Raw genomic sequence first — 72,089 nt, 5'->3', positions numbered from 1 at the left:
ATTCTCTGTAGGTAACTCAGAAAATTATGCCAATTTACATGAGTGATCCTCAGATATGTACGCAACGTTCATTCAATTTGATTATTTTCATTTGAGCAAGTCTGGTGCCTCAATAAAATTCGTCTTTACGAACTGTTCTGTTTTGACAGATTCTGCCTTTTATTTCGCATTGCCTGTTTTGCCATGCTTGATGGATTTTTTGATTCCATTGACTTTCAGTAGCTTTGTGCAATGTCCAGAAGTGTTAAGAATGATTGTGTCACCTCTGAACATGTAAATTTTGATTGTGCACTAACCCTCTAATGAGTTGTTTTGAGTTTGGTGTGGAGGAAGTTTTCAAGGATCAAGAGAGGGAGATGATACAATATGATCAAGGAGAGTGAAAGCTCTAAGCTTGGGGATGCCCCAGTGGTTCACCCCTGCATATATCAAGAAGACTCAAGCGTCTAAGCTTGGGGATGCCCAAGGCATCCCCTTCTTCATCGACAACATTATCAGGTTCCTCTAGTGAAACTATATTTTTATTCCATCACATCTTATGTACTTTGCTTGGAGCGTCGGTTTGTTTTTGTTTTTGTTTTTGTTTTGTTTGAATAAAATGGATCCTAGCATTCATTGTGTGGGAGAGAGACACGCTCCGCTGTTTCATATGGACAAATATGTCCTTAGGCTTTACTCATAGTATTCATGGCGAAAGTTTCTTCTTCGTTAAATTGTTATATGGTTGGAATTGGAAAATGATACATGTAGTAATTGCTAAAATGTCTTGGATAATGTGATACTTGGCAATTGTTGTGCTCATGTTTAAGCTCTTGCATCATATACTTTGCACCTATTAATGAAGAAATACATAGAGCATGCTAAAATTTGGTTTGCATAATTGGTCTCTCTAAGGTCTAGATAATTTCTAGTATTGAGTTTGAACAACAAGGAAGACGGTGTAGAGTCTTATAATGTTTACAATATGTCTTTTATGTGAGTTTTGCTGCACCGCTTCATCCTTGTGTTTGTTTCAAATAACCTTGCTAGCCTAAACCTTGTATCGAGAGGGAATACTTCTCATGCATCCAAAATCCTTGAGCCAACCACTATGCCATTTGTGTCCACCATACCTACCTACTACATGGTATTTCTCCGCCATTCCAAAGTAAATTGCTTGAGTGCTACCTTTAAAATTTCCATTCTTCACCTTTACAATATATAGCTCATGGGACAAATAGCTTAAAAACTATTGTGGTATTGAATATGTACTTATGCACTTTATCTCTTATTAAGTTGCTTGTTGTGCGATAACCATGTTCCTGGGGACGCCATCAACTACTCTTTGTTGAATATCATGTGAGTTGCTATGCATGTTCATCTTGTCTGAAGTAAGGGAGATTTACCACTAAAATGGTTAGAGCATGCATAATGTTAGAGAAGAACATCGGACCGCTAACTAAAGCCATGATCCATGGTGGAAGTTTCAGTTTTGGACAAATATCCTCAATCTCATATGAGAAAATTAATTGTTGCTACATGCTTATGCATAAAAGAGGAGTCCATTATCTGTTGTCTATGTTGTCCGGGTATGGATGTCTAAGTTGAGAATAATCAAAAGCGAGAAATCCAATGCGAGCTTTCTCCTTAGACCTTTGTACAGGCGGCATAGAGGTACCCCTTTGTGAACTTGGTTAAAACATGTGCATTGCGATGATAATCCAGGTAATCCGAGCTAATTAGGACAAGGTGCGGGCACTATTAGTATACTATGCATGAGGCTTGCAACTTGTAGGATATAATTTACATAACACATATGCTTTATTACTACCGTTGACAAAATTGTTTCTTGTTTTCAAAACCAAAGCTCTAGCACAAATATAGCAATCGATGCTTTCCTCTTTGAAGGACCTTTCTTTTACTTTTATGTTGAGTCAGTTCACCTATCTCTCTCCACCTCAAGAAGCAAACACTTGTGTGAACTGTGCATTGATTCCTACATACTTGCATATTGCACTTGTTATATTACTTTGCATTGACAACTATCCATGAGATATACATGTTACAAGTTGAAAGCAACCGCTGAAACTTCATCTTCCTTTATGTTGCTTCAATACCTTTACTTTGAATTATTGCTTTATGAGTTAACTCTTATGCAAGACTTATTGATGCTTGTCTTGAAGTACTATTCATGAAAAGTCTTTGCTTTATGATTCATTTGTTTACTCATGTCATTTACCATTGTTTTGATCGCTGCATTCATTACATATGCTTACAATAGTATGATCAAGGTTATGATGGCATGTCACTCCAGAAATTATCTTTGTTATCGTTTACCTGCTCGGGACGAGCAGGAACTAAGCTTGGGGATGCTGATACGTCTCCGACGTATCGATAATTTCTTATGTTCCATGCCACATTATTGATGATACCTACATGTTTTATGCATACTTTATGTCATATTTATGCATTTTCCGGCACTAACCTATTAACGAGATGCCGAAGAGCCAGTTGCTGTTTTCTGCTATTTTTGGTTTCAGAAATCCTAGTAAGGAAATATTCTCGGAATTGGACGAAATCAACGCCCAGGGTCCTATTTTTCCACGAAGCTTCCAGAAGACCGAGGGAGAAATGAAGTGGGGCCACGAGGTGGCCAGACAACAGGGCGGCGCGGCCTGGACCCTGGCCGCGCGGCCCCCTGTCTGGGCCTCGTGACACCCTTGACCTACCCTTCCGCCTACTTAAGCCTTCGTCGATAATAGCCCCAATCGAGAGCCACGATATGGAAAACCTTCCAGAGACGCCGCCGCCGCCAATCCCATCTCGGGGGATTCAGGAGATCGCCTCCGGCACCCTGCCGGAGAGGGGAATCATCTCCCGGAGGACTCTACACCGCCATGGTCGCCTCCGGATTGATGTGTGAGTAGTTCACCCCTGGACTATGGGTCCATAGCAGTAGCTAGATGGTCGTCTTCTCCTTATGTGCTTCATTGTCGGATCTTGTGAGCTGCCTAACATGATCAAGATCATCCATCTGTAATGTTATATGTTGTGTTTGTTGGGATCCGATGGATAGAGAATACTATGTTATGTTGATTATCAATCTATTACCTATGTGTTGTTTATGATCTTGCATGCTCTCCGTTATTAGTAGAGGCTCTGGCCAAGTTTTTACTCTTAACTCCAAGAGGGAGTATTTATGCTCGATAGTGGGTTCATGCCTCCATTAAATGCAGGACAGTGACAGAAAGTTCTAAGGTTGTGGATGTGCTGCTGCCACTAGGGATAAAACATTGATGCTATGTCCGAGGATGTAGTTATTGATTACATTACGCACCATACTTAATGCAACTGTCTGTTGTTTGCAACTTAATACTGGAAGGGGTTCGGATGATAACCTGAAGGTGGACTTTTTAGGCATAGATGCATGCTGGATAGCGGTCTATGTACTTTGTCGTAATGCCCAATTAAATCTCACAATACTCATCATATCATGTATGTGCATTGTCATGCCCTCTCTATTTGTCAATTGCCCAACTGTAATTTGTTCACCCAACATGCTATTTATCTTATGGGAGAGACACCTCTAGTGAACTGTGGACCCCGGTCCATTCTTTTAATCGAATACAATCTACTGCAATACTTGTTCTACTGTTTTCTGCAAACAATCATCATCCACACTATACATCTAATCCTTTGTTACACCAAGCCGGTGAGATTGACAACCTCACTGTTTCGTTGGGGCAAAGTACTTTGGTTGTGTTGTGCAGGTTCCACGTTGGCGCCGGAATCCCTGGTGTTGCGCCGCACTACATCTCGCCGCCATCAACCTTCAACGTGCTTCTTGGCTCCTACTCGTTCGATAAACCTTGGTTTCTTACTGAGGGAAAACTTACTACTGTACGCATCACACCTTCCTCTTGGGGTTCCCAACGGTCGCGTGCTGTACGCGTATCACTCATCGGCACAAGCTTGATTAAGCATGGACTACTTGTTTTTAGTTGTAACCCGGATACATTCTAGTCTTAACTTGTACTGAATTAAGCTGGCTCTGCTGCCAGTATTTAACAGTCTTTTGAATGCCATTTTTTTGTGCGCTCCCGATGGGAGTTTTCCACCTTTTATCGATGTTCTTTTCAGAATGTAAATCAAATATCTTGTTGCAGATTCCTTCGACTTCTTCTCGTGTCGAAAGTTCTCTGAATTCTTCTGCTGTTGACGAATCGGAGCTTGTACGCTGCTTGCGTGATCCAATTTCCCGACTTAACAAAGACATAACTGGTCTTCCTACCATGGCAGCTTTGGTGAAGAAAAAGAGCGAAATTGCTGCTGCGGTCGAACAACATGCTTTGGATCGCCTTTGACTGGCTACTGAGAGCTTGAGCTGTAAGCAGTTAACCATTTCTTTTTTGTTTTCACCTGATACTTTTGCTGAATAACCCTCTACTGACTTGTTCTTTGTCTTCAAAAGTCGTTGCTTTCGATGAATCATAAGAGAATAGGCGAATCCATGAGAAGATTGCAGCGATGACCGATATTACTCACCCGAAGTATGAGCTATGGTCTAATCAGTCAAAGGCTACGATTGTGGCAAAATTCGAGTATCGAGCTGAGAAAGTTCACTATTACTTTGACAAGTACCATGCTCATCTCTCCATGGTATGGAAATATGTTTCCATTGGATCCAGCACCCGAAACTTTGTCTGCTTCATTCAATCGATTCAAGACTCCGACTAGAATTCGATCTATGGTGCGCAAAGAACTTCTTGCTGGAGCCGAGCTTGCGCTTGCTTCAGTTTTGGGATGCCACCAGACCATAGATTTGGAATCCATAGCAAATGTTAATGTAAGATTAGATCAATATTATCCCATAGCTAGATATCCTGCTTATATTATTGTCTCTAGGATGGAAGCAGGTTGATAAGGGGTGGCCCGATCTTCTCAGTAAGCAACGGTGGTGATGATGATCACGGGGTGATGGCAGCGGAGAAACACGACGATGTAGTGGATGATAACTTGTATGACGCAACGAGATCTCTCGATTGGTCCCTGTCGCCAATGCAACAGCTCTCAACCCTGCAAGATATTCGCAACTCCACACACTTGCGCACGTAGCCGCCGACCACGAAGCGGTAAGTTGCAACCGTCTAATTCCCAATGGAACAGCAGATCACACAAGACTTTTTCAGGATCTACACAATATCAAGCAATATGGTGTAGGGATTCAATAGTTTTGCATAAGCAAACAACTAAGAACTAGGGTTTATCTTAAACGTGGTCTAAAGCATCTAGGGGGCGTCCTGGGCACTTATATAGGCGTCCGGGACAAGTTCTGGTCGAAAAGATACAAAGAAAACCGACCCAGAATAGATCTGGTCGAGACAGACTCGGACGCGTCCGGTCTGGAATCCGGTCGACCGGGCTGTGGACCGGGCGGGCCGGTCGGTTGTCAGGTCAACCGGGCGGAAACCGGAAACTTCGCAACTTTCCGGATTTTGCCCGGTACGATAAATCTCATCCGGTTGGCGACGATTGCCGCCCGGTCGACCGGGCTGTGGACTGGCTGTCCGGTCTGGCGGCCGGTCTGACCGGGTTCTGGACCGGCCTGGACGTCGTCTTCTCCTCTCGCGCATGCCTCCCGCTCCTCCCTCGCGCGTTCATGAGATATCTTCATGTCCAGCTCCATGTCCAGCTTCACGGCCATCTTGACGTCCGTCTTCATGTCCAGCTGCTCCTCTCCTCCTCGTGCGATGCTCGTCTCTTCTTGATACCTGATGATACATAAGTAATAGGACTTAGGCAGTATAAAGTTCTCATCAATCAAAGTACCGTTTAGAAACAAGTTCACCTGTTGTTTAAGTAGCTTCGCACGAGCCCTTGTAATTGGTCCAATCCGAACTTCATTGGACTTGAGCTTCACAGCAGGTTCATCTTCAACTTGCAATGACGGAGGTAGTAGTGAGGTAGGGATGTCCTCATCATCTCCCCCCCCCTTCAAAAGGCGTCGACCCCGACGCTCCAAGGTCTTCTCCGTCATATGGTGTCAAATCAGCCACATTGAAAGAATTACTGACACCAAACTCATCAACTGGAAGATCTATCGAGTATGCATTATCATTGATCTTGGCAAGCACTTTGTAAGGATCAGCACCACGAGGCTTCAACTTAGACTTCCGCAGCTTCGGGAACCTATCCTTGCGAAAATGTACCCAGACCATATCACCAGGCTTGAACAACATCTCCTTACGCTTCTTGTTCATCCTTGCGGTATTGCTCTTGCCTTTCTTCTCTATCAACTCTTTAGTCTTCACATGGATCTTTCGCACAAAATCTGCCCTCTTGGATGCCTCCATATTAACTCTCTCATGTATGGGTAAAGGCAACAAGTCAAGTGGAGTAATGGGTTTGAAACCATACACCACCTCAAAAGGACACAGCTCCGTGGTAGAGTGTACCGCCCTGTTGTAAGCAAACTCCACATGCGGCAAACACTCTTCCCACTCCTTCAGGTTCTTCTTGATCATGGATCTCAACAGTTGTGACAAAGTTCAATTCACCACCTCAGTTTGACCATCAGTTTGGGGATGACAAGTAGTACTGAACAGTAGCTTTGTCCCCAGCTTTCCCCACAGCGTCTTCCAGAAGTAGCTCATAAACTTCACATCACGATCAGAAACAATAGTCTTCGGGACTCCATGTAGTCGAACAATCTCCCTGAAAAACAGATTAGCAACATGCGATGCATCGTCGCTTTTGTGGCAGGCAATAAAGTGTGACATTTTAGAAAATATGTCCACTACCACAAATATAGAATCATGGCCTCTTTTAGTACGCGGCAAACCCAACACAAAATTCATACTAATATCTTCCCAAGGTGTAGTAGGTGCCGGTAATGGAGTATACAAACCGTGAGGCTTCAGCTTGGACTTGGACTTGTTGCAAGTAATACACCTCTTCACATACCTGTCCACGTCCCGCCTCATCTTTGGCCAATAAAAGTGGTCAGCTAGCATGAGTAGCGTCTTCTCACGCCCAAAGTGACCCATCAAACCTCCAGCATGTGATTCCTGCAATAAGAGCAAACGCACAGACGATTCTAGAACACATAGTTTGTTAGCTCTAAACAAGAACCCATCGTGTATGTGATATTTTTCCCATGCTTTACCAAGAGTACATAAGCGATATGGTTCAGCAAAATCATGATCAGTAGCATACAAATCACATAGCACTTCTAATCCAGGAATTTTAACATCAAGTTGAGAGGGGGAATAGCATATTCTTCCTAGATAGAGCATCAGAAATAATATTATCTTTTCCCTTCTTATGCTTAATAATGTATGGAAAAGACTCAATGAACTCAACCCACTTAGCAAGACGCTTATGCAAAGTAGACTGAGCTTTCAGATATTTCAAAGCTTCATGATCAGAATGTATGATAAATTCTTTTGGCCACAAGTAATGTTGCCAAACCTCAAGAACTCTAACTAAAGCATACAATTCTTTATCATAGATAGGATAGTTCAACTTAGCACCAGACAGTTTCTCAGAAAAATATGCAATTGGGCGACCCTCTTGCATCAACACACCACCAATTCCAATACCACTAGCATCACATTCAATCTCAAATTGCTTATTGAAATCAGGAAGTGCAAGCAACGGTGCAGAAGTTAACAATCGTTTAAGTTCATCAAATGCATGATCTTGGGCTACGCCCCACTCAAATATAACACCATTTTTAGTCAAATCATTCAAAGGTGCAGCGATAGTACTAAAATTGGGCACAAATCTTCTATAAAACCCGGCTAGACCATGAAAACTCCTTACTTGACTCACATTCATGGGAGTAGGCCAATTTTGAATATCTTCAATTTTAGACACATCTACTTCTACTCCATGCTTAGAGACAACATAACCCAGAAATATGACCTTATCTTTGCAAAACGTGCACTTCTCAAGATTACCATAAAGTTTATTATCACGCAACACTTGCAAAACATGTCGAATATGTATAGTATGATCAGATTCATTGCGGCTGTAGATTAATGTGTCATCAAAGTACACAACCACAAACTTGCCAATAAATTCACGCAAAACATGGTTCATCAGTCTCATGAAGGTGCTAGGTGCATTAGTTAGACCAAAAGGCATGACTAACCACTCATATAAACCAAATTTTGTTTTAAAAGCAGTTTTCCACTCATCCCCTTCTTTCATCCTAATTTGATGATATCCACTACGCAAATCAATTTTAGAGAACACAGCAGCACCACTCAATTCATCTAGCATATCCTCTAAACGGGGAATAGGGTGACGATATCGAATAGTGATATTGTTTATAGCTCTACAATCTACGCACATACGCCATGTACCATCTTTCTTAGGAACTAGAATAACAGGAACAGCACAAGGACTAAGGCTTATGCGGATATAACCTTTGTCGAGTAACGCTTGTACTTGCTTCTGTATCTCTTTCGTTTCTTCGGGGTTCGTTCTATATGGTGCCCGATTGGGTAGCGAAGCTCCGGGAATCAAGTCGATTTGATGCTCAATACCTCGCAATGGTGGAAGTCCTGCGGGTACCTCATCCGGAAACACATCGCCAAATTCCTGCAAACATTAGAAACACCAAGAGGAAGAGGGGTCATGTCGTTAGAAACCAAAACCGTACCCCTGTACAAAAGCACAAGAGGCATGGCTGTAGGATCCTCACTAAATTCTCTCATGTCTTCTTTGGTGGCTAATGAGACTAAGGAATTCACTCTCTCACTTTTTGTTATATCACTCACAACATTACAATTCTCTCGCCTATCTAGAGATGCATCCTCCAAGTTCACTTCAACTTTCTGACGAGACTCATTGACAATTTGCTGTGGTGTCATAGGCTGTAAGTTGATTTTCTTGCCCTTGAACTCCAAGTGATATGTATTGGCACGGCCATTGTGTTGCACAGAACGGTCATAGAGCCAAGGCCGACCCAATAGTAGGTGACACACCGTCATAGGAACCACATCAAAATCAATGCAATCCTTATACGGTCCAATAGCAAATTCAACACGCACCATGTGGTTTACCTTCATCTCACCATTGTCGCTCAACCACTAAATATAGTATGGATGCGGGTGCGGTAGATACTTCAACTTCAGCTTGGTACACAACTCCTTGCTTGCTAAATTGCGGCAACTCCCGCCATCAATAATGACCTTGCAAGCCTTGTCAGGACCAACTAAAGCTTTTGTTTGGAACAAATTGCAGCGCTGAGTAGATGAACTAGGCAACACATTAAGAGCACGCTGCGACACAACAATGGTGCGAGCATCAGATGGATATGCATCTTCACCATCAGTGTCATAGTCATCATCTTCTGGAGCATTAGGATCAACATCATCTCCAGTCTCATACTCATTGTCCTCATTGATAATCATGACTTTACGGTTAGGACAATCTCTCTTAAAGTGACCTTTGCCACCACATGTGTGACAAGCCATATCACGGTTACGCGCAGTAGACACATTAGAGCCACTCGTACTTGCAGCAGATTCGGACTTCTTTGTGTTAGACACATTGGAGACCGGCTTACTAGGCGGAGTAGAGTAAGGGGCGGAGCGCGTCGAAGGCGCCGGCACCGTAGATGGAGCCGCGCGGGGTGTGAAACGCCCAGCTCCTGTAGCTCGTCCTTTGATCTTTGCTTCGTCAGCCAACTGTGATTCAGCTTCTCTTGCATGATGTAACAATTGATTCATGTTGGTGTAGCTGTAGTGACGAACAATGCCTTTGATATCATACTTCAAACCATTCAGAAAACGCTGCATTGTCATCTCAAGAGACTCACGGACACGGCCACGCTTCATTAGCATCTCCATCTCCATGTAGTATTCATCCACAGTCTTCACACCTTGTCTCAATAGAGTCAGCTTATCATATATATTCTGCAAATAATTTGTAGGCACAAAGCGGGAAGTCATCGCCTCCTTCATGGCATGCCATGTACGTATAGGTTGCTCACCATCCTCGTCTCGGTTACGAACAAAAGCATCCCACCAACGCAATGCATAGCCATCAAATTCAGAAGAAGCAAGCTTGATCTTCCTATCTTCAGTGTAGTGCGGATGTAGATTCCATAGCTTCTCAATTTTGAGCTCCCAAGTGAGGTATTCTTCAACATCAGCTCCTCCTTCAAACTTGGGTATAGAAAATTTGGGCTTACCCAACCCATCTTCCTCATCTTGTCCACGACCATTGCGGCCAAGTGGAGCCCAACCGCGAGGACGATAACCACGTGGCGCACCACGAGCATTGTGTGCGTCATCTTGAAGCTCAGGATCATCATCATCGTCTTGTTGTTGTTGCGCGGTCAAATTCTCAACAGCCAGGCGCAAATCAGCAAGACTACGCTGTACATCCGTCATTTGATCTCGCATTGTAGTGACGGTCACATGTGTAGCATCCAACTTTTGGGAGATCTCTTGGACCGTCCCCTTAAGCTCATCATCCTGAGCGCGGAATTCACGTCGCATCTCATTACGAAGAGCCTCATACTCCCTCCATGTAATGATATCTGCAGCACTCTTGTTTTCCTGGTTAACAACTTTATGATCACTAGCAGACATCGTTAGTAGATTAGTGCACTAAATCAAAAATATATGTGGTGGTACTCTCACTACTCACTCAACAACTGATAAGAAAAGATGATGGTGGAAACTCAAACCCTAAAACTAGATGGAAGACAAAGATACGCAAAAATAACTACGAAAAGCAACTAAAACTCGAAATTAGTGCAATCTAAGGCTATGGCAAACCCTAACCCTAATATTTTTGGCTTTTTCTGGATAGGAAAACACTCACAACTCAACTATGGGGTGGATTGTGGATGGCTTACCGAGGAAAACTGGAAATCTGATACCAAGATGATAAGGGGTGGCCCGATCTTCTCAGTAAGCAACGGTGGTGATGATGATCACGGGGTGATGGCAGCGGAGAAACACGACGATGTAGTGGATGATAACTTGTATGACGCAACGAGATCTCTCGATTGGTCCCTGTCGCCAATGCAACAGCTCTCAACCCTGCAAGATATTCGCAACTCCACACACTTGCGCACGTAGCCGCCGACCACGAAGCGGTAAGTTGCAACCGTCTAATTCCCAATGGAACAGCAGATCACACAAGACTTTTTCAGGATCTACACAATATCAAGCAATATGGTGTAGGGATTCAATAGTTTTGCATAAGCAAATAACTAAGAACTAGGGTTTATCTTAAACGTGGTCTAAAGCAGCTAGGGGGCGTCCTGGGCACTTATATAGGCGTTCGGGACAAGTTCTGGTCGAAAAGATACAAAGAAAACCGACCCAGAATAGATCTGGTCGAGACAGACTCGGACGCGTCCGGTCTGGAATCCGGTCGACCGGGCTGTGGACCGGGCGGGCCGGTCGGTGGTCCGGTCAACCGGGCGGAAACCGGAAACTTCGCAACTTTCCGGTTTTTTCCCGGTACGATAAATCTCATCCGGTTGGCGGCCGGTTGCCGCCCGGTCGACCGGGCCAGGGACCGGGCTGTCCGGTCTGGCGGCCGGTCTGACCGGGTTCTGGACCGGCCTGGACGTCGTCTTCTCCTCTCGCGCATGCCTCCCGCTCCTCCCTCGCGCGTTCATGAGATATCTTCATGTCCAGCTCCATGTCCAGCTTCACGGCCATCTTGACGTCTGTCTTCATGTCCAGCTGCTCCTCTCCTCCTCGTGCGATGCTCGTCTCTTCTTGATACCTGATGATACATAAGTAATAGGACTTAGGCAGTATAAAGTTCTCATCAATCAAAGTACCGTTTAGAAACAAGTTCACATGTTGTTTAAGTAGCTTCGCACGAGCCCTTGTAATTGGTCCAATCCGAACTTCATTGGACTTGAGCTTCACAGCAGGTTCATCTTCAACTTGCAATGACGGAGGTAGTAGTGAGGTAGGGATGTCCTCATCACAGGTACTGAAAGGGATGTGAAGAATCAGGAAGATCAGGGGATCTTGCTGTGATATATAGTAAAGTTTTGTAGAGATCTTCTCCTTTTTATGATAACCTTGTGTTGCAAGGAGTAATACCGTATGTATTTGATGTTCTTTTTAGACATCATTATGAATTGTTGAACTTGTAAGTCCAGCTGAAATATTTTGTCGAAAGCAACTGAGTGATCAAGTCAGTTTGCTCACTCGACGACCCTGTTATAATCGCAATCTTTGCAGAGTCGTTTTGTAAGTTTTGTAAGAGCGACACCCTTCGAATAAACGAGGGATTTGGGCACTTTTTTGTTTGGCTTCGTAACACGGTGCACCGGTATGAGCCTTTTTGTAAGTTATATTGTTTCCATCAACTGCAGCAATCGATAATTTATTTGAGGCTTGGATGGGTTTTAGTATATCGACAACTATAGCTCCCGGTGGGAGTATTAATTAATTACCGATATTGTAATAATTCCTTGCAGCCCCCGAGTATTATCGGGTAAGCTTATGACTCGTAATTTAGCCGCTCCCGATGGGAGTAGTAGCCGATAAAAAGCCCGAACATTTGTTCGAATGAAGAGATAATGATGTAAACTGGACCGGAAGTTTTATTCATAATATGTAACAGGCTAAGAAGCCTCCATGTAGTGAAGAAAAAGATCGAATTCTATGCATAAAATCGTCGCAAGTGTGCAACATTCCAAGGGTTCCCAACATCTTTTCCCGAAGCAGGATTCTTAAGGCGATAAGCTCCTCCTGGTATTGCTTCGGTAACGATGAACGGTCCTTCCCATGGAGATTCGAGCTTCAAGGATCTTTCTTGCTTCAATCTTAGTACTAGATCACCAACGTTGAAGCTTCTAGTGCGAATTCTTCGGCTGTGATAATTCCGTATCGCCTGCTGATATACACCTATTCGCGCTAAGGCAACGTCTCGAGCCTCATCAAGAAGATCTACAGCATCTTGCAGTGCTTGGACAGAAGTCGCTTCTTTGTATGAGGCTACCCGAGGTGCTTCAAAGCGAACGTCGGCAGGTAAAACAGCTTCGGCTCCGTAGCCGAGGAAGAACTGAGTATATTGCGTAGACCTATTTGGTGTAGTCCGCAAACTCCAGAGTACTGATGGTAATTCTTCGACCCAGGCTCCAGCTGCACCCGTGAGGCGCTTTTTAATGCCATCGCATATTAGGCCATTGATCCTTTCCACTTGCCCATTGGTCCGAGGATGTGCAACCGAAGCAAATTTGAGCTTGATACCATTGTTGTCACAGAATTGGTGGAATTCCTTAGAATGAAAATTAGTTCCATTGTCTGTATTAGGCACACCAAAACGACAAGTTATTCCTCTGAAGAATTTGACAACGGTTTTGGCTGTGTGATTCGTCACTGGTATAGTTGGTGAATTTATCAACTGCTACCAGTAGATGAGTATGACCACCATGCGATGATTTCGATAGTGGACCAACTTGATCAAGCCCCCATTGTGCAAAGGGCCAGGCCAAAGGTATTGTCATTAAGTTCGTGGCGGGTGCATGTGGTTTTGGCGCAAAACGTTGACAAGGATCGCACTTCCGAACTAAGCCTCTTGCATCGGCTGCCATTGTTGGCCAATAGAACCTAGCTCTGAAAGCTTTAGCTACAAGTGCTCTGCTACTGGCATGATGGCCACATGTCCCCTCGTGTATTTCTCGCAATAGAGCCTTTCCATCATCGATGGCGATGCACCGCTGAAAGATGCCAGAGATACTTCGTTTATAGAGGTCGTCATCGACCACAGTAAATGCTTTAGACCGTCGCATGATGCGTCTTGCTTCTACTGGATCATCTGGCAACCTTTGCTCCATCAAGTATGCCAAGAAAGGTTCAGTCCATAAAGGTTCAAAGAGAAGGACTTGCTGATTAGATCCATCAGTAACATCTTCGGCAGCTTCTTGGGACGTGGCCCCTGTGTCAGTAGCTGACATTTCTGGAGGTGTCGAGGTTTTTTACTTTAATAGACCTTTGAGTAATTACTTCATAAAAGACTCCATCTGATATAGAAGATCATGTAGAACCGATATTGGCCAAAGCATCGGCTTCCTCATTGTTGGCTCTGCAGATATGTTTCAACTCGCAGCCTTCAAATTTAGTTCCATTGATTGATACATCTGGCAATATGCTATCATGTTGTCGCTAATAGCATCACACAGATTCAACGACTGATGTACTACGACATTCGAATCTCCGTAGATATCTAAACGGGTAGCACCACATGCTTGGGCCATATGCATACCGTGTAGTAATGCTTCATACTCTGCTTCATTATTTGTTGGTAGCGATAAATTCATCCTTAGAACATATCTCATTTTGTCTCCTTGCGGCGAGATTAGCACTACTCCGGATCCTGCACCTGAACTGCGCTTAGACCCATCAAAATACATCATCCATGAGCCCGACATATCGGGTGCTACCGGGATTTGCGACTGGATCCAATCAACCAAGAAATCGGGAAGGATCTGGGATTTGATTGTTGTTCGATTAACATAGGAAATATCGTGTGGTGCTAACTTGATAGCCCATTGAGATACTCTGCCTATCGCTTCTGGATTGGTAAGTATGTTTTTCAATGGAGCTTCTGAGACGACAACAATTGGATGTTCTGCAAAGTAATGTCGTAGTTTCTGTGCTGCCCTCCATACTGCATATGCCAGCTTCTGATGGTGAGGATATCGTTGCTTTTTAGGTGTGAGTAAATCGCTGAGGTAATAAACGGGGCGTTGCACGCCATGTACTCTTCCTTCTTCTTCGCGTTCGACGACAAGGACAGAACTGACGACTTGAACAGTTGCAGCTATGTAAAGTAGCATTGGCTCCTTATCCCTTGGGGTCACGAGAACTAGAGAGGTCAACAAAACCTTCTTCAGTTTGTCAAAGGTATCTTGCGCCTCTGCCGTCCACTCGAATTTTTCAGATTTTTTCATCAGTTGGTAGAATGGTAAGGCCTTTTCTCCTAGTTTTGCAATGAACCTACTAAGAGCTGCCAATCGTCCTGCCAACTGCTGCACCTGATGTAGACTTCTAGGTGGCTCCATATCAAGAACAACTTTAATTTTTAAGGGATTAGCTTCTATCCCTCTAGCTGAAATAAAGTACCCGAGTACTTGGCCTCCTGGCACCCCAAAGAAGCACTTCTTTGGGTTCAGCTTGATTTTGTATCTGTCGAGATTATCAAAGGTTTCCCTTAAATCATCAATGAGCGTGGTCGCGTTTCTGGTTTTGACGGCGATGTCATCAATGTAAAACTCGATATTACGGCCAATATGCTCTCCGAGGCAAGCTTGCATCCACCGCTGATAAGTTGCGCCTGCATTTTTTAATCTGAAGGTCATGATGTTGTAGCAGTAAACACCATGTGGAGTTATGAATGCAGTTAATTCCTGATCTTCTTTCTTGAGCTTGGTCTGATTGTATCCCGAATAGGCATCGAGAAAAGAGAGGCGATTGCAGCCTGCTGTAGAGTCGGCTATTTGATCAATGCGAGGCAACGAGAAGTGATCCTTCAAGCAATGTTTGTTGAGACTTGTGTAGTCGATACACATGCAAAGAGATGTTGTATCCTTCTTTGGCACCATGACTGGATTGGCTACCCACTCAGCTTTCTTGAGCTCTCGAATAAAACCAGCTTTTTGGAGCCGATTGATTTCTTCGCCGATGGCTTTTCTTTTTGGTTCTGAGAAACGACGCAATGTCTGTTGCACCGGTTTGGCTTTGGGGTCAACATTAAGGGCGTGCTTAGTGAGTTCCCTGGGAATACCTGGCATGTTGGATGGTTCCCATGCAAATATTTCCCAGCGCTCACGAAGGAACTCGATGAGCGTGCTTTCCTATGCGGTAGTAAGGTCTGCCTATACATTAACTGTCTTCTTTGGGTCAGAGGGATGCACTTGATGCTTCTTCGCTTCCTTTGTAACGTTGAACTCGTCGGGTTTGGTGTTTCGATAATCAGCAGGTGGTTGTGTATGATCGGTGACTGCATCAATTGCATTGAGCTCCTCCTTGACTCTGAACTTAGAAGCGATCTTCTGAAACTCTCTGTCGCGGTTATCAGAACGAGAAAAACTCCCATGGACGGTTATTGTTGTCCCATTGTTGTCTGGCATCTTTAGCTTCAAATACGCGTAATGAGGAACCGCCATAAATTTCACGAATGTTGGCCTGCCGAGGATGGCGTGGTACTGTGATTCCCAGTCGACTACCTCGAACTCAAGCTTCTCCTTTCTGAAACTGCTAGGTGTGCCGAAGACGACATCTAGTGAGATTTTACCAAGGGGATAAGCGGGTCGGGTTGGGATGATGCCGTGGAAGCCAGTATCAGATTCTTTTAGCATATCGACCGATGATCCCATTGCTTTCATTGTGCTTGCGAACAAAAGATTTAGACAACTTCCTCCGTCCATGAATACTTTGCTCATGTTATGTCCTCCAATCTACGCTTCAAGGACTAGGGCAGCATGACCGGGCCTAGGAACGGTTGTCGGGTGATCTGCTCTGCTAAACAGGATGCTCTGATCGAACCAATCGATGTAATCAGGTACCGCTACCATAGCTACCTCTTCGAATTTTTATTTCTCGTGGAAACTTCTTGGCTTCTCTCTTCGAAAAACTGGTCTTATGAATCATGTTCACTTGACCTCGAGATGCAGGATAAACTTCGGTTGGTACGTAAATATCTTCGCCCGGTGTGTACTGCTGCGGGTAGGTGTAAGCTACTGATCTTTTTCTGCCGAACGATCTTTTGCCTATGATTCGGAACTTAACTCATCACAGAACTGCTTAATGTCAAAGAACTGCCAACAATCTCTGAGTAAATGAGTGGCCTTCTCGACGCTATCCTTCGGGTGGATATAAAAGTGCAAATAGCATGGTGCGTCAAGCTGTTCCGTAGCCGATAAATAAGGCGTACGGAGGCAGTTCTTGCTGGATTGCGCATTGTAGCATCCCTTCTCGCGCTGTCGAAGGCGACTTGCGGCTCGTTCTTCTTCCTCACGGTGTAGATCCCTTCGCCTCTTCCGTTGCTCCTCTCTGCTACCAAAGCGACTTCTGCTTTCGCCGCTGTTTCTGGGTAAACCTACTGAAACTGTCAGTGGACCAATGGTTTCTGGAGCCAAAGTCCTTAGGCTTGACGCGTTTGAACTGGGAAGTCAGAGAAACCCTTTGGAATCGATGATGAAGTGAACCCCTCCGAAGGTTTTATCTATATCACCGCGTAACTCTGAAGAGATCGGATGCGACGCCTCAACGCGCGGTGTGTATTCGAAGGAACCACAGCAAACCAAATTTCTTGGACTTGAAGGCGTTGGCGAGTTCAACACAAACGTTGTTGATGTGACTGGAGCTGCCGATGACGTGCCTTGTACCGACAGGGTTCCCATAGATGGCGCCAATTTTCGAGGGTACTCCTCGGCAATGCCCACCTTTTAGGGCTTAGGGTTGATGGAATCCTACAGGCTGACACGAGACATCGGATACCAAACAAACGGGGAGAGAGATTTACCCAAGTTTGGGGCCCTCGATGAGATAAAACCCTTACTTCCTGCTTGTCCGATCTTGATTATCGAGAATATCGGGTTACAATGGAGTAGCCGGAGGCTTCGACTATGAACTCGTCGAGAAACTAAGATTTCATATGGCCTAGCTCTAGACTTACGGTGGTTATCGCTAAGTTGATTGTGTGTCCCTCGGTAGAACCTCTCCTGGCCCTTATATTGTGAGCCAGGTCTCGAGAGGTCTGTCCGGGTATGACTAGGTTACAAAGAATTCTATGTCTAAACTTTCCTTGTTTTCTTCGTCTTCTTGCCTTGTTCTTCAAGAATCCTTCTTTGGAACCGACATAACGGTCCACCTCGGTCGGTGGATGATCTTCATCGGCCCCTGGTTGGGCTGTAAGAGGTAGCGCAATACTAGTTACCCGAAGGGTAATGCTCACATCAAAGACGGTGGTGAGGGTGCCATACCTTGGCAGCGGCGAGGCGTCCGTGGTGGCAGCAAATCCACGGCCGATTCCAACGGATGCGTTGGGGATGCGGGCAGTGCAGAAGGCAGAACGGACGCGGCGGCGTGGAGCAAGTATTTCTGCCGGCCAAAATCGGAGGGGACAGCCTGCGCAGGTCGGGATCTGTGTCGGCGTGCGGCGGTGGATGGTGGGGCAGAAGGAAATTTGGAGGAGTTGTTCCTTCTCACCAATGCGGGGAAAGAGATGGGGTTCGCGCTCGAGCCGCCTCGCGAAACTGGAAACTTGGAGTTTCCGCGGCGCAGAGCTAGCTGGCCCGGATTTTTAAAAAAGTATGGCGGTCTGATACGGTTACTTGATTGGCCCTTTTTTCCTCCAAACCCGCAAAACGTTGGTTATTATACGGATGGGGTCCGATACGGTGTCTTCTAGAGTTTCTCTTAGTCTTCAAGTCTTCTCAACTATATAAACATCCTAAGAGGCTCATAATGTAATCAACAATCATAAACGATCAATACAATTAATATTACGTGATCTTTTATGGTATCAGAGCGGTTCATTGCAAAACGTGGGTTTAGCTACCCGTCTCTGGTTATCATCACCGACCAACCATCTACAACAACGCCACCAACTCTAATGGTCTTCGTCAACACCAACAGGGTTCTTCTTCGACACATCCGCTCTAATACCATGAAAGATTACGAAATATTGATTGTATTGATCGTTTATGATTGTTGATTACATTATGAGCCTCTTGGGGCTATTCATATAGTAGACAAGACTTGGAGACTAACAAACCTTGATCTAGATTACAATCTTAAACTATCGAATATAGCTAAATAGTAATATACTATAATAGCCGTGACCGATTTTTTCGGCAGGTTTACATGCGTTTGTTTCTTAGTCATTTTTAACAGAAACTCTAGCAGACCTTGTAAACGAGCGAACACTGTATAATAATCGCTCGTTTATAGTTTTCGCTCGGTTTCGAGCGCAGATCAGATCACCTATAACTATTTGAACCGTAAAAAGAAGTACAGACCTCTGAAAAAATTTCCTCCTGGACTGTGAATACATGGTTTGCACCACCGGACCTAGTGTGATCCACATTACACATCTCATTTGGGTGGGGCGGAACATTCAACTATCTCCCTTCCTGCCCATGTGACCTCGCTGATAGTCATCTGCGTCCCTACCGCTTCCCCGCTGCTGCCCCATGCCGGATTCTCCCCCATGGACCTCTTCGAGCACCTGCCAGTCGCTGGCCAGGTCTCGTGGCCTCAGCCACCAGCTACCGCTGCTCCGCATGTGACCACCCATCCATCGGCATGTCCTCCATCAACACGAAACATGCGGGCAAGCACCTCGTCGCCGTTGGTGCTTCCCCGGCCATCATGTAGGTGCGGCCCCAACTGCCCCAGTTGCCCACGCAGGTGCCACCCCGCCGGGCCCGTAGAAGGTGCACGCTCGATGCAATGGGAAGAAGCTGGGGAAGGGCATGAAGAGGAAGCCAACTGTTCACCATCACGCTATTCCCCGCGCTGCTCCACGACTGTCTAGATCGTCAACTCGCAGGAGGAGAGCAGCGGTGCCTCCAGCGTGTTCGGTGGAATTCCGCGGAGGTATGATGGAAAAAAATCCGCGCGATGTTCCACCGTATTTCATGGAAATTCTAAATGATTCCTCGGTTAATATTACGGAACCGCCCATTTTCGTGTACGACATTGAGGATAATGGCAGCCAAGAGGATGAGGATGTCGAAGAGGTGGAGGATGGTGAAGCCTACGGCCAAGAAGCGTTGGAAGAGGTCGACGGTGCGTCCTTCGATGAGGAGGTGAAGGGGAAGAAAAAGAGAGTTGTCAACTACATCGAGGTCGAAGACACTTGCTTGATTTGAGCATGGTCACAAGTCTCCATCGATGTTGTCCATGGCACAAAACAAATTGGCAAGCGCTTTTGATAGCGAATCAAAGAAAATCTTCAACCTCATGCCTCAAGTCAAAATGTTGGTCACTCATTCTTATCGATCTCTACAAGGCTGATGGGTTGTGATCAAGGCGTGTTGCAGCCGGTGGAGTGGAGCAATGGAGAAAGTTCGCAATGCACCTCCAACTGGCATCTCTATCGATGACTAAGTAAGTTCATTGCATATTGATCTTTTGTGATTGTGTTATGTGCATTGTTGTAGGGTTCCGTAGCAGAAAATAAAAAAATTCCTACGACAGAATAACATAGCCAAGATCTATTTTATGGAGATGTAAAGTAACGGAGGGGTTTGGTGGTCATAGCGTTCAAGACCGAAAGCGTTACGTTCCATTTTGAACGAACGTTGTAACTCCGGTCAAGCGAAGCAGCGGAAGAAGAAGATTCGGACCGAGATTCTAGCAGCACGACGATGTGCGTATGGTGAGAGATCTCACCCCATATGCACGCTCCGAACATGGGAACACACACTTGAGGGAGAGAGGGGGATAGAAGGAAAAAAGCCAATGGGATGAATGAGGTGGAGGGGGGACCTCTCTTTATATAGGGTGGAGGGGAGAGCAGGTGGGGCCACCATGGGCCGCCGGTCCACCCTTCCCGTTGGGGGTTTGGCTGGCTCCCTTCATGGGCTTCCCAATGGTGGCCCATTTAGATGTTTCCCTATTTTTATTTCTATTTTTAATATTTAATTCAATTAATTAAATAATAAAACATTAATTGCTACGTCTTCGAAATATTCATTGACTCCTGAAATTATGCCGATACCTCTCCGGAAAATTTCTCTCTTATTTCTCCAACGATCTCGAATCAATCTGTAAGCCTCGTATACTGTTAAATATGCCACCCTACGGATTCGGGGATACGCGGACATGATTGAGACATCTCTCCAATCAATGACCACTAGGGGGTTCTGTAAAATCATAACAGTCCCTAAGCTTTCCATGAATTATCTTTATCGCTTGAATCTCAACGTAGAGTCTTATTCCCTTTGTCATATGAGACCTAGTTTTTCCGAGACTTGAACTTCGGTATTCTCTATACCTAGTTACCGACAAACATATTCAACTTGTTCCGTGATATCATATCCTCGTGACCTAGTTGCACGCTTGCAAGCTTCGTAAATATAACGCGGTATCCTCTATACCTAGTTACCGACAAACATATTCAACTTGTTCCGTGATATCATATCCTCGTGACCTAGTTGCACGCTTGCAAGCTTCGTAAATATAACGTCACCGAGTGGATCCTGGGTATCTATCCGTCACGCGGATGAAAAAATCCCTCTATGGACACATACGCCTCAACCCATCCCTTTGGAATACCTGAGCATCACCTTTGTGACCACCCTGTTACAGTGTGGCGTTTGATACTGTCAAAGCAGCCGCTGGTGATAGAGATTAGATATGGCCTCGCGGTTTAAGGATTAGGTTACAACATTTCTTTTAGTATCGCAATGCTGAACTTTGTGACTGTATCACATTGCAATACCTTATATGGGTGTGAGTCCATCATATCATTCATCCAAGACATGACCCCATTATTAATTGACGATGTTGTCCATGATCAGGAAACCTTGATCATCTGTTAATCAATGGACTATTTTACTAGGGACAATGTTTTGTTTAAATACCACACGTGAACTAATGTTTTTGCTTAATAAAGTTATAGCATAGCATAAAACTTATTATGAACATTATAAATATGACAATAAAACATCTTTATTTATTTTCCTCTAGGGCACATATCCAAAAAAAATCATATTAATGTTGCATTTCCTATTGTGATTATAGGAAAGAATTATCATGGAGAGGTATAGAGTTATGGAGGGATCCAAGGGGAGATCATTCAACCTACAACATTGTTGGAAGCAACTAGAGCATACGGAGAAGTGAAAACTGAGGGATCGAGAGGCACCACCAATTTTGCTTATTTTGGATGATGAAACTGATGAAGAAGGAGCTAGGAACTAGGGGAAGATGGAAGAGAACAACAAGGCAAAAGAGAGGATCAAGCTTGAAGCTGAATCAGAAAACTTGGCTTCCAAGATTGATGTGTTCGTGAAGTCAAAGGAAAGCATGACGCTCAAGACTTTGGAAGCCAAGGCTATCATGACTGACAAGAAGAATGAGATGAAGCAAGCAAGGTGGCAAGCAATTTGTGAGTTGGAAGAGATAAAGCTAGCACTTGAGGAGAAGAAGGCGTCGAATAATCTCATTGCCGAGGAGAATAGGACAATGATGATGGATCCTTCCACCATGGATGAATTCACTAGAGAATGGTGAGATATGAGCAGGCTTGAGATCATTTCGAGGAGGAAGCAAGCTCGTGTTGCTGCTTCAGCTATGCGACTGGAGGTGGAGGTGGAGGTGGAGGTGGAGGTGAAGGTGAAGGTGAAGGTGAAGGTGAAGGAGATGGTTCTTCGGTTACGACGACTGGCGGTGACGAGGTGGCTCCTCGGCAATGCCCACCATAGGGGGCTTAGGGTTAGCACGAGACATCGGATACCAGACAAGTAGAGAGCGAGATTTACCCAGGTTTGGGGCCCTCGATGAGGTAATACCCTTACGTCTTGCATGTCTAATCTTGATTATGAGTAAAATTTGTTACAATGGGGCATCCGAAGGATTGCGTGGTGGTGTTCTCACCAAGAGGCAAGGTTTCTAGGGTTTGGTCTATGCGTGATTGTATTAGAGAGATTCCGGCAGGCCCTCTCCTGGCCTTTATATAGGAGGCTAGGTCCCGAGAGTCCCGCCCGGATTCCGTTATAATTCAGAGAGATTCTATCTATTCTATCCTTATTCGAATGTCTCCTTGCCTTGGTCAACAGGAAACTGTTACCTTCCATCTTTCCTCCCCGCAATCGACATCTTGGTCCATCTTGGGCTGCGGTGCTTCAGATAGGCCCCTTGTTGGGCCAGATGAGGTAGGGCAATGTCGAGTACCCAAAGGGTAATGCCCACATCAGGTGGTGTCGGTGGAGGTGCTACTGGTGACGATGGTCTTGCTTGAGCTTCCTTCTATGTCTTGTTGTTTGATGAGTGCATAAAATACATGTTTTGTGTTTATTTTGGATCATTTTATTTGCGAACTATGTTGTCAAACTATGTGATACTGTGGTTTTTGCTATCGAAAATGTCAGAACTCTCATATTCGATGTTTACAATTCATGTTTTGCGCGCGGCGGCACCGATCGGATCCCATATAGGGAAACTATAAAAAGGAACGGCTCGTATTACCGTGCCCCTTAATCGTGAGGTTACAGGCCAAGATTTAAGGGATCTGATAGAGTTGCTCTAAGCTAGTACTGTACTGTTGGAGATATGCCCAAGAGGCAATAATAAAATGGTTATTATAATATATCTTTGTGTTTATGATAAAAGTTTGCATACCATGCTATAATTGTATTAACCGAAACATTGATACATGTGTGTTATGTAAACAACAAGGAGTCCCTAGTAAGCCTCTTATATAACTAGCTTGTTGATTAATAGATGATCATAGTTTCGTGATCATGAACATTGGATGTTATTAATAGCAAGGTTATGTCATTATGTGAATGATGTAATGGACACACCCAATTAAGCGTAGCATAAGATCACGTCATTAAGTTCATTTGCTATAAGCTTTCGATACATAGTTACCTGGTCCTTTCGACCATGAGATCATGTAAATCACTTATGCCGGAAGGTTACTTTGATTACATCAAACGCCAATGCGTAAATGGGTGGTTATAAAGGTGGGATTAAGTATCCGGAAAGTATGAGTTGAGGCATATGGATCAACAGTGGGATTTGTCCATCCCGATGATGGATAGATATTCTCTGGGCCCTCTCGGTGGAATATCGTCTAATTAGCTTGCAAGCATATGAATGGTTCATAAGAGACCACATACCACGGTACGAGTAAAGAGTACTTGTCATGAGACGAGGTTGAACGAGGTATAGAGATACCGATGATCAAACCTCGGACAAGTAAAATATCGCGTGACAAAGGGAATCGGTATCGTATGTAAATGGTTCATTCGATCACTAAGTCATCGTTGAATATGTGGGAGCCATTATGGATCTCCAGATCCCGCTATTGGTTATTGGTCGGAGAGAGGTCTCAACCATGTCTGCATAGTTCGCGAACCGTAGGGTGACACACTTAAGGTTTGCTGTCATTTAAGTAGATATGAAATATGGAATGGAGTTCGAAGTTTTGTTCGGAGTCTCGGATGGGATCCAGAACATCACGAGGAGTTCCGGAATGGTCCGGAGAATAAGATTCATATATAGGAAGTCATTTTATAAGTTTGAAAATGATCCGGTGCATTTATGGAAGGTTCTAGAAGGTTCTAGAAAAGTCCGGAAGAAATCACTATGGAAGGTGGAGTCCCGTAGGGACTCCACTAGCATGGCCGGCCAACCCTAAGGGGGAGGAGTCCCAGGTGGACTCCACCTAAGGTGGCCGGCCACCCCCCCCCCCCCTCAAGGAAAGGTGGGAGTCCCACCTTGAGTAGGACTCCCTCCTTGAGTAGGTTTCCCACCATATGGAAAGTTTTGGGTTGGGGTCTTATTCGAAGACTTGTAGTCCAACACTTGGGGCTTCCACCTATATAATGAGGAGCCAAGGGGAGGGGCCGGCCACACCAAAGCCTCCTAGGCCGCAGCCCCCAAGTGGCCGGCGCCCTAGACCCCCTCTCTCCCCAAACCCTAGCGCCCCTCCTCCCCATATCTCTCCCGCAGCGCATAGGCGAAGCCCTGCTGAAGATCTCCACCACCACCGTCACCACGCCGTCGTGCTGCCAGGATTTCGAGGAGGATCTACTACTTCCGCTACCCGCTGGAACGGGGAGAAAGGACGTCGTCTTCATCAACACCGAACGTGTGACCGAGTACGGAGGTGCTGCCCGATTGTGGCACCGTCAAGATCTTCTACGCGCTTTTGAAAGCGGCAAGTGATCATCTTCTGCAACAACGAGATCTAATCTCGTAGGCTTTGGAAATCTTCAAGGGTTAGTCTCGTGATCCCCTCGTTGCTACCATCTTCTAGATTGCATCTTGGCTTGGTTTTCGTTCTCGCGGTAGGAAAAATTTTGTTTTCTATGCTACGAATCCCTACAGTGGTATCAGAGCCGTGTCTATGCATAGATTGGTTGCACGAGTAGAACACAATTTTTGTGGGCGTTGATGCTTTGTTGAGACTTGCTCCACGCTCGACATGCAACTTGTATTGCATAAGTGGCTTTGCGGGTGTCTGTCTCTCTCACCATAGTGAAGATTCAATTTACTCTTTCTATTGACAACATTAGTATCACCGTTGTGGTTCTTGTTCGTAGGTAGATTGGATCTTACTCGAAAACCCTAAACCACGTAAAATATGCAAACCATATTAGAGGCGTCTAACTTGTTTTTTCAGGGTTTGGTAATGTGATATGGCCATGATATGATGATGAATATGTATGAGATGATCATTATTGTATTGTGGCAACCGGCAGGAGCCTTATGGTTGTCTTTATATTTCATGTTGAGGTATTATTTCAAAGTAGTTGTAATATTTGCTACATGAGGTGAACAACCATGAAGACGGCGCCATGAACCTTGACGCTACGCCGACGATGATGGAGATCATGCCCGTTAATGATGGAGATCATGTCCGTGCTTTGGAGATGAAGATCAAAGGCGCAAAGACTAAAGGGGCCATATCATATCACATTATGAAATTCATGTGATGTTAATCCTTTATGCATCTTATTTTGCTTAGATCGCGACGGTAGCATTATAAGATGATCCCTCACATTAATATCAATATAATAAAGTGTTCTCCCCTCGTATGCACCGTTGCTACAGTTCATCGTTTCGAAGCATCTCGTGATGATCGGATGTGATAGACTCTACGTTGACATACAACGGGTGTAAGCCATGTTACACACGCGGAATACTTGGGTTTGCTTGACGAGCCTAGCATGTACAGACATGGCCTCGGAACACATGAAAATGAAAGGTTGAACACGAGTCATATGGATGATACGATCAACATGTTGATGTTCACCATTGAAGCTACATCATCTCACGTGATGATCGGTTTTGGTGTAGTGGATATGGATCGTGTACCACTTAACAACTATGAGGGATGTTGTATTAAGTGGGAGTTCATTAGTAATTAGATTAAAACATGAACTAATTATCATGAACATAGTATGAGTAGTATTTTGAATTAATTTTGTAGTATTGGCATCCGTTTTCTACCATGCGCTAGTCTTGTAATTGAGATAGAATTATTGTTAAGTCTGACAAGAAACTTTACGGACTGGTACCGTATTGTTAAAGTATCAAGAAACGATTAAGTTCTATTGCAAACTTTTAGTAAACTTCACATTGTTGATTCAAAGAGCTATGGTTTCAATTAGTACCTAAAGTCATCTTGTCTCCGTGAAACTTGAAGTTCAAATCTATTTGAAAAGTAAGGAGCTGGAAATTTTGTTTTCAGAAATAAGCAAGGTATGAGATATATGTGATATCTAAGACCTTATTTCAAGGTGATAGAATATAATTTGGTGAGACTACATAAACTCATAAGTTTTATGGGAATGTACGAAGGTTGAAGACGCAAGGCGTCCCAATCCTCCAACTATTGGGGCACTAACAATATTCGCATATCCATGAAGTGATCGTCCTTAGGAGAGGGGATTTGGTGACTAGGTGTATACGTGAGCACCCTCTAGATGCCACACGATCTGCGTTGAGATCCGGTTCTCGTCAATTGGATCTGTTGCCTTGACGTTGTCTTATCCATCGCTAAGCGTACTTGGCATGGGTTCTACGTGATTTGAAAGTGCATCTGACCCACTATTTGAATTCAAAAGGTGGGTCCTACGTGATTTGGAAGTGTTGTTAGTGTTGATGTGGTTTGCTAACCCAACAATGATGGTAACAGTGGATTGCTAGATGTGACACGTGTCAACCAATGGATGCGTTCTCACGTATACACCCGGTCACCAGGCTTCATCCGTCGTCCTTAGTATGCACTATTGCTAAGACTCGTCGTTTCGAAGCATCACGTGATGATCGGGTGTTATAGATTCTACGTGTGCATACAACGGGTGCAAGCCAGATTTGCACATGCGAATACTGAGGTTAAACTTTACGAGCCTAGCATGTACAGACATGGTCTCGGAAAGTCGTCATGGTATGATGGATAAAACTATGAGTGAAATTGTTCATCATATTACAAAGTTACTAATAGTGAAATCTGGAACACTTGTCATATGATGATCAACTTCAAAATAAGAACCTCAAGGTTATTGGTATTTGACCAACAAACCTAGAAGTTATTGAAGGTGAAGTGTTTTCTGAGAATGAGGAAAGCTAAAAGAGAAACTACAAAAGATATTTTGGCAGAAAGAAAGAAAAGACTAGAAGGTCTAGCTCAGGTGTATATAAAAGATATACATGTTATGGATATATTCCTTGTTTGGTCACATAATAAAATTCTTGGGTATTTGTACCAGATTGGTTGGTATGAGATGTCATACAATACAACACAATACAAGAATACGATGGCCTAAGTGACTGATAAGGAATATGGTAATAATGCACGTCTGGAACATAATAAAGTGTTATTATGTTTGTCGTTGGCATTCTACCTAGCCTTTAGAATTTATAATAAAGAACTTAATAAATTGTTATTTTGTTCTAGTCAAATAAAACCAATGAGTTGTTCAAATTATGACATTACTCCATGTACGATGGATAAGTTATTATAAATCTTAATGGTGAATCACACATACATAATACTGACGCTAAAATGCCATAAGGCAAATGATTTGAATTCTACTTATTTGTGGAACCGCCATTTAGGTCATGTTAGAAAGGAACGCATGAAGGAACTCCATGCAAATGGATTTTTGGAGTCATTTGATTTTTGAATCATTTGGCGCTTGCAAATCCTTTCTAAAGAGAATGACTTAAAGACCGTTCATAGGCCAAGAGATGAACGGGCAACTAACTTAGTGGGAACATACATGTTGATGTATGTGGTTCACTGGGCATAGTTGTGTGCGGGAGATTCTTCTACTTCATGAAAACTTCCAACAATCAATTGAGTATATATATGTGGATATATTCGATAAGGAAGAAGTTTGAAACATTTGAATGGATTCAAATAAATTTCAGCATGAAGTGGAAATCATCGTAATAGAAAAGTCAAATATCTATGATTGGATCATGGTGGAAATATTTTAATTACGAGTTTTAGCGAACATCTAAGAGAGTTATGAAGTTGTTCTACAACTCACGTTTCTTGGAGTATCATAGTGATGATGAAGTATCCGAGAGACGTATCCAAACCTTGTTGGATTAATGATGAGATAAAATAAAATGAAGCCATTATATTTTTGTGGATTATGCTTTAGTGACTACCGCTTTTACACTGAATAGAGCATCATCATGATCCGTTGAAATGACACCATACGAGTTATGACATGGGTATGAACCCTAATAGTCCTTTCTTAAATTTTGGTATGCATAGCATAAGTAAATAAGTTTACAACCAAAATCAGATGAATGTCTTTGTTGGTTATCCCAAAGAATTAATTGGGAATTATTTCCACTATGGAGACAAAGACAAAAGTGTTTGCCGATGTTTCTTACTTATTTCCAAGAAATTGTTTTCTAGTGAAGTATTTGAGTGGGAGGACAATAGTACTTGATAAGTTTTATGAACCTGAGCATAATGATCAGAGTAGCGCAGCATCGGAAATGGTTCCGGAAGCGGCCACGAAGATCATAGCTCCCATGTCTACAAAATGTTATAGTCATGGAGATCAAAGTATCTACTGAACCTTGTAGATATGGTTTACTTTGTGATCAAATAAATGATTTATGAACAAAGGATTGGTTATGAACAATGATAAACCAACTACATTCAAAGAAGTTATGATGGGCCCTGACTCCGTTAAAATGGCTATGCGCCATAAAATCCAAGATAGATGAATACTTTTTGAAAGTAAATGGATCTACAAAATTGATGGACTTGGATGAAATATCCTTGAAGAAGCTCGACTTGTCGAAAAGTTGTTTACGACAAAGTTCAAAGAGTTGACTACGATAAGATTAGATCTTCCGTAGCAATGCTTATAGTCTATGTGGATTATTCTAGTAATCACTACATATTTCTTTTATGAGATATGCTAGTAGGATGGCAAAATACATTACTTATCAGAACTGTGTATTAAAGGTGTATACAAGATACAACCAAGAGTTTTGCTAGTCCGTGGAATACTAGATAGGTATACAAACTTCAATTGGATGAAGTGAGTATCGCGGAGTTGGAATCTTCACCGGATTAAATAGTCAAAGAATTTTTGATTTCATCATAAACGATGAAGATGCTTGCATTTGCAAGAAATTAAGTGGGAGCGCTGAGACATATTTATAATACTTTATGTAGATGACATATAGTTAGTTATAAATGATGTGATTATATACTTGATTAAAAAGGTTTCATTGAGAATTAACTTCAATGAAAGGATATGGACTGAAACATATTTAGTGTCAAGATCTATGAAGATAGATTGAAACACATAATAAGTTTAAGTCAAACTACATAGAATGGATATTGAAGTAGTTCAATATAAAAATATTAAGAAAATGTTCTTGTCATGTAAAGGTTTAACAAGACTTGAGTGTATCTGACACTCAATGAGTAAAAACACATGAGTGATTTTAGATCACGAATAATATGTACAAAATCAGATGTCATGTGCTCTAAAAAGTTAGGAGCATATACCAGAATGATTCATGTGATGATCATTGGACAACAGTAAGAATATCCCTGAGTGCTTTAGAAGAATCACGGATATATATATAGTTTTGTATGGGGTAATGACAAACAAATCGATGTAAGGTGTTGCACCGATATTAGTTTGGTCACATATAAAAATGAATTTCAAATCTCAATTAGGCTATGTGTTGTTTAAAAGGTAGCACAATGCTAGATTTAGAAAAGTTCTAAATATTATGACGGATTCTACAAACGAAGGCAGAGTATGTCACTGTTCTGACAATGACTGAGGATGTTAAATCGAAAAGTTCTTTGAGAACTTGGTGTAGTTCCGATAGTGTCAGAACTTTGAAGCTATATTGTGTATGACAATATTAGTGACATATTTCAGACCGCGGAATTAAGGTTCCACCAGAAGACCAAACATATTTAATGCCGACTCATTTGGAAAATGAGTGATGCGTGAAGACGCAAATGAATTGCAAAATACATACGTTTCTGAGCATGTCAGATCCGTTGACTAAAACCTCTCCCGTGAGCAAAACATGATAAAGCACCAGAAGGCCAAGGTGTTATATCTTTACAAATGTAAACTAGATTATTGACTCTAGTGCAAGTGGGAGACTGTTGGAGATATGCCCAAGAGGCAATAATAAAATGGTTATTATAATATATCTTTGTGTTTATGATAAATATTTGCATACCATGCTATAATTGAATTAACCGAAACATTGATACATGTGTGTTATGTAAACAACAAGGAGTCCCTAGTAAGCCTCTTATATAACTAGCTTGTTGATTAATAGATGATCATAGTTTCGTGATCATGAACATTGGATGTTATTAATAACAAGGTTATGTCATTATGTGAATGATGTAATGGACACACCCAATTAAGCGTAGCATAAGATCACGTCATTAAGTTCATTTGCTATAAGCTTTCGATACATAGTTACCTAGTCCTTTTGACCATGAGATCATGTAAATCACTTATGCCGGAAGGTTACTTTGATTACATCAAACGCCACTGCGTAAATGGGTGGTTATAAAGGTGGGATTAAGTATCCGGAAAGTATGAGTTGAGGCATATGGATCAACAGTGGGATTTATCCATCCCGATGACTGATAGATATTCTCTGGGCCCTCTCGGTGGAATGTCGTCTAATTAGCTTGCAAGCATATGAATGGTTCATAAGAGACCACATACCACGGTACGAGTAAAGAGTACTTGTCATGAGACGAGGTTGAACGAGGTATAGAGATACCGATGATCAAACCTTGGACAAGTAAAATATCGCGTGACAAAGGGAATCGGTATCGTATGTAAATGGTTCATTCGATCACTAAGTCATCGTTGAATATGTGGGAGCCATTATGGATCTCCAGATCCCGCTATTGGTTATTGGTCGGAGAGAGGTCTCAACCATGTCTGCATAGTTCGTGAACCGTAGGGTGACACACTTAAGGTTTGATGTCGTTTAAGTAGATATGGAATATGGAATGGAGTTCGAAGTTTTGTTCGGAGTCTCGGATGGGATCCAGGACATCACGAGGAGTTCCGGAATGGTCCGGAGAATAAGATCATATATAGGAAGTCATTTTATAAGTTTGAAAATGATCCGGTGCATTTATGGAAGGTTCTAGAAAAGTCCGGAAGAAATCACTATGGAAGGTGGAGTCCCGGAGGGACTCCACTAGCATGGCCGGCCAACCCTAAGGGGGAGGAGTCCCAGGTGGACTCCACCTAAGGTGGCCGGCCATCCCCCCTCAAGGAAAGGTGGGAGTCCCACCTTGAGTAGGACTCCCTCCTTGAGTAGGTTTCCCACCATATGGAAAGTTTTGGGTTGGGGTCTTATTCGAAGACTTGTAGTACAACACTTGGGGCTTCCACCTATATAATGAGGAGCCAAGGGGAGGGGCCGGCCACACCAAAGCCTCCTAGGCCGCAGCCCCCAAGTGGCCGGCGCCCTAGACCCCTTCTCTCCCCAAACCCTAGCGCCCCTCCTCCACATATCTCTCCCGCAGCGCATAGGCGAAGCCCTGCCGAAGATCTCCACCACCACCGTCACCACGCCGTCGTGCTGCCGGGATTCCGAGGAGGTTCTACTACTTCCGCTACCCGCTGGAACGGGGAGAAAGGACGTCGTCTTCATCAACACCGAACGTGTGACCGAGTACGGAGGTGCTGCCCGATTGTGGCACCGCCAAGATCTTCTACGCGCTTTTGAAAGCGGCAAGTGATCATCTTCTGCAACAACGAGATCTAATCTCGTAGGCTTTGAAAATCTTCAAGGGTTAGTCTCGTGATCTCCTCGTTGCTACCATCTTCTAGATTGCATCTTGGCTTGATTTTCGTTCTCGCGGTAGGAAATTTTTTGTTTTCTATGCTACGAATCCCTACATGTACGTCTTGTTATAAACGCGACAAGCAAATAACGAAGAACGAAAAGGAAAAACGCAGCGGAGACTCAAGATTTAACGTGGAAAACCCCTCCAACACACAGAGGGAAAAAACCATGGGCGCCAGCCAGCAAAAGTTCACTATATCGAGAAGTGTTTACAAACGCCGTGGGTTATCTTATAATCTCATAAACCCTAGTCGGTGGCTTAAAAGAGGTATATATAGGCGGTGGCCTCGATCTGTATCGTAGAGAGGCGTTACGCTTCAGCCCAAGCCTACCTGGTGACGGCCTCGCTCCGCTCCTCCCCTTAATATAAATTTGGATCACAATATAACAAGTCTCTTGTAGTATGCATGCAGCTAGAGTCCTTTTAGGACTTGTGCTTGGTCATGTACTAATATACGTGAGTAGTCCTGCTAGTAGTACGAGTCAGGTGTGTGTTAGAGTAGGATGTGTGTCCTAGTCCGGTTTGTAGTCTGTCTGAGTCCTAGTCCGGTCAAGCTTAGATCTTTTTTCCCTGCGTGTATATATATATATACACGCACGAGGTAATTTGTATCAACGCAACAAGTTGTAAACCCAAGAAAACAGAAAAGCAACAAAGACAAAAATATAGAGATGCGACACACACACTCTTAGCTATAAATTGTTGTGTTTGTGTGTCTGTGACTATTTGATGTGATCGATCCTATCGGCGAATTCAAACAGCCTTTGATCTTCCGACGAGCGCTGACCACCAGCAACCATGGAGGAATCCTTCGACCCTCCCGCCGTCGACCGTGCCACCGATCGCTACGCGCCCTGGGCTCTCCTAGACACGAATGCCTACTTTGTCACCGAGGACAATGACACCACTGCCGAGGCCATCACCAGCACCGGCCGCACTGTCAAGGTCACCTTCTGCCTCGCAGACCCGCCAGGCATCTCCTACTTATGTGTCCACGGCCCTGACTTCCAGCGCGAAGACTTTTTGACGGAGCCCCAGGTCCTCTCCTCTTCCAAGAACCTCGTCCTCCTGCGTGTCGCCTTCACCGTCGGGCCCCAGAGAAACACCAGACACACCGAGTTCTTCGTTTACAAGGCCGGACGTGGCAATCCGCCTTCACTCACCCCGATCCCGAATACTCCCGCAATCACCATAAACTCGCCCCACCCCAACGTCTGCGTCATGCCGTTCGACGATGACGACGGTGAGCCGTTCCTCCTCGCCGACCTCTGCATGACGAGGCCCCGTTCCACCTACAAGCTCTACGTCTTCTCCTCTAAGACCGGCGGGTGGACCACCACGCCATTACAGTTACAGATACCTCCCGGTCGGGTCTTTCAAGAGGACCTGCCCAGTCCTTCTATCGACAAGGTGATTGACCTCGGAGGAGGCGTCGTCGGCTGGGTCGACCTCTGGCGCGGCATCGTCCGCTGCAACGTGTTCGACGACAACCCCGTACTGAGCTTGATTCCCATCCCCATACTCGACCCCAACCCGAAACGGCAAGGTGACCCGCGGCCGGTACGGGACGTCGACTGCTGCAATGGTTTCATCAGGTTTATCGAGCTGGATATTCGTGTTAAAGAAGTCCCCGTCTACAAGAAAACGACTCGCAAGATGACCAAGGATCTTGACACGGTCGACATCATCTACGACTCAGAGTTGCTCTTCCACGACGAAGATGGTGGCAACCCCGTGGAGCATTATCTTGTGGACGATGGCTGGAAGCTCCGGTCATGCTATAGGCATGCTTCCTGGGACTACTGGCGCAAGGGGCACATTGTTGATATCGACGAGGTGTTGGTTGACAACCCTGATCATTATGTGTTGCTCCCACGGCTGTGGGATGCTAAAGCTGGGAGATCGACACTGTGGAATATGTATTCGGCTTTCCCGGTCTTGGCCATGGACGGCGACGATGTCGTTTACCTGATGTCGAAGGACGTGGAACCTTCACGATAAGAACGCGTGGATGGTCGGTGTCAACCTTCGAAACAAGACGATGGAAGTGGTCGTACCAGTTTCATCCGAGAGAGCCCGTTTATTCAAACAAAGTATCCTCGCATGTGAATTCCCCGAGTATCTGAATGCAGCTCCAAGGTAAATTTCTTTGATTATGTTTTCGCCCTGAACCTCCAAACAGAATGACCTAAAAGCAAAAAATCCTTTCTTTCTCGTCCACTCCAGGGGGTGCGGACACACCTGCGCGGATTACAGGTGACGGTTACAAGAATGGCGGGGAAGTGAAGAGTACCCGACGACATTCAGGGATGAATGTAGACCCATCGGGCGGGGATAATCCCAAGGGACCACCTTCTATCTTGGTAAGCAGAGTTGGTTCTGACTCCAATAAGTCATCAATAATTCGCAGCATGTCAAGGAAAGTGCACGCTCTTTTACTCGATCGAAAGCCATATATTCTTCTGAACTGTACAAATAGCTAACTTCGTCACTTCTTATTCTACCTGATGAAATCTGACATCTTTCTTGCTTTCTTGTTATTTGCTTCAGCACACGTGCCAAGGAAGTCACAGAAGGTGCACCAAACGGATCTCAGAATTATCATCTTCCATCGGACAGCAGTATTACTCCAAACAATCTGGTATGCTATAATAATAATAATCATCTCAATTTCCGATGCCCGTTGGCCCATTTTGCCCATCTCCATGAACCAAAAGTTTAACTATGCATTTACAACCACCACAGCAAAATGTTTGGAACAGTGGCTACTACCACAATGGGTGTTTCTATGGGTATGCTGATGGCGCCCACCCAAACAACACCTACGGCAACTACCAGCACCCAACCCTGTGGCCGGCTATTCAGCCCAATTCTACCTCATCAGAATCAGGTAAATAACATTGACAAAGCTTAGTTTTCTTTTTTTTTGTCAGTGAGTTCAACAGCAACACAATTGGGGTTTAGTAACCCTTAAAATCTCCGAATAGGCGATGGTTTAACCGATGCGAATAGGCGATGGTTTAACCGATGCTTATTGTAGATTGTTGCTGCCAATGCTGCTATTGGGAAGCATAGACGCATAGTTAGTTACTATTGTGATTATGCTCACTCTTGCTTATGTTTCTTTGGCTGAAGGGTGTGCCCATCCGGTGAGCGGCCAACCCGCGTACCAAGGAGTATACGTTGATGCTGGCGGTCAGCCATGGGTATTACTGCCTCTGGTGTCACCCTTCCATCCACCATCCGCATTGTACCTTGCTGCCAATACAGTCCCCGAACCCGGTCTAATCCACCACCATAGCCGTTAAACTGGCTCTCCACCAGTTCGTATGGACAAATATGGACGTGGAAATGGAACAGCCTTCCAGCAGTGACAGATGTACTGAATGGAATACATTGATACTGCATAGCAAAGAAAATATTTGTTGCAGTTGCCAAGACCCAGTGGCAAGGATGTGAACATGCAGTTCAGCAATGCGCCAATCTGAACATTTTCATTGCAGTGAATATCTCCACTGGCAAAGTTATCTAATGTGCACCATCTTCCTGACATGGTGAATTTATATACTAGAGACAGCCTGCTTGAGAAAATGTACGCTAAGCTAGATACTCCACCACCTCTGCCAAAATTAGCAGCAACCGAAGACCAGGTGGGATAACTTGAGACCTCTCAACATCGTGAGATAACGAACCTTTCAGTGTGGACAACACCTCCATATGATAAAAGGATTTTTAAAAGAACTACCAATGAAAAAAAAAAGACTAAAAGACTTTCAGCATCATATTCATCCTTTCTCCATTGACATCTCCCAACGGTCACAATACAACACTTGTAAATAACTTCTTCCGGTCACCTTGATGAAAAACTAACTGTATATATAGATAAGCTTCCTACGCAATTCAGCAGTAGTGCAATACTGATAAATAATTTCTCAGGGGCAGCACATGATCGAACAGAGTTATCCCACCTGAAGTCCTCCACAGCAAAATAGTACCGACAGATAGGATATAAGGGTCAGGCTATGTATCCAAGTTTCAAAAAGAAAACATCACCACCACTTCTTCTCCTTCTAGTTATATGCTCAGACGACCATTTATTTTAAGGCGAGGCTCGACAAAACCGACAGGCCAGTGCAACTGCTGAATCACCCCTACATTATCATCCCCCATGAGCTCAAAACGAATTTTTGTATTCCTATCTCTACTCTTCAGTCACCAGGAAAAAACCCTATATCTCATAACACATGTTAACCACGCCACGGCACAGCACCCTTGAACTTTGAAGAAAATTAATTTGCAGCTTCAAAGAAGAGCACTTGAGGTTGTAAATGACCTTTCTCACACATAGTGATCACATCAGCCCAGCCACCAATAACCTGCACAAACAAGGTTCTTTTTAGTGGGTAGGATAGATAAAACAGAATAGAGTTTACTTCAGGCAGTAGTTATATCTGGGTACCTTAACAGTCTGGTCATCATACATGACCCAATGCTCATCCTCGAAAGCAAAGCAATGATAATGCTGCCCATAGTAGCAAACCTGCATGCACAAGAAATATCAAAAGAAAACTTGTATCAGATGCTTTAACTGCCTGGCTTCGATACTAATGCATTACCGGATTTATTACAGCATGCAAATGTAGAATGAAAAGTAATGCAGCTACACTTGGATGCCCCTGTACGTACATGTTTTAGAGATGATAAAGCAAGATACAGTTTCAGTTCAAAGTCTAACTCAGAAAGCACATACACTATCACTACACGCATAACAAGTTTAAACAAATACTACCTCTGTTCCCTTCTAATGTAAGACGATAACACTACAGCTAACTAATTCATGTGATTCATAGTCACTGATTTGTAGAATATGAGTTTTGTAGCAGTAGCAGCAGCATATTTATAGCTACTCAACTGCTACTAAGTTCACTGCGTCAACTGCAGTAGAAGGGAATTCACAACAGAAAATATGCTGCCGCTGCTTGCTCTACTGTACACACAGTATCTTCCCAATACAGCTACAGTGATACCTACTTCCCACCCTACCAGGATCTCAAAAATACCACTGGAGTTGATCAAGCACAAACACAGTAATAGGAAATACTAGCACATTCACATATGATACAGGAGGCTCTGTGGATAAATATTTAGCAACCCAAACAGGATGAATGTACTACTCCGTATTATTATAACAAGTCCATGCCGTAGTACCTAGTACAAATACAAGAGAAATCCTCGAGAAGATACTGTACGTATTTTTACACTACGTGACTCACGTTATGAACATATTTACTGCATGCTTAAAAAATCAGAAACTAACAGTAACATCAGATCTCCATTAGAAAGTTGAGAGAACAAAAAGGGTTTTTGTAGCCATACCACTGACACCAGAGAATGTTTGGTTCCTTGATCTACACCACAGTAGAAAATGCTAATGTCTATCTCGGTCGAAATACCAGCCAAAGTTGCAGATATGTCATCAACACTCTCTTTGTTGTTCTGCCATCCCAACACTATACAAAAAGAATTGATGGGTAACGAGAAATCCAAGTCAATACATAATCTCATTAAACAACAAACATGCAAGCTATTGCCAACATGCACACACCCACAAAATTTAACAGCAAGTGTAGAGGATCAGGAAGCAGATTAGTAGAAATTTGTTTACTGAAGATGGTAAACTTAAAAGAGTGAAGCAGGTGATCTTGCACTACTACACAAATGCATTTTAGAAATCATCTTTTAGAAATCATGCGCTAAAAATGAATAATTGCACTATGTAAGTATATGTTTTATATGTGAATATGTATCCTAGAGAAAGAAGCTTACCAACTGTAAAAACATGAGGGGAGCTAGAAAGAATGTGTTGTATATGATTTGGTTTTCCACAGCCGCCAACATCAGGATCACAAGCTAGCTGATCATTCATTATCACAGTCTTCAAAAGATCACCAAATGGATCTGGACACATCATCTGTAGAACGGAACGAACAAAAATCCTGATTAATGCATATCAGAAACCACAGAAGAAAGATAAGGCCCAGTATAGCCCCTGCCCCCTCGTCTCTATCTTGAGTTCAATTTTTGTCCCAAACACTACAACCATTTACTTTTAGGCTTCCATGTATCGAATATCTCAAATTGAGTACCTCAAGCAAATCATAGTTTTAGTCTTACATACTGGCAGGGATTCTTCTTGGTATGACATCACTTAACATAGCCACCAAATCCCAACCTTTGTGGAAGGCTAGAGTTCGCCCAACTCTTTTGTTCAATCTAAATAGCTACCCACCATGCTACCCATGGGGTGAATGTGTCCAGATTATTACAGAGGGCGTTCTCTAATGTCTTGAGTGTGAGCCCACTGCCAGCAACTCAATGCCACAGTTACTCAGGACATTATTTGCAGGGAATGATGCATGGAAGACCTAAGGTACATGGTTAGGAGTTCTTTAGCATTGAACTCAGAAAGAGCGGAGGGGATGTAACCTGGACACATTCTAACAGATGGGAGAGCATAGTAATACATAAATGAGATTCAACCCAGGGAGAACAATTTACCTTTGCAGTTCGAAGTGAACTAGCATTGATATTGTGGAAGAATGAGGTATATTTAAGTCGTCTAGATTCTAATCCACAACTGTGACAGATCATTCGTTCATAAATGTCCATTCCAAAAAGGCAATGAGCAATGCAAAAATTGCTTGCACAGTCCCATGAGCCGATAGAATTTCTCTCATGAGATTTAACATGGCAGTCAGCTTGAGAGGTGTACGACTTATGCAAGCATTCAAAGATCACCCCCAACACCTCAGATGCATCATTCATTTGTCCCTGCAGCCAAATGGTAGAAGTCAAGTGAGCATTTGGCTAATCAAATGGTGTAGAAATGTGACTAACGCCCCTAAACCATCAGACAAAAATATACCTCCTGGAAAAACCTGTTGTTCGGGTAGGATTTGCTCAGAGCAATCCTCAAAGAAGTAGGTGCGACAGCTTCTCCTTGCCCTTCAGATGCTTTGCTCAAGTCAACGAAAATGTCATACAATGCACACACCGCACAAGGATCTTCAATGTGCTTATGCAGTGATGATGTTTTAAGGAACTTGTGTCGAAACTGACTCAAGTGCCATAGTGACTGCACAGAGGAACATTATGTCAAAAACAAAGCAAAAGATGCATAAGCTTCACAAGTCTGGACATTTACCTGGATAATCACATTCAAGAAGCAATTGTATTCACCAGCAGCATTCTTAAGGCCAGCCCCATGTACTTCCTTCCCATTTGAAGTGCCTGCTGCATCAGCAGTAAAAGAACTATAAGCTTAAAGGAGAATTAAAATGACCAACATGACAGAGATATAAATAATATAGCCATTAACAGAACATGGTAAGACTGAAACAGTATTGAAGCAATACCAACAGTCTATAAATCTACAATGATGGTGAAGGCATGAAGAAATAGGAAAAGGACAAAAAGGCATACACTCCAAAGTCCTAACAGACTACATATCCTTAGATGAGACAGTGCAAGTAAACTACAGGCAATTTACTAAGTTAGTTGCCTTAAAGCTTAACATTTCAAACCTACATTCTGCATTCACCCAAACCATCTAAGTTTCATCGGCGATAAAGTCAAAACTGTTCTTCCATGGAAATAGGACATCAACATACAAAAGCTCCAACTCAAATTGAACAGTTGATACAACAACAGAATGTTCAGTATAAAAAAACCACAACTGCACAAGTGCGCACATATGCGACAATTTAAAAACAAGTAGAGGAGTTATTAATGGTGTTCACTTGTCGAATAAAAGTAATAACAGAAGTTCAAGGCCGGAAAGAGTTTGGAAAGAAAAGTATAGCAGCAGATAAGGAACAGTATTGATGTACCAAGGCTTTGGTGCACAGCTTTTCTGAGGTCTTCTTCAAACCTTTTGTCAGAATCATCCTCCATACGTACAATTGCTGGTGAGATTGCACCCCTGTCAGCTGCATATGAGAGGAACAGGTCTAAATATGTTCAACTCACAGATCATGATGAAATATATGGCATACTATGCATATAAGAAGCTTGTATTTCAGGGAATTTACATGATATAACGCATGGGCATGACGTAATACATGCGGCTTGGTACAGGACGCATACATCAATAACTATTGCTCCCTCCGGTTAGCAAGAGAATGGTGGTTCAGGTTATGGGCACTCAAAAGATTACAAACATTTACGATCAATATTGTTTTAGATATTAAGATTGGACAAATCAATATGATGAATTAATTTCTCTCAAACAATACTTTCAAAATACTATTAACTTTTATTATCCGGTTTTATTCCAGCAGAAAGTCGGCAACTTCTGGTCATAACTGCAGTCGGGCACTGCTGGCTAAAAAATGACAAGCTTCTATGAACTGGGGTAGTGGGGTGGATGATAAGGGGCAAGGAAGACATGTGTGGTCATGCTCTAAGGGCATGTACAATGATAATATCACTGCCACGAAAGATTTCCCGAGTTGGAAGAGAAAACAAAAAGGGAGGTTTGCTTTCCCTTAGCTAAGAGATGATCTCTTCCTAAAAAAGATACAGTTTTTTTCTTCATTGTAAGATATGTCTTCTCTTAGTCACATGCTTTCTAATTTAATTTTAAAAGGAGCATACAAACATTAATCACTAGACAAAAAACTAAGAGATGATCCATTGTACAACCTGTTTTGTGTCTTCTCTAAATGCATGAAAAAAAGACCATCTGACCACCAATTGTATGTGCCTTAATGATGTCAATTATGTGCAAGCGGTGCTTCAATCTGTTTTAAGACTTCAAAAACGTTTGGCTGTACCCAGGACCAAATTTCTCATGGTAGAGCAACAAAAAGTTCTACCAATTAGTTTGACTAATAGATGATAAGTACTCCAGTACTGCATGACATTCACGTATAGGAAAAAACACAGAAGGGTAGTACAGTTAGAAGAACCAGTGCCCGGATGTCACTATAATAAGCTAGCGTAATATGTAAACGTTTTGTTCCACCAAGTTTACACAGAACAGCCAAGATCAGGTTCTATGGATACAACTCAAGAACAAAATTGACATACATATATATACCTTTCTCAGCTTTGTTGACGTTCCATGGATCATCCAAAGATGGCACAGGTAGCAGACCATCCTGATTGGTATTCTTGTAAAAGTCAGCTACTTTACCAGAACTGCTCCATCTTGAAGCTGGTGTACCATTTTGTCGACTAGATGCATTATCATCACCATCATGAACAGAACCTGGCACACAAGCCACAATAAATATATAATGTTTGCAGTGCAGTTGCATAGGAAATTGAACAGGAACAATTTGGACAGGACATGATCAAATACCTTGGATGTTTTTCTTATGTGCCTGGCTAGTGCCGCTCTTAGACCTTTGGACGACAGGATTAGATGAAAGTTTCGTATTTTGAGCATATTTCCCAACTCCGTTCATTTTCAATGCTGGCTTAGTGAGGTCATTGCTGCCAGTTAATGCATGTGCTCCAGGAGAGCGTAATCCGTTAAGATTCTCCCTGTGATCGTTATCAGCCTTTTGTGGCAGGCCTACAGCACCAGATTTGGAACTAGAATCTTTTTCCCCCAAAGGAACTTCAGGAAAGCGAAAATCACCAAATTTTATGCCTTCAAGATAAGCAGGTGAGAAGTTATCGGGTGCACTTTGATGGTTATCCTGATCCATGCTTGAATTTACATCAGTTGGATAACCAGTTGCCCCAATAGCAGAAGCTGCTGAAGTACTTCTAGACTGTTCTGCGAGATGCTTCTGCTTTGCCTGCTCCTCTATCCGTCTTTGGTACTCCAAAGTTTCCTCCAGTTTTCTTTCCTCTGCTTCAAGTTGTACTCTATGCCTAAGTTCTTCCTCTTGTTCATTTGAGTACTCATCGCTCACTGGAAGTTTGTTGTCGAAGTCATCACAATCAACAAGAGTCTGACTGCAAGTTTGACATGATCAAAGAAATTAAAGACGTACAAACATTTCTAAGCCAACAGAAACAAAATAATTCAAAGGTCAAACAGAGCTAGGTAATTCAAAATCTGCAACTAATCCTTCATATAGGAAATTATGCATACAACTTGTTATATACTCAAATATCAGCAAGATGACATGGATTTGAACTTAACACTGCTGAGTAACTACTATAAACCAAAAAAAAAACGAAACAGCACCAGACAAAAGAGCACGTAAGGTGCATGGTACTAATGTTATGTTAAGGATAAGTAACTTGAGTATATGTGTCTGGTGTCCCTTGGACCATGTCCTCAAGTGAAGAATGTGTAACTATCAGAACATGGAGAGTACAAGAATTACTTACGATTGTTCCGACGTTTCCTCATCCACACTGTCCTGGCGAACAATGTATTGATCACTCCAGCTCAAATCCTAGAAAGTAATGTAGTAAGAAAATAAATTCAGTTGTGGATAAGAAGGGTACAGGATATGATCATACTCAAAGGCATAACTACCTTCGGATCCTTAGATCTCCGAGAATCCTTCATTTTCTTTTTGTCTTTTGACTTCTCGTGAGATAGTTTTTTGTCACCCCCTTGGTTTGCATTCTTCTCAGCATCTTGAGCAAGTTCAGCCAGAAAGGCGTCTCTTGCAGCATCGGAACGCTCTGTAGCCTCCTTGTCCACGAGCTCTTCCAAGCGGCTCTAGATCACCAAACCATTACCATAATTAAGAGATGAAGAAGATCACAAAGCATTAAAACAATCAAGTGTACAGGGGGGGCAGGCAGTATACGAACTCGCAAAAAGGATTTCAGGAGGGGCAAGAGAATTGTTTGAAAATCAATGAGAGCAGCACGTTTGAACTTGAGTTCCAGTTGCTGCAACACAGCTTCACTTCGCATAATTTTAGCGTCTATCTTGCAAAGCTGCACATGGAAAACTTAAATAGATGAGAAACTTGTATTGCATATTATGAAGATTATATAATAGTTTACGAAGAAAAATGCAATGCCGGAAGAACTGACCTCGATATTTACTCGTTCCTTCATCTTGGAAACAACATTCTGCACCACTGAATCACTAGGATGTACAAAGTCCTGCAACCTCCAATCATCTATTACCCCATCAAAGTCATATGGGCGCGAGGTCATCCCAGAAAAACCTTCGTCATACCCATAGTGTGAGTTGCGAACTTCCTTCAAGACATTTGAGATTGCATCAAACTCAGGGCGGCAGCCTTTGCTCTCCAGCAACTCGTCCTGGCGGTTCCTGAGGAGCTCCTCATATCCAAGGTACGAATACCGCCCCACACATTCTCTTCGCCTTTGCTCCTCAAGTACAATATTATCCACAGCAACCACACCCTCCTCATAGATCAACTGGTCATGCTTCTGATCACACCAGTTCTGCAAGGCAGAGAACTCCTTCTCGAGCATTTCGATAACCCGACACCCTTGCTTTGGGCGATCAACAAGCATAGAGTTCCACTCGGATAGATGCTCTCCGATTGGAGGAGATCCAGCATACAACCAGGAGAGGAATTCATCGGTATCAACATTCTCAGGACCAGACTTGGCACCAAATAGCCGGGCATCAAGGATGAGTGCTGATGAATCAGAGTCTAGCGTAACACTGTCATGGATAACGTGATTTTGGGGGAAACGGTCTCCATCACCAAGTTCCCCATCCTTGTCTGAGAACCTGTTGAGTCCACACGAGTGCATTAGGTCCTGCAAGAACTTGTGGACCTTTTTCAGCGAGGAGGCCTCCAAGAAGCAGATGCAGAGCGGCGATTCATCAATAGGGTGGTTAAACAGCAACGACCCGGAAGGCAGCCCTCTCAGTTCATCTACCGCGAAGCGTATCACTTTATCCAGATGGGTGACAGAGATATTTCTGTGCTTGACGAGGATTTGGAACAGCGAATGGATCCTCTCGAGAATCTTGGCTCTTTCATCATCATCGGCCAGCGGCCACTTGCGGTGGGAGCCTTCCCTGATGGCCACCCCAAAAGTATCGCACTCCTCGTTGTGTGGCGAGGCGGAGGACTCGGACGTGTCGGATTTGTCCTTGGTGCTCCAGTTATCGGACGACATGGAATCCTTGTCCCTGTCCGGGCCCCCACAAGCGTTGTCGGCTTGCTCTTCCTCGAGCGCTTTGAGCGCCGCGGCAGCATCCAGCGGCCTCCAGGTGGAACCAGTGAGCATGGCCGCCCAATCAGCGTCGATCTCTTGCGGGACCATAGCCTGGCGGTGATCCGAGAGTCGGCCGATATGATCGCGCGGCGTGTGCGCGGCGTACGTGTAGCGCTCCTCGCAGAGGCCGCAGAGCCAGAACTCCCAGCTCCCGCTGTCGGTGGCGAACTGCGCCAGCTCGTTGATCACGTCGGGTGCCAGGCTGGCAACCTCCTTGTCCTTGTGGTTCTGGTAGTAGAGCTTGAGGTCGGAAATGCTGGTTTTTAGGAAGGCCAGCCTCTGATCTAGCGGCATAGCTGGCCAGAAGGCTCGCGCCTGCTCCATGCGTGCGGCGGTGGCTGCTGTTGCCTTTTTGGAGGATGAGCCTCCCTTTCTGCGATCGGTGGCGGTGGCGGCACGGTGTCCGGATTGTTGGGAGGATGAGGAGGGAGCCTCGTCATGTCCGTTTGAGGAGGATGAGGAGGCGGCGGCAGCATTGTTGTTGTTGTTGTGCTGGTGCTGCTGCTGCTCGAGGAGCCTGAGGGCGGCGACCTGCACCTCGATCTCCTTGCGTCGCTCGTCGGCGGTCTTGGTGGCCTTCTTGAGCTCGTTGGGGCGTCGCGGGGCGGGGGCGGCGGGGAGGAGCGGGAGCTCGGGCGTGTCGTCGGCGAGGCGGAAGAATCCGAGCTTCTCGTCCCCGGAGCCGCCGAGGGTCTTGACCCAGGTGGAGATGGATGCGAGGTTGGCCTTCTGGATCAGGCTGCGGAGCTCGGCGCGGAGCTGGTCGGGGTCGGGCGGGGGGAGGCGGAAGGAGTTGGGGTCCGGGTGGGCGGGGTGGTCGATCCTGAGGCCGCGCTCGCACTCGGCGATGACCTCCTCGTAGGCGCGGTTGTCGTTGGCGGCCTCGTAGAGGAGGAGGGCGCGGAAGTGGGCGAGGTCGAGGGAGTGGGGCGCGAGGTCGACGGCTTGGCGTGCGGCGTCGAGGGCCGCCCTATGGTGGCGCGCGCGGGGTTGGGGGTCGGTGATGAGGGCGGCGGCGCGGGCGTGGACGGTGGCGTGGGCGCGGAGGAGGAGCGGCGGCGGCGAGGATCCCTGGGCGTGGCGCGCGAGGGCGTCCTTGGTGAGGCGGAGCGCCTTGGGGTGGTTGCCCCGGTGGAGGAAGGCGAGGGCCTTGTCGCAGTCGGAGCGGACGGCGGCGTGGGCATCGGCGAGGGCGAGGGCGAGGGCGCCGGCGGGGGGCGGCGGTGGAGTAGGGTTTGGTGGGGGGCTGCGCTTCTTTCGGCCCATCGGGGAATGAGATTTGGGCGAAGCGCCCTGTGGGGAGGGTGACACCCAATATATGTCCGTCTCTGATGGTATCCAACAAAAATGGGAAAATACCCCCGAGATCTCTCTACAGTACTGTATTTCCGATCCGATTTCTCTACTCCTCCACCTAACACGAGCGTAGAGTAGAGGATGGATGGTAACACGAGCGTAGAGTAGAGGATGGATGGGTTCGGGGTCGTGCGCTGCGTGCGTGCAGTGTCACGCCGCTTTCTTTCTCCTCTCGGCTTGCTTCCTCGCTCGTCCCTCTCCGTCTGTCTCCACCGTCCATCCGTCACTCACCACCGACGGGACTACGTTGGCGCACCGCAAATCTTTGCAAACTTTCATGCCAAATGTATTTTTACAGCTTTCCATTTGGAACCATGCCCTCCATTAATGCTTCCTCAAACTACTTGGAGGCGAAGCAAATTTTGGTACAGTACTCTAATCTTTCCTCTTTCCTTTCTTTTCCTTTTCCAACTACTAGATAATGGTGATCCCGTCACATGTATATGGGAAAAAATTGGCCTAGTGACACCGTTATTTCCAGTCCTTTGCCCAAGCACGCAACTAAGACATATCTTTGCCCAGTATCATTATACTTTCGTGGCACATTTGTCAAAACACAACGTGCTGCCTAATACGGAAAGTTTGGCATTCTGCTAAACTTAGTGGTCATTTGCAAAAACACACTATACATCTCATGTGTCCGGTTGGTTTGGCAAAAAGTTACCCATGCGGAGCCAAGGATAAGCCGCCATCCATAGCCATGGTAGGAACTTGCTCAAGTGCAAGGGTGTCGGTTTCTACAACCGAGAACGCTCGCTGGATGTACCACCGAGAACGCATGGTATCAGACTTTGCACTGGGCGGTGATGCACCTTGCCGCATCGGTCGATACTGGGGGGCCCAGCGATGCTTGACAGAGGCAACGTAGAGGTGAGAGGGGCGGACGAGGCAGGCTGCCCTGGTGGCAGAGATAGTCGGCCTTTTGGGCAATACTGTTAGAGATATATTTGACATACGTACGGTTTAGGTAGTCTAGGATAGAGATAGATCTTGTGTCTTGTCTTGCACTCCAAGATGATCCATGTACGCCTATATATACTCGCCCATGAGGCTTAATAGTACATCCAACATATTCCGCAAACCCCTCTATCCTTCTACATGGTATCAGAGCGGCACGCTCCTTGACCTAGCCGCCGCAAGGTTTCCGCGCCGCCCCCGGGGAGATCGATCTCCATGATCTACTCTAGGGGCCGCGCAACCCGTATGAGGGTTGTTTTGGTATATTCACAAAAGTATAATGGTATGTGGTGACCCGGCATACCACTGCATGGTGTAGTATGCAAGTCTGATATAACACCAATGAAACACAGTTCCACGGGTATTATATCGCTCAGAGTGGTACAACAGAAATATATGCGGGTCCAAGGTATGTCTATAGAATTACAACATTGACTCTGTTACATAAGATCATCACAGCCTCCTACTTTACAATGAGGTAAAACTGCAAATAAACTCCAGAAGAACGACTCGTAGTCTAATCCTATCACGAACTCTATTTGTAGAGTATTTAACTAGCTATAGTGGCTAAGAATAGATTCTAGCTAAGTAGGAGCTAGGTTTAGGAAGCTAGTTCCTTTCTATGGCTAAACTAGGTTTTCTCCATGTTGGATGTGGTATCTGACTCCTCTGACAGGGTCATGTCTCTTGAAGTAGTTGTTGACTCCTCGGCCTTCGAGTTGCACTGTAGATCCTCCTACGATGCCTCCATATCTAAGCAGGGGATTTAAGAGTGGGATGAGTACGAGCGTACTCAACAAGTTCATTATAGGAAAGAGGTGTTTAATGCACTAGCTACGACATTAGACCAGAAAGTCTAATACCAATGCAAGTTTTCATAACCATTTCTTCAAAAGGTTGCTTTTATTCAGAATAACTATGTCCGTCAGCCTTCACCGGTTTACTAGAACTTCATGGAGCTCCTTTCCGGCCGCGTTCGCAGTTCCATATCCCGGAACAGGGAGTGACAGGTCACGGTTCATTACACTCTGCAGAGGGTGTGTTGCTTTACCCATAAGAGATCTTAACCTTGGTGCCAACCGAGCCGCGTGCTCGTCCACACTTCCTTTGGTGTGAGGCCCGGTATAAGGTCATAGTCAATCATATTCCTCCGCTACCTCATACACCCACCCTTTGCTGCAAACTCCGACCATGAGTCCTCGCCGGTGCTCTTATACCAATTAAGGACGGCCCCGACCACGACAACAGTTCAGGTCTCTACCATGAACTCCTTCGCCGGCAGCTGCAACCCATCATAGACCGCAATAACCGTGGGGACTTCATCGGGACCCCCACCCTACCACTTGTCCTCTCTTGGATCAAGGGTACCACTTGTCCTCTCTTGGATCAAGGGTCTACGGTAAAGCGCATCCGTTGATGTACAAGAGGTGGAAATACAATTGACTATTCCGTCTCACTCCAGATCTTATGGTTAACACGGGTATTACGGCACAAGAATCACTGGACGACATTTGTTGTTTAATCCTAGATGGATATAAACCCTTGCAATGGAACCTCCACCATATCAACACAATCCATGGTTCCATTGCCCACCACATAGTCATATTCATAGTTATGAAAATAGTGGTTTTGGTTTTTATGCAATAGTGATAATCATAGTACTTTGCAAGTAATTTTGATAAAGATACTCAAATGACATGAGCAAGTGATGAACTTGCCTTTCTTGACTGCAAGATTATGCAGGCAAGGTCTTCGATACGCAATAACTCCAAATTCTGAAATAGCATCATCGTCCGGTAAGGACGATGTTTAAAATATTGGCAAGGATGCAATAATGCATAAGTATGAGATGCAATCGCTCTAAGCGTGACCTAACCCCGATGATTTAGGATTAGTTAGTTGAAATGATTTTCTTAGGGTGTGTTGCGCTTTTAGAGTGATTCACAAACAAGGTTCTTATTAAAGATTGGTTGCTTGATATAATAAACAGGTGCTGCAATATATCTTAACAATAATACTAATAGCACACAACAATAAAATTTGGTATAATCCTAACATGTAATGAGTAGTGGTTGGTTTTAGCACTATATGGCATGGTTAATGATTAATTATCATATACTTCAAAAGAAGAACTTTTGAAGAACATGTTCTTTAATAAATAATAAGTATGATAATTAGGGTTGTGGAGTTCTATGGTTTACTATGATTCTAATTGGTTTCTGGAGTAAGGATTAGATGGATCTCAATAAGGTGGTATTCATCAACAACTAGGGCTGATAAGGTTGAGTTAAGCCTAGGCATCTTAGGAAATTATATATACAAGGTTGCTATCAAGGTTGGTGCATTTTGTTGGTGATAGCTAGCTAGGGTTTATAGGTTCTTATAAGCAGGGTTGATGATGATTCTCTGTTTACTTCAAAAGAATAACTTTTGAAGAGCATACTTCTTAAATAATAAGAAGTATATCAATTAGGGTTGAGGTGGTCTAGGTTTTACTATTGGTTCTATTAAGTAAGGAATAATTGGCTCCTAAATAGGATGGTTGATAGGTATCCAACACTAGTAGGGTTTAGTGGAATATGGTTAGGTAATGCTCAAGATTTGGCATAGTTGCTATTAGGGTTCATCACAATGATGTGATACTAAATATGGATTGTTAAGGTTAATAATAATTGGGATGATAATAACTAGGGTTAGACTTGGTTGATCCTAATTTGATCATCTAGGCATGAACACATGTAATACCAATGTATTAGAGATGGGTCTCTATTATTTTATGAAGACTTGGCAATTGTTTAGTTGCTACTATGGAGCTATGAATGAAATTAAATTATCATGATCACATGTTCTAACCTAGGGTTTAGGTTTAGAAACAATTTAAGGTTCACATGAAATAGTGGACCTATGGTTCCTAAATGAATTAGGGTTTTTTTAGGGTTCCACATAAAATTATGAAAGTACTACTTTATGTATAAAGTAACTAGGGTTTCCTAATTATGATGCAACTCTTAAGGTAATAATCTAATTATGGAGTTGAAGTGGTTAATAACTTTGAATTGAAAATAATATTGGTCTATGGCATTTTATTATTTTTAAAGAAATAATGATTAAGATAATTATTAATCAGGGTTTAAATCCCTCTAAAAATGATTTAATAGTATAATAAATAAAGAAATGTAGTTTTAATGTTTTCTTTATTTACTTAATGGTTTTTTACTAAATTTAGAAGTTTTTATAATTATTGAATTTTATTTGAATTTAGAATTAGAAATAAAGACTTAAATGATAAGTATTCAATAATTTAATTTTTATTAAAAATAAAATTCCATATTATATTTTTATTGGATAGGTTTTATTTTTATAAGAATTTTGATATCTCATTTATATTTTTCTGAGTTATAATGATTTTTCTATATTTTTGCAAAGTTTCAGGCAATTTCTGGAATTTTGAATTTAAGTGCAATTACTAAAGTTACCCGGTGTAACGGCCCCGGGTAGTACCCCTATAGATTTTTGCTTGCTCTTTTCTGTTATGCATCGTCATGCATCATGCATCATCACATCCCTGTTTTCAACAAATAAAATTTATTTTATAAACCCTAATTATTTTATTTTTCTTCTCATATGGTTTATGTAATAACCTCCTCCCCTCTTTCTTTTAACAAAACCTAACCAACAAATCTATTTTATTTTGGGTATAAAATATTTTGGCAATGCCTACAAAGTTGTTTTCCTCTCTCTCTCTCTCCATCTTTGTATTCAAAATTCAATTTTTTGTATGAGCAGGTTTCACATAAAATTTCAAAACAGTTTTGAAATAGAAAATAAAAACCAAAACCTAGTCTACCCAGGCCGCAGCCCCCTGGCCCTTTTCTCTTCCCCACCCGGCGGCCTGCCTCTCTTCTTTTTCCCGCCCATCTCTTCCTCCCCGGCCCAGCCCACCTCCTGGCCCAAGTGCCCCTTCGCACCTCCCCCGTTGTCGTCTTCGCCTTTCCGGCTCACCGAGCACGCACATGGCATGGGTGGAGGCAGTGGTCCTCCTCCCCCAACCACCGCGGCCACCTTCCCTTTTCCCCTCTCTTAAAACCACCCCAGATGCACCAAACCCTAGCGCCTTCCCCACTCTTCCTCCCCTCGCGCCGCCACTCTTCTTCCCCTCTCCCTTTTCTTCTCTGTGAACAACGGAGACAACCACCGTGAGCTCCTTGCCATGGCGCCGTCGCAGGAGGCCACCCCGAGCCCATCCAAGACCACCGTTCGATGCGCACCGTCGTCCTCTACCACCTCCTGCAAGGAATCGTCTCGAGGCCCCTTCAATCGAGCGTAGTTCGCCGTTCCTTTCTCCGTCTCCGGCGCGGTTTTTCACCGATTCCGGCCAACCTCGGCCTCCTCCGGCAACACCGAGCACACCTACGCCTTCCTGGTAACCATGCGACCCTCCTGGACATCCTCTCCTCTCTCTTTGCTTCCGGGAACCCCCGTTTCACCATGTTGCCGGCCGTCTCCTCCGCAGATCGTCGCCGCCGGCGAAAGCTCCGGTGGCTCCCAGTGCCCGCTCCGCCACTTCTGGTTCGCCACGACGAGGCGCATCCCCGTCGCCCAGCCTCGCGTGCTGGAACCCAGGGAGGCGCCCGCGCGCAACGAACCTGAGTCGCAGTGATCACCACCGTCGCGCGCCATGGTCGCCACGTCGTCTCCACGTCGTCCGCCACGCGGCGTCCACGTCGACCCGCGGGCCCAGCCGTCGCCGCCCCGGGCTAACCACCCGCTCGGTGAGAATTCCCCACCAGTCCCAGATACGAAATCTTACATAAAACCCCCTGCCAGTTTTTCAGCCTCAACCCGCAGCCCCTGCCCCTGTCAGCTTCCACCATAACCCCCTGCAAATCTTGAAAAGTAACCCGGGGTCCTTCCCCCCTTTCGAAAATTATTTCTGGGCCCTTTTCAATCAAAATAAATCTGTTTAATTACTTTTTAAATAACAAATACCAATCTGCTAATAACTTTAAAATGGAAATTCAAAATGAAAAGTGTTGTATATCAATTTTGATCAGAAAAATGTGCTGGACATGAATATGCCATCCATGCTTGCTGTTGCATCCTGCATCATATAAATTCGCGATAGTTTGCATTATCACCTAATATGGAACATATGGAATATGTGGGATATTATATATATGTTGCCCCGGTTCCATTTAACTTTGCGTAGCTCACCATGCCTTGTGTTTCCATGCTAATCAACACTTAACACGCCTAAGGAAATGCAACTCGAACCTAATAATTTGTTTGTCCGGGTTTCGATCCCGCTTAATTTGGATAATTGCATTGCACCATCTTTGCCATGTCATGCATATCATCTTGATCATGCTGGATCTTCTTTATCCGTAGTAGTAAGATTGCATGCGTTGTTTGTTCCAGCATTTGCTTCTTCCCGGATAGGATCACGAAGTGTTGATGTGAGATACGATGAGTTCTCCGACAAGTTCTTCTGCAGCTTTTCACAGGCGAGCCCACCCCTTCACCTATTTTACTTTTACATGCTCTTTTGATCTATTGCTATCCTTGTGTTGCGATTCTGTTGTGTCACGTGTCCTATCCACCTGTTACCTATATGTCCGAGATACACCTCCTCGCCCTACCTATTGTTTGTTGTTTGCCAGCTTTGCGAGTCGTAGGCGAGTTTAGGGTCTTGTTGATATCTCGAGATGTTCGGGATATCTTGTTGGGAGGGTATCACATGCTATATCAGTTGTTGGAGATACACATGCTTTACTTTATTGTTAACAACTAAAATTGTAAGCAGAGGCATCTGTGAGCCCCTTTGCGAAAGCATCGGAACTTTGACTTGCTAATGTCCCCTAGGACCCGAGTTCTTGTTATCTGTTCCGAGATTGAGCGCTCTACCCGTACGTGGGGGAGTGGGACCCCCATCACCCACTACCTTTCCTCGAGTCTGTTTATTGGGAGCCACAACCTTGGTTTTATTTGCTCATATGCACGATGCACGATTTACTTCTGTTGCCTTCGGGTGTTTATATTATGTTCTGTACTCATATCGTGGAACGATTAGCGGCACGGAGTTGTTCACACTTAGCTTAGCCGTTGGCACAAACCTCTCGGGTCCGTATCGGAGTACGGCCGAACTTCGTCACGGGTAGCTTAGTGGGGTGGCTCCCTTAAACTTTCTCTTGCATTGGGAACGGTCTTGATGTGAGACTCCACCTGTAGTAAGTGGGTTCGAGCATGCGTATGGTTACATTTGGGCAACCCCTGCAGGGTGTACATCTTATCGATAAGCCGTGTCCGCGGTTATGGACGACTTGGAATTGTATAGCTTGATCATAGAACAACTTACACCTTTATGTTGTTGCTAATAATTTGCTAATAAAACTTTTTCAAAAGTGTGTGTGCCTTTGCCAGTACCTCTTTGCGAAGGGGGATCGCATCGGCTGTGTTATGTTTGCAGAGTATAGAACTGTTACCTTGTGCGCTCTCTTATCTTCTCTGAGTAGACGGATGTTGTAGCGTGTCTCTATTGGATAGTAGCTTTGCTGCCGCTAAACTCCACATATAGCCGGGTGAAGTTTATACCGCCCACCAGCGAGCATAGCTGGTCTTGTTTCGCAAGTACGTGCCAATGGTACTTACCCTCGCCTTCCTTTCTTTTTGTCTCCTCCCCCTTTTGTCGGCAACCGATGGCCCGACTTTGACAGGTACGAGATGACGACGTTAGCAAGGTTACCCTTCCGGCTTGGCCTGGGCAGGGTTATGGACGCCACTGGTTATCTTCAGGACTCTTAGTCCAATTTGTATCTTGTCCGTACTCGGATGTATTTGATCTTCTGTATGATTTGGATCCTTGTATTGTATATTTGTATCTTGACTCGTTGGAGTCGTTGTTGTAATATATGTTTCTTGTGGGCTCTATTGTAATCCTGTTGTAATGTTACCGCTCGTGTTAATTCCTCTGGCATCACGTGTGTGATTCGTCGCGCACGTCGTGTCGGAGGGCGTCTCTGAATCGATATCATGCGGATTTCGGCGGGTTCGCTGGGATCCTCATGGTACCGGTTCCGGGGCGTCACAAGTTGGTATCAGAGCTCAGGTTGACGGTACCCCACTAGTCCAGCCTGTAGGATAACCTTGCCAACGGACGTTGTTGTGTCTAGTGTCAAAACTATTTTCTGAAATTCGTTGGATAGATCTGACTAGTCTGCATTTCCTCCTTATCTATATTCTTTCTCCTCTTACCTTTCCGCGTTTTGAGTCTTCTCTCTTATCTAAGTTCTCTCAGTCTTAGGTTCTGACGCGGGTTGGACGATCTATGCCTTTATCCTATTAGGTCCGATCTTCGGAGGAACCCGACAGAAGCGCATCATCAACGACGGAACAACGGCTTCTTGTTAGTGGTGTCGCCGATCTACGTGGAGCAAGAACTCTTGTTAGTGGTGTCGAGAAGACCAACAGTTTGCCAGAAGAAGGTTCCACCTCAAGGTCGGGTGAAGATCAACGATGCCCCAGAAGATCTGATAGTTTACCTCTCTCCCCCCCGTACCGTGGCGTGGAACCTCGGGGCGAGGTTCCTTGTTAGTGGTGTCGATTGTAACGGCCCCGGGTAGTACCCCTATAGATTTTTGCTTGCTCTTTTCTGTTATGCATCGTCATGCATCATGCATCATCACATCCCTGTTTTCAACAAATAAAATTTATTTTATAAACCCTAATTATTTTATTTTTCTTCTCATATGGTTTATGTAATAACCTCCTCCCCTCTTTCTTTTAACAAAACCTAACCAACAAATCTATTTTATTTTGGGTATAAAATATTTTGGCAATGCCTACAAAGTTGTTTTCCTCTCTCTCTCTCTCCATCTTTGTATTCAAAATTCAATTTTTTGTATGAGCAGGTTTCACATAAAATTTCAAAACAGTTTTGAAATAGAAAATAAAAACCAAAACCTAGTCTACCCAGGCCGCAGCCCCCTGGCCCTTTTCTCTTCCCCACCCGGCGGCCTGCCTCTCTTCTTTTTTCCCCGGCCCATCTCTTCCTCCTGGCCCAGCCCACCTCCCCGGCCCGGCACTCCCTTCGCACCTCCCCGTTGTCGTCTTCGCCTTTCCAGCTCACCGAGCACGCACATGGCATGGGTGGAGGCGGTGGTCCTCCTCCCCCAACCACCGCGGCCACCTTCCCTTTTCCCCTCTCTTAAAACCACCCCGGATGCACCAAACCCTAGCGCCTTCCCCCACTCTTCCTCCCCTCGCGCCGCCACTCTTCTTCCCCTCTCCCTTTTCTTCTCTGTGAACACCGGAGACAACCACCGTGAGCTCCTTGCCATGGCGCCGTCGCAGAGGCCACCCCGAGCCCATCCAAGACCACCGTTCGATGCGCACCGTCGTCCTCTACCACCTCCTGCAAGGAATCGTCTCGAGGCCCCTTCAATCGAGCGTAGTTCGCCGTTCCCTTCTCCGTCTCCGGCGCGGTTTTCACCGATTCCGGCCAACCTCGGCCTCCTCCCGCAACACCGAGCACACCTACGCCTTCCCGGTAACCATGCGACCCTCCCGGACATCCTCTCCTCTCTCTTTGCTTCCGGAACCCCCGTTTCACCATGTTGCCGGCCGTCTCCTCCGCAGATCGTCGCCGCCGGCGAAGCTCCGGTGGCTCCCAGTGCCCGCTCCGCCACTTCCCGGTTCGCCACGACGAGGCGCATCCCCGACGCCCACCCTCGCTTCCCGGAACCCACCGAGGCGCCCGCGCGCAACGAACTGAGTCGCGAGAGTGATCACCACCGTCGCGCGCCATGGTCGCCACGTCGTCTCCACGTCGTCCGCCACGCGGCGTCCACGTCGACCCGCGGCCCAGCCGTCGCCGCCCGGGCTAACCACCCGCTCGGTGAGAATTCCCCACCAGTCCCGGATCTGAAATCTTACATAAAACCCCCGCCAGTTTTCAGCCTCAACCCGCAGCCCACCCCCTGTCGCTTCCACCATAACCCCCTGCAAATCTTGAAAAGTAACCCGGGGTCCTTCCCCCCTTTCGAAAATTATTTCTGGGCCCTTTTCAATCAAAATAAATCTGTTTAATTACTTTTTAAATAACAAATACCAATCTGCTAATAACTTTAAAATGGAAATTCAAAATGAAAAGTGTTGTATATCAATTTTGATCAGAAAAATGTGCTGGACATGAATATGCCATCCATGCTTGCTGTTGCATCCTGCATCATATAAATTCGCGATAGTTTGCATTATCACCTAATATGGAACATATGGAATATGTGGGATATTATATATATGTTGCCCCGGTTCCATTTAACTTTGCGTAGCTCACCATGCCTTGTGTTTCCATGCTAATCAACACTTAACCTGCCGGAAGGAAATGCAACTCGAACCTAATAATTTGTTTGTCCGGGTTTCGATCCCGCTTAATTTGGATAATTGCATTGCACCATCTTTGCCATGTCATGCATATCATCTTGATCATGCTGGATCTTCTTTATCCGTAGTAGTAAGATTGCATGCGTTGTTTGTTCCAGCATTTGCTTCTTCCCGGATAGGATCACGAAGTGTTGATGTGAGATACGATGAGTTCTCCGACAAGTTCTTCTGCAGCTTTTCACAGGCGAGCCCACCCCTTCACCTATTTTACTTTTACATGCTCTTTTGATCTATTGCTATCCTTGTGTTGCGATTCTGTTGTGTCACGTGTCCTATCCACCTGTTACCTATATGTCCGAGATACACCTCCTCGCCCTACCTATTGTTTGTTGTTTGCCAGCTTTGCGAGTCGTAGGCGAGTTTAGGGTCTTGTTGATATCTCGAGATGTTCGGGATATCTTGTTGGGAGGGTATCACATGCTATATCAGTTGTTGGAGATACACATGCTTTACTTTATTGTTAACAACTAAAATTGTAAGCAGAGGCATCTGTGAGCCCCTTTGCGAAAGCATCCAACTTTGACTTGCTAATGTCCCCTAGGACCCGAGGTCTTGTGCTCTGGTCCGAGATTGAGCGCTCTACCCGTACGTGGGGGAGTGGGACCCCCATCACCCACTACCTTTCCTCGAGTCTGTTTATTGGGAGCCACAACCTTGGTTTTATTTGCTCATATGCACGATGCACGATTTACTTCTGTTGCCTTCGGGTGTTTATATTATGTTCTGTACTCATATCGTGGAACGATTAGCGACAGCAGGTTGTTCACACTTAGCTTAGCCGTTGGCACAAACCTCTGGGTCCGTATCGGAGTACGGCCGAACTTCGTCACGGGTAGCTTAGTGGGGTGGCTCCCCTTAAACTTTCTCTTGCATTGGGAACGGTCTTGATGTGAGACTCCACCTGTAGTAAGTGGGTTCGAGCATGCGTATGGTTACATTTGGGCAACCCCTGCAGGGTGTACATCTTATCGATAAGCCGTGTCCGCGGTTATGGACGACTTGGAATTGTATAGCTTGATCATAGAACAACTTACACCTTTATGTTGTTGCTAATAATTTGCTAATAAAACTTTTTCAAAAGTGTGTGTGCCTTTACCAGTACCTCTTTGCGAAGGGGGATCGCATCGGCTGTGTTATGTTTGCAGAGTATAGAACTGTTACCTTGTGCGCTCTCTTATCTTCTCTGAGTAGACGGATGTTGTAGCGTGTCTCTATTGGATAGTAGCTTTGCTGCCGCTAAACTCCACATATAGCCGGGTGAAGTTTATACCGCCCACCAGCGAGCATAGCTGGTCTTGTTTCGCAAGTACGTGCCAATGGTACTTACCCTCGCCTTCCTTTCTTTTTGTCTCCTCCCCCTTTTGTCGGCAACCGATGGCCCGACTTTGACAGGTACGAGATGACGACGTTAGCAAGGTTACCCTTCCGGCTTGGCCTGGGCAGGGTTATGGACGCCACTGGTTATCTTCAGGACTCTTAGTCCAATTTGTATCTTGTCCGTACTCGGATGTATTTGATCTTCTGTATGATTTGGATCCTTGTATTGTATATTTGTATCTTGACTCGTTGGAGTCGTTGTTGTAATATATGTTTCTTGTGGGCTCTATTGTAATCCTGTTGTAATGTTACCGCTCGTGTTAATTCCTCTGGCATCACGTGTGTGATTCGTCGCGCACGTCGTGTCGGAGGGCGTCTCTGAATCGATATCATGCGGATTTCGGCGGGTTCGCTGGGATCCTCATGGTACCGGTTCCGGGGCGTCACACCGGTACAGGTCTAACCCTAGCAGCTGACCAGTTGGGTCGTGCCCACCTCAGCTGCCACATAGGCGGAGACTAGTCAAATTGACTCCGGAGTTGACCAGCCACGTTACCTCGCCGGAGAGAGCTCCGGCGATCGACGGCTACGTCGATACTGAGCTCCAGAGATGGTGAGAATGGTATCGTTCGAACAGTTACTCGACGCAGGGTCCTATGGTACCATCGCCACCGACTAGAGGTCACCGGAGTAGCTCCGGCGAGCTCTACTGCGGCGGCGCAATTCCGGCGAACTCGGGAAATATGCTACGGTGGACCAAATCATGCAAAGGAATAGTCCAGAGATGCGCAAACATACACTGGTGACGTTGGTGTGGTCGATGGCGTCAATCGTGGGCGGAAATGAGCTGAACCTCACCGATACCGGAGATGAGCTGCGGAAGGGAACCGCCGAATTCGCCTGACCCTGGGCTCCCCTAGACGCGATCTTCCTCCCAGATGGAATAGCAGACGAGGCGCACCTCCGGGTCCTAACCCTGGCCTCCGGGGTGGCTTGAATCGGCGGCTAGCCGGAGAACTTTCCGACAGCAGCCCCGGTGTGTGGAGACGATAGAGAGAGATGGAGGGTCTGATAGGGATGGCACCCGCAGGGTATGGGTACGGGTAGAGCCATCCCATACCCGTACCCGTCACATTTAATCTTACCCGTCACCCGTACCCATACCCATCAACGGGTACAAGTTTTTCCCATACCCGTCACCCGATAGGGTAAATGGGTACCCGCGGGTGAAAATACTCGCGCTTACAACACATCAAATTGATCAAAAAAATATGACAGGAGGTGAAGCGATCATAAATAGGGGTCTAATCCTCACTAACCTACCAACAATTGTGAGACCGGAAATCGTGAGGTTCAGTCTAGCAACATGAAGGCATGATTAGGAAAAAATTAAGTAGTTTAGAATATTACAATGACCCACTTGTTAATTTTAGATGGGTACATGTTTACACGGGTATGGGTTCTATGATCCCATACCCGTACCCACTCTACCCGATGGGTATAATATTTTCCCATTTACAAATCCATGGATAATATTTTGTCCCATACCCGTACTCCTATTGGGTTTTTACCCGGCGGGTACGCGGGTCATGGGTACCCATTGCCATCCGTAGGGTCTGAGAGAGATTATGGAGGGGCGATGAGCGTCTAGGGTTTCCTGGAAATGCCTGGGAAGGTTTTATGACTCGCGGAGAGGTCCCAAACGTCATTTCATCGCCGGCAACGGCTGAGATGCTGCGGCAATGTTGGTCTCAAGTTTGTACGGAATCGAGAGGAGTTTGGATAATACGGACGTGAGACGGCTACGACGAGGTTCTGAGATGGTCACTGACGTCCGGGGCTCGTCCTATCGACAGCGAGGAGGAGAAGGTGACCACGGCGTCGCGTTGTCCTCCATGCGCGAGGAAGAAGATGAGGTTGACCCTCTCCGTTGATTTTTTTTAGCGAAGAGGTAAGTTAGGTCGGTTAGTGGGTTTGTTCTGGGCCGGTGCTTGGGCCATCGCTGGGCTACTGTGGCTATGGTTTGGACTGGTAAGGTTCTCTCCTCTTTTTTTATTATCTATATATATATATATATATTTAGTTTGAATTCAAATCAGTTTTGAATGAATTCAAATGGATGAATCCAATTATCAGATGATAATAAATCCCTTGTTTAATTAGGATTCTTATTCCATGTGCCTTGGTTATTTGGCTAAATTTTAAATATGTGACATAATAAAGATTATTTCTATTTCACATCTTTTAGTGTTCAAATAATAATTTTGAAGTTTAGATAATATTTTGGTGATGGTGAAGATATCATCTTGTATTTATTTGTAAGTAAATAATTTATCAGCTAATAATAACTTGCTTTCTCATTTGAGAAGTTACTTTATGATCATGATTTCATGTGCCAAATATGTTTAAGATTTTGAAATTTAAGTTGGGTTTATTCTAAAATTAGTGGTATTGATTTATTAAACTATTGTACTTAAATGCTTTAAGTATTACTTATTCCTCTCCAAATGATTTGTATGTGTTTGGAAACAATAGTTGGGTACACCTCTGATTACCAAGTAATACTCTAATTAAGCTTGGAACATGGAAATATGGTTTACTCACTATGGGATACATAGTTAGGTTGAGATATAGTCTATGTAGGTGATGACACCATATTGGGTTGGCTAAGGTTTTCTTATATTCTTTTATTGAGGAGTAAGTGGAATTTAGATGAGATAAGATTCTATTTATAATCACCAAGTGGTTCACAAGTTAGGGTTGGGATATAAGCCTAGGGTTGCTTACTAGTGATCTCCCTATGATTTCATGTGGTGAATAATATCTACTAATCATATAAGTGTTAGCATTTGGATTATTCTCCTATTTCTCCAAAGCATGGTCATGGATTAGGCATGATCCACTTGTTCTTAATATCCCTACCTCAAGTTCTTAGGGTTTATGATCATCACTCAATTTATAATGATCAAGGTTTGGCTTCCTAAGGATCTCTCATTAAATAGGTTTCGCACTTCCATGATCAAGCATTGTCTTGATCATCTAGGGTGTATTACTTCTAATTTACCTTCTTGAATGGGACTACTATGGTTGCCTCTAAAGTTTATATCCCAGGAGAATGCCTGAGATATTATGTTAGGGTTCTACTCAAACAATGATGATATGGTCATCTGGTTATAAGTATAGTTCTCTCCCTCAAATCCAGGTGTTGCCTTAACTATCTTGAGTGTAACTCCATAGCTTGAGTTCTCTCATATAAGAATGGTTTATTCTAGGGTTCATGGTGTACTCCTAATGTTTACTTAGGTATCTAGGCTAAGATTCCACTTGGTTAACTTAGTTGGATTAGTCTCCTCCCTATTTCATCAACTCATGGATATTATCTTATCCAATTGGATATTTGGTTATCTCACCCCTCCAAGATGAAATGGTTTACAAATCTAATACTTTAGTTCAATGGTTGTCACTTATTCTTAAATAGGTAAAGCTATGATTTGTATGATTGGTCTCTCTTATTTGGAAAGGTCTTTAATACTAACCTATGGTTAGGCTCCATAGAGAGTGATGTGATCATAAATATCTATGTTTAATATAATTGGGTTCTCTCTCTCGGGATGGTCTGGAATAATATCCTAGGGTTTCTCTTCAAGGTGATGGTTGGAATACATGGATGTATATCCAAGGTTTTAGCTGAAGGTTTTCCATTGCTTCTCTAATAAATACTATAGAACTCTCACCTCTCTAGGTTTGATGTGTAATAACTTGGAATGGAGAAGAATATCTATTTCTGGAGTGGATCTTCTTGTTATAATTCCAATGTTGAAATGGAATAAATACCATGAGGTTTCATGGTAGGATTATGGATTAGTTTTAAGACACGGAGAAGATAGTCAAGAATGGTTTCTTCATTTTATTGTTACTTGGTTTGTACTTAAACAGATGTTCTTATGTTATGGCAATGATTACCATATTATGATCTGTTATAAGATCAATTAGTTGATCATTGAGTAAGGTGTTGTTGTGTTGATTATTAGTTCCATTTGATCTAACCCCTTAGATCAAATCATCTCTTCCCAAAATAAGGTTTTAGCAAAGTCACATTGAGGTTTGTAGCGCTTGACTTGATGAGCTACTTCAATTCCACCAAGGTCAAGTGAAACTTCAGTTACTGTGACTGTTTTACTTTAAAGCGCGAAAATTCCCCAGATTTTCTATGCATGAATGCAATGCACACATCTGTTTCCTCTATTTTTGTAACCCCAATACCTGGGATATTACAGTCTCTACCCCTTAAACTAAACTTCGTCCTCGAAGTTTGAACTCTCTCACGTTTGTGGATCTGACTTGTGCAGGCTACGACTTTTCTCGGACTCCGTATTGATCTTACTGGATATAATTGAATATACCCTTGTCCAGATTCTTCCTGAAATCCATTATGGTTTGTCTCTGAACCATGGCTCCTTACTTCAATTCCATGATTTCTTTCAATATCATTTTCTTGTTTCCTTTCTCATTGAATATTCAATGATTGGGACTTCTTCTTGTCATGACAGTCTTAATTGAGGACTAATTGGATAACATTCTCCTATTTGATAAAATAGGTCTTTGTTTTTCCCTTACTACCAAAACTGCAATATTGGTACTTGGTAAGGTACTTACTATGGAATTGGTCATGGTGGTTTATTCCTCTAAGAATGGATTAGACTCATTTAGTCCATCCAATCATGGTTTATAGTTGATACCTATAACTATTTTGTGTTCTTTTGGTTCCATGAAAGGAATCATTCTATTAGTCTTTGATATTGGTATGTTCAATCTTCTTCATTCTTTGACCATCTTGGGCTTTATTGGTCTACGGTATTTCCTTCGTCCAACTTCATTATACTTAGCTTACTTGAGTTTCCGTACTTCTGAGTAAATTTTACTCACTTTCTCAAGTTATAGTCCACTTCTTACTTCCTCGAGGTATGAACCTCGGTTTCTGGTCTAATATCCTTCTGAAAGTAGCGTCAACAATCTTATGAAAATAAGATCGAACTTCCTCTCAGATCAGACCTTCTTTATCTATCTTGCTCAAAATATTGAGTTATTGTACATCCAACTCAATCTTTACTCTACCCCTTAGAGTTTTCTTATGGTCTTCAACTCCTTTTATTCCAACCATTGGATTGATGGTTAGAATATTGGTCTAGGTGTAGCTTATGGTTTATATTCTTCTAAGGTCTTGTGAAGAATGTTTGTGGTATATCCACTCAGTTGTGGACATCCAATGTGAATCCTTCGACTAAATGATTATAGGTCATTGTTATCTGGTTAACAAAATTTTATTTGTTCACCACTTCTTGGTACAAATAATCCAATGGTGGACTACTTGATACCAATTGTGGCTATTTGTTATCTAAAAATGGATTCTATTATAGGTTCTGATCAACTGGACGAGACATCTTCTACTTTATCTCGCAGTTTTGATCCTATACCACAACAGTGGTCTTCTGATACCAACTATGATCTTCTTATCTCTGCTATGGTTTCATAAGTCATCTTCCTTCTGTCAGGGTTTATTTTGCAAGAGAACCACTAACTGACACTATGAATATAGTATCCGAAGTGATTTCCCATGCATTCCCTCTTCCATGATGACTAGGGATCTGCTTGAGCTTCACCATAATCATCATATTTCTCACCTTCATGCTTCTTATGTACTAAAGTACTCCTCTGTTGAGGTAAGCATGAGTTTCTGATTGTACTTCTTTCATAGTATTGTGGTTACTTCCCACAACTTTACTTTATTTCTCCGATGAACCTTCATCTTGTCTTCGAAATCTTCCAGAATTCGTCACTTCCTCACATGTTTACCATTACCCTTTAGATCTATAGCACCAAGTAAGGACTTGATATTGCAACATGCATTTGCATATCAACGTCAAACTTCATGTATGGATCTAGTCAAACAATGAAAATCCAATAAAATCCAAGAAGATTCAGCTTTGTGTTTATAATACACACCATCATAAGCCCGAATATACTAGTTGAGTAAGACATCTCTAAACATCAGGCTCTGATGTGTAGTATATAACACCACATAAGATAGGTTTATGTCGTGATACTTAGCACGAATATGTGGGATTCTACTATTTGTCTCAACCTTTACCTTAATTGCACATTTGCAATAAGATAAACTTGGAACAAAGTGGTCTAGGATAGCTAAGGTTAACCTGATTTTCTCTGGAAGTACTACTTAACTTCCATTTTGTTGAGGACTACTTCACATGATATGTCTAAGCTCTAACATTGCTACTCTAAACACATAACTATGGAAATATAGCTCATATACTTCCATATGTTCTTACCATATAACTAGGGTTCTGATGTACTTGACACAGTTCCCATGGTTTTGGAACACAAATCTTACTCTATTGTTTCGCGTCTAACTTCTTATCAAACTCCTCCTAAGTATTTATGATATTCTAGTCCATCACATAACGATTCTCAGGTGAATCATATATGATTTCTATCTCTACCATGTAAGTAGGCATATTTTATTCCTATCTCTCTTCCTTACCTCCCATGATTGACTCACCATGGTCTATACTACTTCATATGACTCATAGTTATCACTTACTATCCATTGTTTCACAATTTTGGATAGATTTTACTTTCCCATTACTTGTATTGGTTTACACCTTCTAATAGGATATCATGCTTATCTGTGTCACTTAATATTACTCCTATTACAGGTCTGGATAATTCTTACTTAACCATAACATGTTTTGGTACACATCTTCCAATAGGATATCTTCCTTATGGTTGTATCCTCTCTTTGGACTACCATGTATTGTATACCAACTGTGATCTACTCATCTATTGTTTTAAGGACTTATTGATGTGCTACATGTTTAGGATTAGCTAACTAACTTTACTTAGAAAAGATAGATTGAAAAGGTTGACTCAAGTGTGTTAGGATTATTCTCAAGTGAATATCCATCTCAAGTTGACATAGGCATCCCAAATGGGCCTGCCGAAGATAGTACCCGGGGTTTACTGGAGGCCCACTACCCGAAGAATAAGAAGATTCGGAAGCCCAAGATATTATTAAGGAAAGCTAGAGTTGTAATAGGAAGTGTTATTTGTAATATTGCGGGATGAGTTAGAAACCTTCCCGGACTCTGTAACTTGTACAACACGAATCCCTCGGCTCCGCCTCCTATATAAGGGGGAGTCGAGGGACGAAGAAAGTATCGAATCATTGTTTCTCAAACCCTAGTTTCATAATCGTCGAGTACTTTTCGGCTGAAACCTTCGAGATCTACTTGCCCTCTACTTCCAACTAAACCCCAGTCTACAACCCGTAGGCATTGACAAGTTAATACCTTGTCAATTGGCGCCGTCTGTGGGAATTAGAGGCGTCAAGGATCTGGTCTCGATGGCACGTTCAAGATCGTCGACTTCACCAACCACAAAATCATCGACTTCATCAACCGCAAACAACGCAATGGATCGAGGTAAACAGATCGCTACTGGTCCTGTCGATTTTGTTCCTCACCCGCCCTCCCGTTTGGATGCATATGCGTATCTGGAGGAGCCTATGGAGATGACGTTCGGAAGGTTTCACTTTCGCGTCGAGAAAGAGGGATCGTATCGTGTCGAAATTCCGATTTCATCGGGATCGTCGGCGGTCGATTCCAATTTTTCAAGCTATACATCGTCAACCGAATCAGGAGAGGAAGAAACTTCGTCGTCACGCTTCATCAGCATTAGGGCAAGAGAAAAACTCGCCAAGATCTTCAGCGACATGTCGTTTGAGTCATCTGCGGACTCATATATAAGCGATGGCTCAAGCAGTGTCGACAGCTACAACTTCATCGACAAATCTACCACAGTGGGCAAGGTCTTCGCCAATCTTAACGATGGTGTCACCAAACCCAACATAGATCTAAATACAAAGTATCATCAGATTTATGTCATCGGAGAGCCAAGTCATGATCAGGAAGAAACATCTGAGGCTTTCGACGATTTGGTAAATCCATACGTCGATCCCTCTGATTTGCGACGAGGCCTAGGCAATAAATATATCGGGCCACAGCCACGAGACAGAGTTCAACTCCCGCAAGCAGCATGGGATAGAGCCGTGATACGTCTCCGACGTATCGATAATTTCTTATGTTCCATGCCACATTATTGATGTTATCTACATGTTTTATGCACACTTTATGTCATATTCGTGCATTTTCTGGAACTAACCTATTAACAAGATGCCGAAGTGCCAGTTCCTGTTTTCTGCTGTTTTTGGTTTCAGAAATCCTAGTAACGAAATATTCTCGGAATCGGACGAAATCAACGCCAAAGATCTTAGAATCCCCGGAAGCATCCAGAACACACCAGAGAGGTCGAGGGGGCCACAGGCCCACCAAACTACAGGCTGGCGCGGCCAGAGGGGGGGCCGCGCCGCCCTATAGTTTGGCCCCCCTGTCAGCCCTCCTGCGCCGCCTCTTCGCCTATATAAAGCCCCTGGATCGAAAACCCTGATGCGTTCGACGAAAACCACAGAAACCTTCCAGAGCCGCCGCCATCGCGAGGCCAAGATCCTGGGGACAGAGTCTCGTTCCGGCACCTGCCGAGCGGGGAAGTGCCCGGAAGGCTTCTCCATCGACACCGCTGCCATCTCCACCGCCATCTTCATCACCGCTGCTGCTCCCATGAGGAGGGAGTAGTTCTCCATCGAGGCTCGGGGCTGTACCGGTAGCTATGTGGTTCATCTCTCTCCTATGTACCTCAATACAATGATCTCATGAGCTGCTTTACATGATTGAGATTCATATGAGTTTTGTATCACAATTCATCTATGTGCTACTCTAGTGATGTTATTAAAGTAGTTTTATTCCTCCTGCACGTGTGTAAAGGTGACAGTGTGTGCACCGTGTTAGTACTTGGTTTATGCTATGATCATGATCTCTTGTAGATTGCGAAGTTAACTATTGCTATGATAATATTGATGTGATCTATTCCTCCTACATATGCATGAAGGTGACAGTGTGCATGCTATGCTAGTACTTGGTTTAGTCTGTTGATCTATCTTACACTACAAGGTTACTAAAATATGAACAAATTGTGGAGCTTGTTAACTCCGGCATTGAGGGTTCGTGTAATCCTACGCAATGCGTTCATCATCCAACAAAAGTGTAGAGTATGCATTTATCTGTTCTGTTATGTGATCAATGTTGAGAGTGTCCACTAGTGAAAGTCTAATCCCTAGGCCTTGTTCCTAAATACTGCTGCGTTACTCTTTGCTTGTTTCTTTGTTTCAACCGTGTTACTACTGCTGCAATACTACCACCATCAACTACACGCCAAAGCAAGCTATTTTCTCGGGCACCGTTGCCTCTTGCTCATACTTATTCATACCACCTGTATTTCACTATCTCTTCGCCGAACTAGTGCACCTATTAGGTGTGTTGGGGACACAAGAGACTTCTTGCTTTGTGGTTGCAGGGTTGCATGAGAGGGATATCTTTGACCTCTTCCTCCCTGAGTTCGATAAACCTTGGGTGATCCACTTAAGGGAAAACTTGCTGCTGTTCTACAAACCTCTGCTCTTGGAGGCCCAACACTGTCTACATGAAAGGAGGGGGAACGTAGACATCAAGCACTTTTCTGGCGCCGTTGCCGGGGAGGAAAGGTAAAAGGCACTCATACTCCGGTTCCAGGTAAAGTACTTTTCTGGCGCCATTGTGTTTGTGCTCGAAGCTATTTCCTTTAGATCCTGCAATTGCATCTTTTTGTTTCTTGTTTACACTAGTAAGGCATAATGGACAACATCTGTGATCTTTTTATTCTATTTCCTGAGTCAAGACATGAATGGTTTAATGCGAAAATTAAAAAACCCATGGAATCTTATTTGCATGCTAGTAGCAATGATATTAGTATGAACGCTTTGAACACCATTGTTGCTAATGATATGGAAAATTCTAAGCTTGGGGAAGCTGGCTTTGATGAGCATGATATTTTTAGTCCCCCAAGCATTGAGGAGAAAATTTTCTTTGATGATACTTTGCCTCCTATTTATGATGATTATAATGATAGTGGTCTTTTGGTGCCACCTACTATGGAGAGTAAATTTTATTGTGATTATACTATGCCTCCTACACTTGATGAGAATAATAATGATAGCTACTTTGTTGAATTTGCTCCCACTACAACTAATAAAATTGATTATGCCTATGTGGAGAGTAATAATTTTATGTATGAGACTCATGATAAGAATGCTTTATGTGATAGTTATATTGTTGAGTTTGCTAATGTTGCTACTGAAAGTTATTATGAGAGAGGAAAATGTGGTTGTAGAAATTTTCATGTTACTAAAACACCTCTCTATGTGCTGAAATTTTTGAAGCTACACTTGTTTTATCTTCCTATGCTTGTTACTTTGCTCTTCATGAACTTGTTTATTTACAAGATTCCTTTGCATAGGAAGCATGTTAGACTTAAATGTGTTTTGAATTTGCCTCTTGATGCTCTCTTTTGCTTCAAATACTATTTCTTATGAGTGCATCATTAAAACTACTTGAGCCCATCTTAATGGCTATAAAGAAAGAACTTCTTGGGAGATAACCCATGTGTTATTTTGCTACAGTACTTTGTTTTATATTTGTGTCTTGGAAGTTGTTTACTACTGTAGCAACCTCTCCTTATCTTAGTTTTGTGTTTTGTTGTGCCAAGTAAAGTCTTTGATAGTAAAGTAAGTACTAGATTTGGATTACTGCGCAGTTCCAGATTTCTTTGCTGTCACGAATCTGGGTCTACCTCCCTGTAGGTAGCTCAGAAAATTAAGCCAATTTACGTGCATGATCCTCAGATATGTACGCAACTTTCATTCAATTTGAGCATTTTCATTTGAGCAAGTCTGGTGCCATTTTAAAATTCGTCAATACGAACTGTTCTGTTTTGACAGATTCTGCCTTTTATTTCGCATTGCCTCTTTTGCTATGTTGGATGAATTTCTTTGATCCACTAATGTCCAGTAGCATTATGCAATGTCCAGAAGTGTTAAGAATGATTGTGTCACCTCTGAATATGTTAATTTTTATTGTGCACTAACCCTCTAATAAGTTGTTTCGAGTTTGGTGTGAAGGAAGTTTTCAAGGGTCAAGAGAGGAGGATGATATACTATGATCAAGAAGAGTGAAAAGTCTAAGCTTGGGGATGCCCCGGTGGTTCACCCCTGCATATATCAAGAAGACTCAAGAGTCTAAGCTTGGGGATGCCCAAGGCATCCCCTTCTTCATCGAAAACATTATCAGGTTCCTCCCCTGAAACTATATTTTTATTCCGTCACATCTTATGTACTTTACTTGGAGCGTCTGTTTGTTTTTGTTTTTGTTTGTGTTTGAATAAATTGGATTACATCATGCTTGTGTGGGAGAGAGACACGCTCCGCTGTAGCATATGGACAAGTATGTCCTTGGTTTCTACTCATAGTATTCATGGCGAAGTTTCTCCTTCGTTAAATTGTTATATGGTTGGAATTGGAAAATGATACATGTAGTAATTGCTATAAATGTTTTGGGTAATGTGATACTTGGCAATTGTTGTGCTCATGATTAAGCTCTTGCATCATATGCTTTGCACCCATTAATGAAGAAATACATAGAGCATGCTAAAATTTGGTTTGCATATTTGGTTTCTCTAAGGTCTAGATAATTTCTAGTATTGAGTTTGAACAACAAGGAAGACGGTGTAGAGTCTTATAATGTTTACAATATGTCTTTTATGTGAGTTTTGCTGCACCGTTCATCCTTGTGTTTGTTTCAAATAACCTTGCTAGCCTAAACCTTGTATCGAGAGGGAATACTTCTCATGCATCCAAAATCCTTGAGCCAACCACTATGTCATTTGTGTCCACCATACCTACCTACTACATGGTATTTCTCCGCCATTCCAAAGTAAATTGCTTGAGTGCTACCTTTAAAATTCCATCATTCACCTTTGCAATATATAGCTCATGGGACAAATAGCTTAAAAACTATTGTGGTATTGAATATGTAATTATGCACTTTATCTCTTATTAAGTTGCTTGTTGTGCGATAACCATGTTTACTGGGGACGCCATCAACTATTCATTGTTGAATTTCATGTGAGTTGCTATGCATGTCCGTCTTGTCTGAAGTAAGAGAGATCTACCACCTTATGGTTAAGCATGCATATTGTTAGAGAAGAACATTGGGCCGCTAACTAAAGCCATGATCCATGGTGGAAGTTTCAGTTTTGGACAACAATCCTCAAATCTCAAATGAGAAAATTATTAATTGTTGTTATATGCTTATGCATAAAAGAGGAGTCCATTATCTGTTGTCTATGTTGTCCCGGTATGGATGTCTAAGTTGAAGAATAATCAATAGCGAGAAATCCAATGCGAGCTTTCTCCTTAGACCTTTGTACAGGCGGCATAGAGGTACCCCTTTGTGACACTTGGTAAAAACAATGCATTGTGATGATCCGGTAGTCCAAGCTAATTAGGACAAGGTGCGGGCACTATTAGTACACTATGCATGAGGCTTGCAACTTATAAGATATAATTTACATGATACATATGCTTTATTACTACCGTTGACAAAATTGTTTCATGTTTTCAAAATCAAAGCTCTAGCACAAATATAGCAATCGATGCTTTTCCTCTATGGAGGACCATTCTTTTACTTTCAATGTTGAGTCAGTTCACCTATTTCTCTCCATCTCAAGAAGCAAACACTTGTGTGAACTGTGCATTGATTCCTACATACTTGCTTATTGCACTTATTATATTACTCTATGTTGACAATATCCATGAGATATACATGTTACAAGTTGAAAGCAACCGCTGAAACTTAATCTTCTTTTGTGTTGCTTCAATGCCTTTACTTTGAATTATTGCTTTATGAGTTAACTCTTATGCAAGACTTATTGATGCTTGTCTTGAAGTGCTATTCATGAAAAGTCTTTGCTTTATGATTCAGTTGTTTACTCATGTCATTACCATTGTTTTGATCGCTGCATTCACTACATATGCTTTACAAATAGTATGATCAAGTTTATGATGGCATGTCACTCCAGAAATTATACGTGTTATCGTTTTACTGCTCGGGACGAAGCAGAACTAAGCAGGGATGCTGATACGTCTCCGACGTATCGATAATTTCTTATGTTCCATGCCACATTATTGATGTTATCTACATGTTTTATGCACACTTTATGTCATATTCGTGCATTTTACGGAACTAACCTATTAACAAGATGCCGAAGTGCCGGTTCCTGTTTTTACTGCTGTTTTTGGTTTCAGAAATCCTAGTAACGAAATATTCTCGAATCGGACGAAATCAACGCCAAAGATCTTAGAATCCCCGGAAGCATCCAGAACACACCGAGAGAGGTCGGAGGGGGTCACGAGGCCCACCAAACTACGAGGCTGGCGCGGCCGAGGGGGCCGCGCCGCCCTATAGTTTGGCCCCCTGTCAGCCCTCCTGCGCCGCCTCTTCGCCTATATAAAGCCCCTGGATCGAAAACCACGATGCGTTCGACGAAAACCACGAAACCTTCCGAGCCGCCGCCATCGCGAGGCCAAGATCTGGGGACGAGAGTCTCTGTTCCGGCACCTGCCGGAGCGGGGAAGTGCCCCGGAAGGCTTCTCCATCGACACCGCTGCCATCTCCACCGCCATCTTCATCACCGCTGCTGCTCCCATGAGGAGGGAGTAGTTCTCCATCGAGGCTCGGGGCTGTCCCGGTAGCTATGTGGTTCATCTCTCTCCTCTGTACCTCAATACCATGCTCTCATGGGCTGCTTTACATGATTGAGATTCATATGAGTTTTGTATCACAATTCATCTATGTGCTACTCTAGTGATGTTATTAAAGTAGTTTTATTCCTCCCTGCACGTGTGTAAAGGTGACAAATGTGTGCACCGTGTTAGTACTTGGTTTATGCTATGATCATGATCTCTTGTAGATTGCGAAGTTAACTATTGCTATGATAATATTGATGTGATCTATTCCTCCTACATATGCATGAAGGTGACAGTGTGCATGCTATGCTAGTACTTGGTTTAGTCTGTTGATCTATCTTACACTACAAGGTTACTAAAATATGAACAAATTGTGGAGCTTGTTAACTCCGGCATTGAGGGTTCGTGTAATCCTACGCAATGCGTTCATCATCCAACAAAAGTGTAGAGTATGCATTTATCTGTTCTGTTATGTGATCAATGTTGAGAGTGTCCACTAGTGAAAGTCTAATCCCTAGGCCTTGTTCCTAAATACTGCTGCGTTACTCCTGCTTGTTTACTGTTGCAGGGTGTTACTACTGCTGCACTACTACCACCATCAACTACACGCCCAAAGAAGCTATTTTCTGGCACCGTTGCTACTGCTCATACTTATTCATACCACCTGTATTTCACTATCTCTTCGCCGAACTAGTGCACCTATTAGGTGTGTTGGGGACACAAGAGACTTCTTGCTTTGTGGTTGCAGGGTTGCATGAGAGGGATATCTTTGACCTCTTCCTCCCTGAGTTCGATAAACCTTGGGTGATCCACTTAAGGGAAAACTTGCTGCTGTTCTACAAACCTCTGCTCTTGGAGGCCCAACACTGTCTACAGGAAAGGAGGGGGAACGTAGACATCAAGCCGCGAGAGCTATGGATGGCTCAGAACCAATGGCTACCACAGCCACACCAGAGGAATTACAAGCATATCAATATAGGCTCGCACGAGCTGCAAGAGAATTGGAAAAACAGAGAGCTGAGCTAAACAGAAGAAA

At 43.8% G+C, this 72,089-nt stretch overlaps 1 protein-coding gene and 2 long non-coding RNA genes across 6 annotated transcripts; 2 read left to right on the top strand and 1 right to left on the bottom strand.

Moving 5' to 3' along the window:
- Positions 1-35,823: 35,823 nt before the first annotated feature.
- On the bottom strand, positions 35,824-45,530 carry LOC127296860 (uncharacterized). 4 transcript variants are annotated; one of them, XM_071819445.1, is made up of 14 exons: positions 43,066-45,530; positions 42,838-42,966; positions 42,554-42,742; positions 42,403-42,470; positions 41,417-42,021; positions 41,153-41,323; positions 39,942-40,061; positions 39,257-39,345; positions 38,978-39,187; positions 38,611-38,883; positions 37,879-38,023; positions 37,429-37,562; positions 36,512-36,592; positions 35,824-36,428 (listed from the first exon to the last, which is right to left on the bottom strand). In XM_071819445.1, exons 1-14 carry the CDS (start codon positions 45,499-45,501, stop codon positions 36,342-36,344), a joined length of 4,737 nt encoding a protein of 1,578 aa, XP_071675546.1. In that variant the 5' UTR covers positions 45,502-45,530; the 3' UTR covers positions 35,824-36,341. The 4 variants fall into 4 exon arrangements, with proteins under 4 accessions (XP_071675546.1, XP_071675547.1, XP_051183046.1 ...); XM_071819446.1 differs by having other exon boundaries at positions 39,257-39,342; XM_051327086.2 differs by having other exon boundaries at positions 39,942-40,040.
- A 6,302-nt stretch (positions 45,531-51,832) lies between these two features.
- LOC139829997 (uncharacterized) lies at positions 51,833-53,683 on the top strand. Its single transcript, XR_011743983.1, has 2 exons — positions 51,833-52,052; positions 53,262-53,683. It is a non-coding gene; the product is annotated as an uncharacterized lncRNA (long non-coding RNA).
- Positions 53,684-55,950: 2,267 nt separating this feature from the next.
- Positions 55,951-57,598, top strand: LOC127296861 (uncharacterized). Its single transcript, XR_011743982.1, has 2 exons — positions 55,951-56,170; positions 57,379-57,598. It is a non-coding gene; the product is annotated as an uncharacterized lncRNA (long non-coding RNA).
- Positions 57,599-72,089: the final 14,491 nt, after the last annotated feature.

The sequence above is a fragment of the Lolium perenne genome, chromosome 4 (assembly GCF_019359855.2).
Source record: "Lolium perenne isolate Kyuss_39 chromosome 4, Kyuss_2.0, whole genome shotgun sequence".
NCBI classification, from domain to species: domain Eukaryota; kingdom Viridiplantae; phylum Streptophyta; class Magnoliopsida; order Poales; family Poaceae; genus Lolium; species Lolium perenne.
The sequence above is the reverse complement of the archived record's forward strand: the minus strand, read 5'-3'. Positions and strand labels throughout refer to the sequence as shown.

What these genes read in the sequence shown, in the direction of transcription:
- LOC127296860 (XM_071819445.1), bottom strand. Translation starts at nt 45,501, where the DNA reads ATGGGCCGAAAGAAGCGCAGCCCCCCACCAAACCCTACTCCACCGCCG. An exon ending in GAGGAAACGTCGGAACAATC is followed by an intron (nt 42,022 to 42,402) that starts GTAAGTAATTCT and finishes TCAAACTTGCAG; the next exon opens with TCAGACTCTTGTTGATTGTG. An exon ending in TCTTGAATGTGATTATCCAG is followed by an intron (nt 39,188 to 39,256) that starts GTAAATGTCCAG and finishes TCCTCTGTGCAG; the next exon opens with TCACTATGGCACTTGAGTCA.